Raw genomic sequence first — 71,497 nt, 5'->3', positions numbered from 1 at the left:
CAACAACACTGCTGCTTTACTAGAACTTATGGAGAAAAACTGTATGCCATTCAGATGGATAGTACTACAAATGTATGGTTTCTAATTTTAGATGGTTTCTAAACACTTTATCCTCTCACTTCTATTATTCAACTTTCTCTCCCATTTCCTTTAGCCACTATTTTGAACCTTTGTCCTCTTTTCAGTACAGGCTATGAGGTATGAGCTCCCCTTTCATAACTACAATCTTATTAACATCCCTGTTGTCCTTTACTCCTTTCTTGCTCTGAAAGGAAATGTTCCTTTTCCTGAACAAGGCTAATTCTTTTTGTATTGTGAATCCTGTTATTTTGCATCCACTATTGAATCTCCAACCCCTGCCAGCTTCTTCCCCTGATATATATGTGTGTATATTCTCTTCCATCATTTGAAAATTCTCTCTAGCACTTGCATTTTCCTTCAGTAACCATGTTAATTTGTTTGATCTATTTAAGTTTCTTGGAAGAGTGTTCTAATTCATTGTCTCCATTTCCTTACCTCCCAGTTACTCTTCAACCCACAGCTACCAGTCTTCCACCACTCTACTAACTGCATGGGCAATGGTCAGGGCAGAATCCATATGAACATTTCCAAATCTATCCTTTATTGGAACCCCTCTCTACATCATCTGTGCTAACCACTTCTGCCTTTTGGACCTTTTTCCTACCTTGGCTTTCATGATTCTCCCCTACCATGGCTCATCTCCTATATCTCTGACTGACTGGTTCTTTTCAGTCTTCATTGATGCATTACAGTCTCTTATTTCTATTTAAAAGTTGGAAAATTTGAAAGTACTATCCTTAGCCCTCATCTCTTCTCTTTCTGTACCTTCTCCTTATACTCCTTATACTATAGCCTTATAATGAGGACCCCCTGAGCTCTAGATCTATATATCCAACTATCTATTAGGTATGTCCTTCTCCTTCTAGTCCTCCTCAAATTTTACATGTCATAAACTGAGCTCGTTATCTTCCTGAACCCTTTTCCATCAAACTGTGAAACCATAGTCCTGTGTTCCTCATCTGTATTGATGATAGCATTATCTACCCAGTCTCTCACACCAGAAACCCAGGTTTAGTCATCTAGAGTGTCCTTTCTCCCTAAACCCCCACATCCAATAAATCACCAAATCCTATCAGTTCTACTTCCTAAAGAGCTTTCTAATACATATGTTGTTGTTGTTGTAGGTGCCATTGAGTCAGTTCCGACTCATAGCGACCCTATGTACAACAGAACGAAACACTGCCCAGTCCTGCACCATCCTCACAATCATTGCTATGTTTGAGTCCATTGCTGCAGCAACTGTGTCAATTCATCTCATTGAGGGTCTTCTTCTTTTTCACTCACCCCCTATTTACCAAGCTTGATGTCCTTCTCCAGGGACTGATCCTTCCTGATAACATGTCCAAAATAAGTGACATGATGTCTCACCATCCTCTCTTCTGAAGATCATTCTGGCTGTACTTCTTCCAAGACGGATTTGTTCATTCGTCTGGTAGTCCATGATATATTCAATATTCTTTGCCAACACCATAATTCAAAGGCATCAATTCCTTTCCAGTCTTCCTTATTCGTTGTCCAGCTTCCTTATTCAAATGTGTACTTCTCTCCATTTCTGCTGCCTTTGTTCAGGTCTTTATCTCTCACCACAACTTGTAATACAGTCCCCCAACTTGTCTTCAGTTTTGTTCTTCAGTGATTGCTTCCTCCCAGCAGCCAGAGTGATGTAAGTCCCTTACAGTAGTACCTGGCCCATAGTAGGCATTCAATAAAGTTTTATTGAGTGAATGGACATAAAAATACTCTTTAGCATGGCCTATAAAGTCCATTCCTATTTTCCAGCTTCATTTCCTCCCTTGCAATTTAGGTTTTAGCTAATGATTCCAAGAGCAGATCTCATAACTAGTCTTCTGATTCCAAGTTTGGATGCTCTTTCAACTACAGCCTAACTGCTTCCCTTTCAGACTCATTTTATGGAATTCTTAAAAACATTCTATTTGGGATCATTTGGATGCAGTCTCAAGTGGAGGTAAGAGAATAGACAATATGACCTCCTAGTGTCATTTCCCATTTGGAAATTCTGTGATGTTAGCTCCACAAGGGAAGGAAGGAGGTAGATTCTGTAGAAGTCTAAAGCATAGAAGAATTAATATCGTGATTACTGTACTCATTCATTTACTCAACAGACCTTTAGTATGCACCAGCCTCCCATCTGTCAGCTTGTCATACTATGGTAGCTTGCGTGTGGCTATGATGCTGGAAGCTATGCCACCAGTATTTCAAATACCAGCAGGGTGAGCCATGGTGGGCAGGTTTCAGTGGAGTTTCCAGACTAAGATAGACTAGGAGGAAAGGCTTTGAGATCTACTTCCAAAAATTAACCAATAAAAACCTTATGGATCACGACAGAATATTGTCCAACTTGCTTGCTTTGGACATGTCATCAGGAGGAAACAATTGCTGGTGGAGAATATTGTTTGGTGGGAGACCGTCAGTGAGATGAATTGGCACAATAGCCACAGTGATGGATTTGAACATACTGGTGATAGGATAACACAGGACCAGCAAAATATCACTCTACTGTGCATAAAGTTGCCATGAGTTTGAGTTGACTTGACGGCAACTGACAACGACAACAGGCCCCATGATAGGCGTTGAGGGTATGATGGTAGGCTCTAGGACCTTCAGGAGGTTTCGTGGACAGTGATAATAACTTTTGACATAGTGGGAAGCAGAAGGGGCTGAACCTATGAAGCATGACCTTAGTGGTGATGGGGTGGGGAGGCACCTCCCATGTCCAGGGAGAATGGCCAAAGTGCTGCTCTAGGATGTGCCCTGGCCCACTGCAGTGGAGGGCAATGGGGAGTAATGACATGGTGGGCAGGGTGGGAGTCCTGAGTCTGGAGCAAAACATTATTGCATTAAGCCCCTTCCTCCTTGCTTTAACTACCCCTTAGAGCAATAATTAATACATCTCCCTGGGGTGTGGCCAAGTCAACTTTTTAAGGAGTTCCCAAGATGGGTGGCAGCATATACTTCTCTGGAAAGATGTTATGTGAAATGGCGTATTCCCATTGAGTGGCAAGTTTCCCAATCTGAATTTTCCCGATAAGCACCTAACTTTTCACTAGTGACTCACTTAAGTGCTCCCAAGCAGAGGTCTTTGACAGTATTTGAAAAATCACTTTACATATCAGACTATTGCTGCCAATATTGTTGGTGGAGAAGGGTTGGTCCCTCTCTCAGCCTTTGACCTACGAGGACCAGGGTAGGCAGCAGGACTAAAGTTTGCAAAGCTTGAGGGTGGAGGCATGTCTGCACTGTGACCTTGGGCCTTTTCCCCAGGGGTCAGGGCCAGACTCCTAGGCTGGCTTCCTCTGTGCCCCATCCCCCTGCTTTCTGGGCAGGGCTGTACCAGACCAAGAAGACACTGCCCCAGGGGCTTGTAACCTGAGCGAGACAGTTCAATTACCTACAATTCATGGAGCTCAATTGGAGAGAGTTCAGAAAAGTGCAACCTGAACAATTAAGGGACCTGAGGACTTGGCTTCTGAGGTAAGATAAAAGGCAAGATGTCTGAGGCAGTAGTAGTGGTTTCAGGGAGAGTGGTGACTAAGGGGGAGGGCCCACAAGAATGGCAGCAAATGAGGGTTTAAAGGGTGAACATGTGGGAGAGAGGGGGCGGAATGGGTGGGAATAAGGCATGTGAGTTCCCAGGAAGGGCAAGCAAGAGGCTCAGAGCTCAGACCCAGGCCTCTGGGATTCAAGCCATGTTGAGCAAGTAATAAACTTTGGCTTTCCTGGCCCAGGCCTTAGGGAATCCCAGGAAGTCCCAGAGAACAGAGCAAGCAGCAGGGTGGTGCCTCTGACAAAGAGAAGCCTAGATCTGGGCATGTTCAAAGCTCAGGCCCTGTAAGAAGGTCATATGATGGAGAAAATGGTAGCTTGTTGGGCTGACTGAACTCCAAAGTATTCTGGGACATACAGTCTTTTTTTTTTTTTCAACTCAATTCTTAAGATTTTGGATTCAATGTTTAGGAAGCGTATGTAGTGGCCACAGCCTAGGGTGGGTTGCCAGAGGGCTCTGCTTCTGGGCCATGATCTACTTCTGCCAGGGTGTGTGTCCTTGGGCAAGTCCTTACTTTTCTCTGGGTCTCTTTCCTCCTCTGTCAAACAAGGCGGGGGAGTGAGGACTTACAGAGAATCCTACTATGTAAAACAGATTAAAAGCAGTGTTTTATTAGTATAAATTTGTTTTATGAGTTCATATCTATGACATTTACCTTATTATAAAGTGAATAAATAAGAATTATAGGGCTGTTTTGATTAAATCAATGGTTTAAAATCAAGGGCTATAGCTCTTGGTTACTGTCTGAAATCTGTCAGTGCATTCATCCTTTTGGTTAGTAACCAAGCCCTTAACCACTGTGCCACCAGGGCTCCACAGTAAACGCTCATAAATCATCATGTGTCAGGCACTGTTCTAAGTGCTTTAGATATGCTAACTCAATATTCACTGTAACGCTATGAGGTAGAATACTACTGCTTACCTCCATTTTACAGATGATCAGAGTGAGGTACATTTTAAGTAAACGTTCCAGAGTCACACAGAACAAGGATTCAAACCCAGGCCATACTCTTAATGACTACATCATACAGCCTCGTATTGAGGGAACCGAACTCAGATTGAAACACTGCCACAGACCAACATTGCCAAGCTAAACAAAATGCCTCTGGGGAGCCCTGGTTGGAGATCTCTGCTTTAGAGGGGTTCTAACCCTGGTGGTGTAGTAGTTAAGAGTTTGGCTGCTAACCAAAAGGTCGGCAGTTCGAATCCACCAGGTGTGTCTTGGAAACCCTATGGGGCAGTTTTACTCTGTCCTATAGGGTCACTATAAGTCGGAAGCAACTCGATGGCAATGGGTTTGGTTTGATTTTTGGTAGCATGAGGCTGGTTGTCACTCGAATGGCCCTGTAAGCCTCAACACTGAGTGAGCCTCCTGCCATCATTCAGACCCATGCCAGATGTCAGCATGACCCAGGAGTCAGGTGAAAGCCCTTTCTTCTTCTTAGTCACATTGTCTTCTTTTTCAGTTGCTCTTGAGAATATGTGAGGGTACAGGGCCGGGTCCAGTTGGCCTGGCTTTGAGTCAACAGATCATGAAACTGGGTAGAAAGGTTAGAAATGGCCTTGGAGTTGGAATTCTTGACTTCTGGCCCTGACCTTCTGCTCTGTGTTTTTGGGTGGGTCTTATGACCTCTTCGAGCCTCAGTTTCTTCATTTGGAAACCCAAACTAATAATCCCTACTGCACAGGGTTATTGTGAGGATCACAAGGTAGATGTGTGGTACAAATACAAGAGGATATTCTTAGCAGTAGAACTTGTTGGAGGGGGCAGGAAGTTGTCATTTCTCAGGAGAATCTGCCCTGAGATGGAGCCAGGGAAGATGAGCTATCTCCTCCTCTTATCCCACCCTTCTCAGGGTTGTGTCTTTGATCCTAGACTCTTGCTCCACCAAGCCACTTCTGAAGCCATGAATGAGCGATGTCAACCCTGAGCATTGATTTCTGGAATTAAGGACCCAGGGCATCCTGAACTTAACCATCGGTGCTTTGCTTGCCAATAAATCTGCTTTTGTCCATTTTTCCTGTGCACTTGCATGTTTTTCTATGTTAATTTACATGTTTCTGTGATGTGTTCATCAAGGCTAAATTCCATATAGGAATCTTTAATCTTTTACTAATGAAGAGCTACCTATAGTCTTAGAATCTGTGAATATTAGGCTCCCCTGGGAAAAGAAATAAATAAAATGCAACTGCTAAGAGCAAAACACAAACATTACTGAGAAACCTGGTCATGCATGTCATCAACCACTTTGTGAAAGCATGGTTGAGCATAAGCCTCATGTTTTCACCAAGAGGGGATGGTGGGGTCAAGGTGGACAGGGAAGGGAGGACAGGGAGATGAAGGATTAGTGAGATGGCAACAGAGAAGGACAGATGGGGGTGGGGGAGAAGAGAGGGAGCAAAGTAATAAGCATGGATGTGCTCCAGTAGTACTCTAAGGGAAGGCAGGTGCTGTGCTCTCTGCATCTCTCCAGTCTTGTGACAGTCCGTGATCATGAGTTAATGCTGTTGAAATAGATGCCTATGGAGCTCTGTACAGAGTCCCAACGAGTGTTCAGTTCCCATTCTAACTCCTCTTCTACTCAGGGCAGGTCACCAGAGGAAGGCCTTACTCTGGATGTGAGTTGAGGAGCCTCGGCCAAAATGGTGAGGTCAGAGTGTGAAGGGCCTTGAAATCCGGCTTTAGATTTTTCCAAGCAACAGGAGTGATTACAAGGGCAAGACTCCAGGCCAGTGTTTCAGAAGGCTCCAGGCCTTGTGTGAGGGAGTCTGGGCTGGAAAGGCGGGAGGCTGGAGGCAGGGAGGTCAATTGGGAGGTAATGAGGATCTGGGCAGAAAACAGCAGTGAGAATGGAGGGAAGAGTATGGGAGAATATGTAGAATATCTGAGATACACGGTAAGAGTGGAAGGGGCCAAAGGAGGGGTCCCAGAAAACGAGCTTCTTGCTCCAGGGGCCCGGAGGAAAGGCAGGTCTGTTAGCATGAATGGTGAATTGACCCCTTAATGGTGCTGATCCCTCTTCACCAAAAGGCTGCCCCTGCAGCTCCGACCTCCCTTTGGTTTGGGCCTGGCTGGACCGGGCGGTGGATGAGCTCAGAGGCGGCGCTGTGGTAGCTCTGTCTCCTTCCTAGGGTCCAGGGAGGCCCGAGGCCTGAATAGTCTGAAGAGGGAGGGCACCAGCCGGCACCAGTCCCTCCCACGCCCCGCCCCAGCCTTCCTCCCCCTTCGCCTCCCGCTCCAGCCTTTGGGCCCACTTTGGCCCAGCCGGTCTGAAAACCAAGGACAGCCGGAGGCGGAGGGAGAAGGCAGCGGCGGGCCAGGGTGAGGGGGAAGCGCGCGAAGGGGAGAAAGGGGGGGGACTAGGAAGAGCCTGCTCAGCATGCGCCAGTGGACCCCTGTGCCAGACCGGGTTCAGCGGCTGCGCCTCCGCCCCGCCGGCGCCTCCAGCCCGGGTAGGAGGAGCCACAGCGCCACCCAGCGTCCGGTGGCAGGGACCGGCATTCAAGGGCTCTTCGTGTTCCCAGAAGAGTATAGGAGTTGGGTCAAACAGGGCACTGGAGGAGAGCCCAGAAGGAAAGGTGTGCGAAGGCGGGGGACATAGGATCTCCATTCACTTCACCCGCCAGTCCGTCCTAGATGAATCTTAATTCCAGGTCAGCTGCTCATATTCCTCTCAAGCTCAACAACCTTCCATGGCTCCCAATGGGTCATTATATAAAGCCTAAATTCCCTAGCCTGACCTTCGAGGTCTTCCATGCTTTGACCTCAGACTACTTTCAAGCGTCATCTCTTGCCACCCACTCCACACATCCTACACCACTCACCCATTCATATCCATTCATTCAGCGAATATGTATTGAGGCACTGGGGAGATAGTGAACAAGACAAACAAGGTCCTTGTTTCAAATGAAGAGAGAGGTAATGCACAACAAAACAAAGGTATAAACAATATAGTTACAAATAACGGTTGTATAAAAAGCAGGGTCATGTGATAGAGTATCTGGGGCAAGAAGAGCACTCTCATACACAGTCAGGGAAGACCTACCTGAGAAAGTGACATTTGAGCTGACACCTGATAATGAGAAGGAGCCAGCCTTACAAAAATCTGAGGGAAGAGCATTTCAGGCTGAGGAGCAGCATGTACAAAGGTCCTGAGATAGGAACAAGCTCAGTACATTAGAGGAAAAGAAATAAGTCAGGGTGGCTGGAGGATAATGGATTGCATTGAGTAAGGTTGGAGTGGTAGGCAAGTGGAAGGTCATGTAGGGCTGTGTGGGCCATCGTAAGGAGTTTGGATTTTATACTCATTGAGATGGGAAGCTATTGGAGGGTTTGAGCAGGAGTGAGATAAGATCTGGTTTGCATTTTTAAAAGATCACTCTGGCTGCTGTTGGAATGTGGACTCTGTGGGGGGCAAGGCTGGGAGCTTGGAGACAAGTTAGAAGGCCATTGCAGTGGTACAGGAGCGGGTTGATGGTGGCTTGAACTAGGTAGTGACAATGGAGATGGGGAGAAATGGTCAGATTCTGAATGGCTTTTGAGTAATTTCTGTTAATGCATTTTCTCCCCCAACCAGCCCAGAAGCTTCTTGCGGGCAGATTCCATATCTGATTTTTGGATTCCCACCTCCCATCCCTAAGCAGTTTGTCTAATAGCTCAGCGTTTAATGAGTAAATCTCAGTGACCCTCCACAATGAGTTTGACAGGAGGTATTTTTTTTTTAATGACAGTAGGACAGAAACTTTTGCCTGGGAAGACGTTCAGGGTCTTTCTAGTTGTTCTGATGGACTTCTCCCTTTTCCCTTCTTTTCCCCTCAGTGTCTCTTAAGAATCTAAAAATGTTTGGGAGAGAAGTAAAAGCAGGAATTACAGAGTTTCTCATCTATGCCAGGAATTGTGCTCATTGCCCAAAGCTTTTACAGATATTATTTCACTGAAATTGACTTATTTAATTTTTGTAACAACACCTAATCCTATACCTTCATTTTAAAGATAAAACAGATTAAAAGCCAGAAAGTAAAAGGGACTTTATAAAGTTGAGTAGAAAGGCAAAAGTTATCATAGTACAAAATATTCACTATTTAGAGTCGCTACAAAAACCTTCCCCTCACTTATAAACAAACAAACAAAAAACTCGTTGCCATCAAGTCAATTCCAACTCACAGCAACCCTACAAGACAGAGGTGAACTGCCCCATAGGGTTTCCAAGGCTGTAATCTTTATGGAAGCAGACTGAACCAAACACTTTTTGGTTAGCAGCGGAGATGCTTAACCACTGTACCACCAGGGCTCCTTCCGTCACTTAACACCCTAATTAAACTTAGCTGTTTATCCACACCCATTTTGCCAAGGTCTTTTTCAGTCTCTTGTTAACTGTTAGTATTACACCATGCAACTAAATTTTAGAATGAAATGACAGGTCTTGAAAAAGATTCAGAGTTTCATGAAGTCAATGAAAGTGATGTTGGAGACAGCCTCTAATGGCATGTGTAAAATCCTTGATAAATAAGGATTTGGCAGAGATAGACCATTAACACGTACTGACAGAAGAGAAAATTGACCAGGGTAATGACAGGATCAAGGCTTCAGAGAGAATGATTTAACTCTCAAAGGATTACAAGAGGTCCTTGGGAAAACTGAAGAAGCTCTCTGATTTTGGAAAAACAAAGCAAAACAAAAACCGTGTTTATGACTGTTCTGACAAAGTCAATATTGTGCTTCCTCTTCTGTGCCTTGGTCAGGAAAATTATCCCTTCATGCTCAAGTCATTCTTTTTTCATTCTAAGAATTCGTGCATATTTGAAATTACTACTTACATATCTTAAATTTAAAATAAAATATTTTCCACATTTTCAATTCTGTTTTTCAAGATAAATTCTCAGTCAAGCCTTTCCCCCAACACACACACGCACTCTTCACTATGAAATATTGGTCCCCATTTCAAGTGGATTCATTTTAAGTGGTATTTTTTCTAGTATCACTTATCCTTAAATAACAAGGACTTCATGTAGCCCCAGAAATCTTTTCATCCAGTATTGTCAATCCTGGCTGCACATTAGAATCAACTGTGGAGTTTGTTAAACAATCTGGAAGCTGGGACCCCAACCCAGACTAATTAAATCAGCATTTCTGCCGAGGGGGCCAGAGCTAAACCTCTCCAGAAGATTCGGATGCACTACCAGGGGTGTGAACCACTGCCAATATCTCTCCTTGCATGGGCTGAGACTGGGTCTGAGGCTACCTGCAGTTGGACCTGACCTGAAGTGAGAATACCAGGGCATGGGCCAGCATAGAGGAGGGGAGCCCAGAAAAGCACCTTCGGAGCAGTGGTAGCTTAGTCCAGGAGTCAAAGGGCAATGTCTTTGGCAAAGCCATTGTGCCCTTTGCTCCCTTAGCACTGTAGACAGGTAACCCCCTTTGCTCTTCTGTGTAGCAGGATACAGGGGGATGTCCAGTCTCTCACCTGTTTTTCCTATGTCCGAAGCCAAGAGAGCTTGGCTTCCTTCTCATGGACGGGCAAAAACTCTAATGTAAGAGTGAGCATATTATGGTTGCTGAATGATGTATAAAGTCATACTATATCATGGATCTATAATGTGCTTGTCATTTACTGCTGTATTTCCAGCACCCACTATAATGCTGGGCATACAGTAATTGCTTAGTAAGTATGTTTGGAATGAATGAATAAGTCAAATACAGGCAGAATGTAATAAGTACCACAATTAAGGTGCAAAGTGTTACAGAAACAGAGGAGGAAAAGATTGTTTGCAGCTTGGGAAAGGGGGAAAGTAGAAGTCTTCATAGTAGAAGTGGCATTTGAGCTGGACTTTGAAAACAAGGTAAGGCAGAGATGGAGAGAGGATATTGCAGGCAAAAGAAACAATGTGAGCAAAGGTGGGAAAATGAGAAGGTGCAAAGCTCCTTCAGTGAACAGCCAATAGTGAAATGTGGCTAGGAATGAGTGCGTGTGTGCCTAGGGTGGAAGATCAGACTGGTAGGATAAGATCCAAATGCAAAGGGCCTTCCTTGAATGTCATGCTAAGAAATTTACACTGTTCTATATAGACAATGTGGAACCATCTGAATGATTTTGGGCAGGGCTGCAACATGTTCACTTTAGGAGGATGGATGTATACTTTAGGAAAATCAACCATGGCAGCAATTATTTAAAAAGAAAAAAGTGTTGAGTGCCTCCTAAGTGCCTGGCACTGTGCTAGGTAGAGGATGGATTGGGGTCAGAGTAATTGGATCAGGAAATTAGTTATTAGGCTACTGTGGTAGTCCAGGCAAGAACTGCTGCGGGCCTGAAGCAGCTTAGTGGGAGTGGGGGTGGGAAGGAGGGGAAGGATTCGACACAGATTACAGAGGTAGAATTGACAGCCCTTGGTGACCATTTCAGGTGGGAGTGAAAGAAAGAGAAGACTGAGTAAATGATGGTAATAATAATTATCAACATTTGAGTGCTCCTTTGTGCCAGATGTTGTGCAAAATGCTTTACATACATCATTTAATTCACACAATAACCCTTTTTACAGATGAGGACATTAAGGCTCAAAGAAGTAAGGGAACTTGTCCAAGGTCATATAAGTAGGAAATGGTGGAGCTAGACTTTGAATCATACAGTTTGGCTTCAGAGTTCAAGCCCTTAACCCTCCATGCTATCTGCTTTTGGGGAAATTTGGGAGCTCATGTTTTCATGGCAAAGTAATTCAACAGCTCAGTCAGGACACCAGACTCCCTTCTAAATCATCCTCTCCGTCCCCCTATTTATACGAAAAAGGTGGTAGTGGTGGAAGGCTCTTTCTGCTGCCCCTCCAGCAGTTCTTCCTGAGTGCCCTTCTGTCCTGTGGTGGAAAGATGGAGCTGGTGAGGGGTGTAGGAGAGATGAGGCTGGTAGACTAGAACCAAAGGCTGCAACAAAGGTGGAAAATTGGTAGCCCCCAAGGCCACGTGGGGCCAGCAGACATGTTCAGCCCATACAGCTTTTTTTTTCCAGACTGGAGCTAACATTTAGGAATTAAGCAGGTTTCACGTAAAAATCCTTAGTCTTTGACCTTCCTTGAATCAGCAGATCTGGCAACACTGAGCCCACATTCCCACAAGACAACACTGGGCTTAAGCTTCCCCCTTTAAAAGGGGCATGTGTTGTGCAGTTCTCACCAGTTACTTTGTTTGAGTCTGTACTTGCCCCCAGCCTGGCCCCCTTTACTCATTTATAGTTATTTGCCTGCTCCTTGCAGATGGTTAAGCTTGTGATCCTTTGTCTATAATGGCCTATTACTGAGGTTATTCTTTTTTTTTTTTCTGAGATTTGAGCCAAAAGGGGGCAGGGCACAGGGTCAACATCCTCTCTCTCACCCACTCCCTAAGTCATAGACTGTTTCCTAGGGCAACAAGCTGGACTCCACAGACCAAAGCCATGAACGGAGGATATCATCAAGTTTTACCATTTATTTCTTTATGGGATTAAAGAAGAGCAGAGAGGCCTCTGCCCCACAATGCAACAAAACAGAAAGCAGTACACATACAGACTCTCACCGAAACACAGAGGCAGGGGTAAGAAGGAGGGCAGAGACAACTAAATCATAGGCAGGTAATGGAGGGAGGAATGGGGGACTACTTGGAAACCAGCTTGGAGACTCAATCATAGGAACTAGTGCAAGAAAGTCCTACTCATGAAGCACAGTATAGAAAATGGCATAAGAAAGCTGTCCAGCTCTGCTGCCTGTGGCGGAGGGGAGGGGCAGCTGGCTAGGTGGTGATCTGGGTGATGGTGTAGATAGGGATAGTCAAATGACTTAGAGGTGGAGTGTGGTGCCCCTTTCCCCTGCCACTGGGCAAGGCCCTGGGCTGGTCTGAGCCAGGGGTCTCCTGGGCACTTGGTGAGGGGGAAGAGAGGATGGGAGTCTTCAAGGGTCCATTCCCTGGGGCTGTACAGGTGTCCCTTTACTTCCCAGTCCCTTTCCTCTCCTGAGGATGCAGGAGTTAGAAGGCAGTACCTAGGGTCTCCCTGGAGCCTAAGCACCTGCCCCTTTACTTAAATATAGGCATCTCTGGAAGGAGCCAGCATTTCTTCCCTTCCCCAGCTAAAAAGAGCACTCTAAGAATAGGGTATGTGGCTAGGCCCCAAGTGCTGAGGGCCAAAAAACCGGAGTGTGTTGGCAGGGCATAAGGGCAGGGGGGCACACTGTGGAAAATGAGAAAACTGAAAAGGAAGGACTCCCCAGATTCGCTAAGCCTATTTGGGACCCAGCTGAAGCCCTAGAATGGTTTCCTTTACTAGGGAGGTCTCCCAGTCATCCCTCAGTCAACCAATTCCAGCTCTCCCCTCCCTACCCCCCTTTTGGCTTCACGCTAATGCAGCTCCAGGCCCAGCCCTTTCCCTTAACTCACTGACATCACATCCTAGAAGGACACAGGCCCTTCTGGTACTGAAAGCCCCTTGGCTTATCCCGGGAACAAAGTTCTGACTCCCTTTCTTATTTGCTCCTAACCTGTTGTCCTTGAGTCGACTCCGAGTCATAGCAACTCATTTGCTCCCACTGGCTTTTAAATGTCTCAGGCAATGTGATCTCCACCTCCTAGTACACCAGGGCAAGGCTAATGACTAACGGCCCCAAAGGGCTCTTGATGCCTCTTTTCTTGTACAGCCCTCTAGCCTGATTGAAGAGTTCAAGTCTCTCGACCAAGAGGCATCAGCACATTATCTTTTTCCAAAGGGTCTTCTTGCCAGTCTGTGGACTTTCTCTAGCAAGGGCCAGGGGTGGCTGGAGCAGGGGACTTGCTACAGGCTAAGGAGGAGTCTGGTTGTTCCACAATTGGGATAGTAATCCATGGGGCCAGGGATGGGGAGGAAGGAATACTCTTTGGTAGGCTGGGGACAGGGACAGGGACAGGGACAGGGGGAGGTTCATCTCTGGAGAGCTCTGGAACGATGCCCCCAGGTTCTCCTTCATGGAGGCCTGGGCTAGGACAAGATGGAGGAGTATGGGGACCCAGGCTAGGCCTGACCCACTTGGACTTAAGTCCCTCCTCCCCATGGAGATCAGAAATGGAAATTTTTTTGGCCTCAAGGCCAAGATCTCCACGGAAGGAGAGGCCCCTTGGGAGTATGTGCACCTTCTGTAAAATAATGGCCCTTCAGATAGCGGCAGTCTGGCCATGTATCCTCAGCCTTCTGTTTCAAGGCCCAACAACTCAGTTCCTACGCTCTTTCCCCAGAGGGCTCCATATGCAACTTTCTCTGACTTGGTGAGCTGTCCTTGAGCCTGCCTCAACACTGATCACCCACCTTCCCAAAGCCAGGTGGCAATAGCCTGTTTGGCTATATCTCCTCTCTCCAAGCCCTCTGTCCACATCTCTCCTTTCGTCTCCACCTTCCTCATCTCCACTTTCTCTCACCACTCATTCTACACCCCATTCCTACCCCCCACTGACTAGGATGGAGGGGCACAGCTTAACTGGGGCCCCAGGCTAGCTCCAACTGTGCACACCTCATCTCCACGCTGGGCGAGGTGTGCTGAAGTGGGAGGAGGGGCACTGCACTGTCTGCCGGTGCCTATAGGGATATGGGCAGGAGAGAATTAAGGATCTTGGCAACAAAAGGAATGTGGAGGGGGTAAAGAGCATCTCCCCTCTGTGCCCCCCAACATTCCCTGCAGGGCCAAGGCTGGGTGAGCAGCCTTCTTATCTGGGATCAGGGCTCTCAGCAGGGGTAGCCATTTCCAGCCCCTATTCACCCCTTTTTTTTTTGCTAAGCCCCATAGATGGGGCCCTGGGCGGGGGTGCCTGCTGCTCTTGCCTTTTTCTCCTGGATGGGTTTTGTGGCACCCTGGGGCCCTCTGCCCACTCTGCTGGAGCTGCTTTTGGGGTGGGGGTAGGTCGGGGGGATGTGTAGTCCCCCATTTCCTATAGCCCCCAACCTGGTCTTACACCTCCCATGGGAGGAGCCCCCTCCCTCCCACCTGGGGGGGCTGGAGCTAATGTCAGTGTGTGGTGGAGGTCTGTCCTCCCTCCCTGCTGTCACTCTTCCCGTGTTAGGCCCTCTTCTAGGGTAGGCAGTGCCTCCAGCCCCAGTCCCCCACCATCCTGGTTGCTGGAGAAGGTCACCATGGTGTGGAGGAGCATGAGAACAAGGACACAGAGCCGGATCCTGCTGGGGCTGAGGCGGGAGCCCCCAGACACCGGCAGGAGGGAGGGCTTGTGGCTGATGCGGCCTGGGGGGTCATGGCGGGGGTGGTAGTGGTGGTACTGTTGGTGATAGTGGTGGAAATAGGAGTGGTGGAATTGCTGGTGGTGGGTTTTGGGGGCCTCAGACTCCTTGGACTTCTTCTTCTCCGACTCACAGGAGACCCACTGTACGTCACAGCACTTGGCTTCTGGCAGCTTCGGCGAAGTATCCAGCAACCCTGCCAATGGATAAGGGAGGTGTGGTAGGGTGTTCAGGGGACTGATGGTTATGCCTTACCTGGAGAGGAGATTTTCAAAGCTAGGACTGTACAGGTAGTCCTGCCCAAGGATCTTTTCCCCCTGCCATTCAGTACCTTCCCTTTCTGGACCCTTGTCTCCCTGAGACCCTAGCTAGTTTCTCCATGAGGACTACCTGGCTTGGCATGTTCTGGGTAGAGATGGCCACTTTGGCCATTCCCCTGTTCCACTCGGCCCTATCCCAACCTGAGGCCCTCCCTGCCCACTCCTCCCGCCACTTAACCTTCTTCTAACCTAACTCCCCTGTTGTCCTCCCTGCTCCCACTCCCTTGACTGGTGCCTGCCCTGGGCCCCTGGCTTCCTCCCTCTTCCCAAGTGCCCTGCCTTTACCTGTACAGATAAAGCCAGGGAGCCCTCCGTACACCATTTCCTCATTGTCAGGGAGTATAAAGGGGCACCGGGTCTGCACCTCCAGGCAGTATTGCTTGCAGGGCACCCAGCGCTGGCATTCCTGCTGGGTCACGCTGAAGTATTCTGAGCACAGCCAGGCCTTGTAGACAGCCTGTGGGGAGAGGAAAGAGCATCAGCCCAGGTTCCAGTCCCTTCCCACCTCAGAGAAGAGGGATGAGGAGGGGGTGTACTTGCAATCTCTCAGGGGGCCTCCCAGCCCAAGCCCAGGATCCAGGGGGTGAAGATAAGGAAGGGTCTGGGTCAAGGCCACTATATCCTACCGTAAGATCTCCCATCTCATAGCCAGGATTCCTGAGTCCCTGATCTGTAGTCACCCAAGACTTAGAATCAGTTACTTGGCAAAATTACAAAATTACTCATACGTCAGAAGTGAATTTCAGTTCCATTCAATTCAATAAACATTTATTTGGCTGATGGTGTTAAGTTTCCAAATTCAGGAAAGAGATAGGGAGAATAACCCTTGCTCTATCTCATTAGGGTGTTGTGTGGATCAAATAATATGACGCATATGAAAATGTTTTGTAAACTCTAAAATGCAATTCAAATGTGATGGGTTATTTTTAATAAAAACAGTAATCTGCCTTACCAGGCAACACATGTGCCTTCAAGCTCTCCCTAATCCATGCTCTGTCCTATTGGCTTTAGCCCTGGTGTGGAGCACATACCACAGACACTGCTGTGTTTCATTTGGAACCTTTCCATTATATTTTCACAAGTATGCTTCCTGTCCTTCATCTAGCCTACACCTACCAGGCGCTGGTGCCTGGATAAGCAAGGTTCCCTGCCCCATACTCTTTGGCTATCATCAAGCCCAGAGTTTTTCAGCAGCAGCACTACTGACATCTTGGACTAGATAATTCTTTGTTGCAGGGGCTGTGTTGTGCATTGTAGGATACTGAGCAGCATCCTCGGCCTCAACCCACCAGATGCCAGGAGCATCCCCACTGTCATCTGTAGCAACCAACAGATGTCTACAGACATTGCCAAATGTCCCCTGAGGAGCAAAATTTCACCCTTCGAGAACCACTGATCTAGTCCCTTGCTACTACTCAAAGTGTGGTCCTAGACCAGCAGCAAAGGCGTCACTTAGGAGCTTGTTAGAAATGCAGAACTTCGGGCCCTGACTCGGACCTGCCAAGTCAGTATCTGCATTTTAACAGGATGCCCAGGTACTTCTCATGTATAAGGTTGGTTAGAGCCCTGCCCACATCCAGCCCTGGCATCTTCAGGGGTAACTTCTAGGTCTATAGATGCTCCTCACAGCAATGGTTCTCAGAGTCCCCTGGGACAATTGTTAAACATGCAGATGTCTCCATCCAGTTCAGCTTAAAAAGGATTGAGATGGGCCCAGGAATCTGCATTTTGAACAAGGGTCCAGGTCATTCTGCTACAGGAAACACTGAGCAATATGGTCTTAGAAGTGCTCTGTCACAGTTTCCTAAGCTTAATTTAAACATTTACATTAAAATACAAATAACTCTACTGTGAACATGGACTTCGGCAATGAAAGTCCACAGTGGCCTTTCCCAAAGTGAGGTGATGATGGTGGGTGGTAGCATGGGGGGGCTGGTGGTGGTGCTGCTGTCAAATCAATCCCCAAGCAACAAAGCATTGCTTGGACTTTGGTATTTCAGGGGCATCTCAAATTTATTATTTTTTTAAGTTGTGCTGACTTCCCCTATATTGTGTGTTGTCTTTCCCTTCACAAAAGTTGACACTTGTCTACTCTCTAGTGATTTCCCCTCTCCATACCTCCCCTCCCTTGTAACCATCAAAGTTTTTTTCTGTGTGTAAACCTTTTCTTGAGTTTTTGTAACAGTAGTCTCACAAAATATTTGTCCTTCCGTGACTGACTTATTTCACTCCTCATAATGCCCTCCAGATTATCCATGTTGTGAGATGTTTCACAGATTCATCAGTGTTCTTTATCAGTGCATAGTATTCCATTGTACATATGTACCAAAATTTATTTATCCACTCATCTGTTGATGGGCATCTAGCTTGTTTCCATCTTTTTGCTATTGTGAACAGTGCTGCAATGAGCATGGGTGTGCATATGTCTATTCGTGCGGTGGCTTTTATTTTTCTTTGGGTATCTAGGAGTGGGATTGCTGGATTGTATGATATTTCTGTTTCTAGATTTTTAAGGAACAGCTGTATTGTTTTCCATAGTAGTCGTACCATTTTACACACCCACCAGCAGTGCATAAGAGTTCCAATCTCCCTCCAACATTTATTATTTTCCTTTTTTAGTGCCAGTATTGCTGGAGTGAGATGGTATTTCGTTGTAGTTTTGATTTGCATTTCTCTAATGACTAATGGGAAACCCTGGTGGTGTAGTGGTTAAGAGCTATGGCTGCTAACCAAAAGGTCAGCAGTTCAAAACCACCAGGTGTTCCTTGGAAACCCTATGCGCCAGTTCTACTCTGTCCTATAAGGTCTCTATGAGTCAGAATCAACTCGACTGCAGTGTTTTTTTTTTTTGGGTTTTAGTGGCTAATGATCACAAACATTTTCTCATGTGTCCGTTAGCCACCTGAATGTCTTCTTTGGTGAAGAATCTGTTTATATCCTTTGCCCGTTTTTTAATTGGATTATTTGTCTCTTTGTTGTTGAAGTGTGTTTTAGATTTTAGAGATTAGACCTATGTCAGATATGTTGTAGCCTAAAATTTTTTCCCAGTCTGGAGGTTCCCTTTTTACTCTTTTGGTGATGTCTTTTGATGAGCATAAGTCTTTACTTTTTAGGAGCTCCCAGTTATATAGCTTATCTTCTGGTGTTTGTGCATTGTTAGTTATGGTCTGTATCATATTTATGCCATGTATTAGGACCCCTAGCGTTGTCCCTATTTTTTCCTTCCATGATCTTTACCATTTCAGGTGTTATATTTAGGTCTTTGATCCATTTTCAGTTAGTTTTTGTGTATGGTGTGAGGTATGAGTCCTGTTTCTTTTCTTTTTTTTTTTTTTTTACAGATGGATATCCAGTTATGCCAGCACCATTTGTTAAAGGTACTGAATTTTTTCTCCATTTAATGGACTCTGACCCTTTGTCAAATATTAGCTTCCTGTAGGTGGATGGATTTACATCTGGGTTCTCAATTCTGTTCCATTGTTCTATGTGTCTGTTGTACCAGTACCAGGCTCTTCTGACTACCATGGCCATATAGTAGGTTCTGAGATCAGGTAATGTGATGCCTCCCATTTTGTTCTTCTTCTTCAATAAAGCTTTACTTGTCTGGGACGACTTCCCTTTCCATATAAAGTTGGTTCTTAAGTTTCTCCATCTCATCAATGAATGCTGTTGGAATTTGGATTGGGATTACATTATAACTGTAGATCATTTTGGGTAGAGTTGATATTTTCACAGTGTTGAGTCTTCCTATCCATAAGCATGGCATATTTTTCCATTTATGTAGGTCTCTTCCGGTTTCTGCAGTAGTGTTTTACAGTTTTGTTTGTATAGGTCTTTTACGTCCCTGGTTAGATTTATTCCTAAGTATTTTATCTTTTGGGGGGCAATTGTAAATGGTACTGATTTGCTGATTTCCTTTTCAAAGTTCTCTTTGTTGGTGTAAAGGAATCCAACTGATTTTTTGTTAATCTTGTATCATACAATCGTACAAGGGAATCATGGCCTAGCCAAGTTGACAGATGTTTTGAGAGGACACGATTCAATCCATGACATTCCACCCTTTGGCCCCTCAAATTCATGTCCTTGCCACATGTAAAACATATTTACCCCATCATGTTATAGCAAAAGTCTTAAATCAACTCCAAGTCCAAAATCCAAAAATTCTTTCTCACTGTGAAATCTAAAATACAAGTTATCTGCTTCCAAAGTACAATGGCAGAACAAGCACAAGCTAGACATTTCCATTACAAATGGGAGAAACTGGAGGAAAAGAAGGAATAACAGGCACCAAGCAAGTAAGCAGAACACATTATATTACCCCTCAAGGCTTTGAAAATAATCCTCTGTTCTCTGAGACAATTTGCACAATGGCCCTGCCCTCCAGACTGTAGGTACTGGCCACACTCTCCAGATTCTGAGTGGGGGCCCTTCAGCCCTGGGCTTCAGCTCCGCCTTCCAGACCCACTAGGACAACAACTCTGCTCTCTTGGCTTTTGGAGCACCATTCTCCTAGTCTGTCTGCATGGTGACTCCACCCTTAGAAATACCAGAGGCCATGGCTCCACCCTTGGAAACCCCAGAGGTCCTGTCCATCCCTTTTGAGACTGAAGCAAATTGGCTTCTTGTCTTCCTTGTCTCTTCAGCTTCTGCCTCCTGGTTTTTTGGCCTCTCAGCTCCTTGGGCCTCATGCCAGCATCTGCCCTGCTGGGGAAAGTGTTCCAACGCTCTGTAGCTCCACAGATAAGTGCTCGGAGGCACCCCACTCCACCAGGAAGCCTCCTGCACACAGGCACTCAGCTCTCTCGCTCCATGGGTTGGCTCCAGCGCCGTCTTACGCTGGTCTCCTGGTTCTGCTGCTGCAGGTTCTCTGCTGCTGCTGGTCCTCTGCCGCTTCCTCTCCTCTATCCATTCAGTTTCAAAACCACTTACACATTTTAGGTATCTGTTAGAGCAGCACCCCACTTTCTCAGTACCAAATTCTGTTTTAGTTATCTACTGCTGCTATAACAGAAATACCACAGGTGAATGGCTTTAACAAAGGTAAATTCATTTTCTCACAGTCTAGTAGGCTAGAAGTCCAAATTCAGGGCGTCAGCTCCAGGGGAAGGCTTTCTCTCTCTGTCGGCCTTCTCATCAATCTTCATTCACCCAGACTAGGAGCTTCTCCACAAAGGGACCCTGGGTCCAAAGAATGCGCTGCACTCCTGGCACTGTTTTCTTGGTGGTATGAGGTCCCCCAACTCTCTGCTTGCTTCCGTTTTTGTGTGTAAACCTTTTCAAGAGTTTTAATAATTGTGGTCTCATACAATATTTGTCCTTTTGTGATTGACTTATTTCACTCAGCATAATGCTCTCCAGATTCACCCATGTTGTACGATGTTTCACAGATTCATCATTGTTCTTAATCGTTGCGTAGTATACCATAGCTTGTTTATCCATTCATCTGTTGATAGGCACTTAGGTTGTTTCCCTCTTTTTGCTATTGTGAATGATGCTGCAGTGAACATGGGTGTGCATATGTCTATTCGTGTGATGGCTCTTATTTCTCTAGGATATATTCCTAGGAGTGGGATTGCTAGATCATATGGTATTTCTATTTTTAGCTTCTGAAGGAATGCCATATCATTTTCCAAAATGGTTATACCATTTGGCATTCCCACCAGCAGTGGGAGTTCCAGTCTCCCCACAGCCTCTCCAACATTTGTTAATTTCTGTTTTTTTGATTCATGCCAGTAATGTTGGTGTGAGATGGTACCTCATTGTGGTTTTGATTTGCATTTCTCTAATGGCTAGTGATCACAAGCATTCTTCATGTCTCTTTTATCCACCGGAATGTCTTCTTTGGTGAAGTGTCTGTTCATATCTTTTACACATTTCTTAATTGGATTATTTGTCTTTTTGTTGTAGAGGCTGTTCGATTTTTCTGTAGATTTTAGAGATTAGGCCTTTGTCAGATTTGTCATAGCCAAAAATTGTTTGCTCGTCTGTGGGCACGATACTTCTCATGGCCTTGTCTAGGTGGACAGGGCAGGTTGCTGAGCTAAGGTGCAGCAGGGCAGGTCCAGTGGAGGGGGAGAGGTGGGGATGGGTCATTTGCAGCATGTACTGTGGCTGACAGGGCGGGGTTGGGGGGCAGTGTAGGGCTGGGTCTGGTGGTCTGTGCCTGTGCCACTCAGGGATGCAGCTCTGTGTGTGGTGCAGATAGGCAGGAGGGAAGGAGGAGGATGTGATGTGTGGAGCTGAATGGGTGTGAGAAAGGAGAGAGAAAAAAAGAAGCCAAAAGAAAAAAAAAGGTCCTGAGGGACCCTGCTGGTGGAGTCGCATGGACTCAGAGAAGCCGTGTGCTGGTGGCTTTCTAGCTGGGCTGTGTGACACAGCCCATCAAGAAGGGGCAGAGATGGCACACAGGAGAAAGGGAAGGAATGAAGGGAGAGATAAGAAACCAAAAAAAAAAAAAAAAAGGCACACTCAGCCAGGCATTGGGAGAATGGGAAGGAAGGAAGGTAGAGAGAGATAAGAAACCAAGGAAAAAAAATGCCCCAAGTGCGCCACTGGTATGGGCAGCTCCCCAGCCAAGTGGTGTGGCACAGCCCATCAAAAAGCCGTGGAGATGGCACATGCAGCCAGGTGGCTGGGAGAAAGGGAAAGAAGGAAGGTAAAGAGAGACAAGAAACTGTGAAAAGAAAAAAAAAATCCTCTGAGGAAGCCCACCAGCATGGTGGTGCAGATTGGGGAAGCTGTGTGCCAGCAGCTCCCCAGCTGAGTGGTGTGACACAGCCCGTCAATAAGCAGCAGAGACAGTACATGTGGCCAGGTGGTCGGGAGAAAGGAAAGGAAGGAAGGTATAGAGAGACAAGAAACTGAGAAAGAAAAAGAAAAAAAAAATGCCCCAAGAGAGCTCACTGGCATGGCAGTGCAGATTGGGGAAGCTGTGTGCCGGTGGCTCCCTGGCTGAGTGGTGTGGTAGAGCCCATCAGAAAGTGGCAGAGACAGCACACGTGGCCAGGTGGGTGGGAGAAAGGAAAGGAAAGTAGAAAGCGTCAAGAAACCGAGAAAAAAAAAATGCCCTGAGGGAGCCCACTGGCGTGGGAGCGCAGACCAAGGAAGCGCCTCCTTAGCTGAGTGGTGTGGCTTGTCCGTCAAGAAGGAGCACAGATGGCACACAGAACCAGCTGGGCAGGAGAAGGGAAAGGAAGGAGGTGAGAGAGGAGGAGACAAAAAGAAGTCAAAACAACAATAACCAAAAAATGGCAATGAAGGAGCCAGCTGGTGGGGGCGGAGCTGATCTAAGCAGCAAGGAGCTGACTTCTCTCTGGCCATGTGAGAAAGCAGCAGAGGCCATGCAGAGGGAAGAAGGTTGGGGCTTAGGAAAGCATGTATCCCTGGTTACCAGATGCTCTGCCTCCTGCTGGGAGCTCCATGGAGCTGCCTTCCCATACTCCTTGTCCGCAGTTCTTGGTGGCAGAGGGGTCCAAGATGGTGAGTCCATGCCACATTAGCTGGTACTCTACTCTTTCTCTGTTCTTTGTCAGCTTCTTATTCTATTTGGTGCTTGGTTGAGTTCTTCATCCCCTCATTTGACACTTAGGGTTCCAGGACTGATGTTTTTATCTTTAATTAGTTTTTCAGGTCTTTGCTGTAGAGGGACAGTGTGGTGCTTCTGTCTATAGTGCCGTGTTGGCTCCACTCCTGTTTCAGTTTCTATATATTTGATTTTTTTTCTCTTGCTATTCCTGTTATTGATTTCTATCTTTATGGCAGTGTGATCAGAGAAGATGCTTTGTATTATTTCAATGTTTTGCCTTGTTGAGGCTTGTTTTGTAGTCTACGATGTGGTCTATTCTGGAGAATGTTCCATGTGCACTGGATAAGAATGTATACTTTGCTGCTGCTGTTGGGTGGCTGTTCTGTATATGTCTATGAGGTTGAGTTGGTTGATTGTGGCATTTAGATCTTCTGTATTTTTATTGAGTTTCTTTCTAGATGTTTTTTCCTTCATTGAAACTGGTGTGTTGACATCTCCTGCTATTATTGAGGAACTGTATATTTCTCTTTTCAATGCTATTAGAGTTTGTTTTATGTATTTTGAAGCCCTGTCATTGGATCCATATATATTTATTATGGTTATGTCCTCCTGGTGTAGTGACTTTTGAATTATTATATAGTGTCCTTCCTTACCCTTCATGGTGGATTTTGCTTTAAAGTCTATTTTATCAGAGATTATTATTGCTGCTCTTGCTCTGTTTTGGTTATTGTTTGCTTGATTTATTTTTCCATTCTTTGAGTTTTAGTTTATGTCTTTGTGTCTAAGGTGTGTCTGTTGTAGACAGTATATAGATAGTGTTTTTTAATGCATTCTGCCACGGTCGGTCTCTCTACTGATGCATTTAAGCCATTTGCATTCAGTGTGATTATAAGTATGATTTTACTGCTGTCATTTTTTTTTTTGTGGGATTGATGGTTTCCTCATTCTGCTTAATTTTCTGTGCTGAGTTCTTGTTGCTTATGGATTGTCTTTTCATTTCTTTCATTATTGTTGATTTTGTGTTTACTGTGTCTTTTTCTTCTTTTTTATTTTGATGGGCAGGTTTGTTAGTTTCCTTTGTGGTTACCTTGAAATTTACCTTTATTTTCCTACATTTAAACCAGTCTTTTATTCTTGATATTGCCTTGACTTCCCCTCCATATAGAAGTTCTATAGCTGCACCATTTATTCCCTCTTTTTTGTTTTGATGTTGTCATCGTCTACATATTGATATCTCTTGTTCCCTAATTTCAGTCTTTTAACTTTTTTGTTTGTTTTTGAGAATTTCTTATCTGGGTTGGTATCTGGTTGATCTTTCCTGTGTCATAAGTGTCATAATCTTGGATTGTTGTCTAATATTGTTGGTTCTCTAATTGGAGGACTGCCTTTAACATTTCTTGTAAGTCTGGACTAGTTTTTATAAATTCCCTTAATTTCAAATTTAACATAAATCAAAGTTTGAAAAATGTAGTTCTTGACTTTTTACTCCAAATATTTTCCCACACTCAAGTCTTGACCATTTCATAAATATACCACCATTTACCCAGGTACTCAAGCCAGAAATCTAGGTGTCAGCCTTCATTCTTCTCTCTCACTGCACCCCTACATGCAGTCCATCAGCAAGGCCTGTAAATTCTAGCTACAAAATACATCTTGAATCCTGTCATACCTCTCTTCATCTTCACTTTCCCACCTTTGTGCATGCCATCATCATCTCTCATGTGGAAAACAATCTCCTATATGGCCTCCCCACCTCAGCTCTTGCTCTTTCCAAACCATTGCCCACGTAGTAGTAAGAGTGATCTCAAAATGCAACCAGGTCAAATCAAGCTCCTGCATAACTTGTACCTGCCTCTCTCTCCAACCTCATTTTCTACTTCTCCCCTTAAGTGCACCCTGCTCCACACACAGAAGTTTTCTTTCTTTTCCTTGAACTTGCCCTACTACTTCCCACCCCAGGGCCTTAGTAATGCTGTTCCCTTGGCATAAAATATGCTTCCTTGCACTTGTGTCATGGCTGGGTCCTTCTCATCCTTCAGGTCTCAGTTTAAATATTACCTTTCCCATAATTACTTCTTCACCACAGGTATTACTTTGTCTGCATTCTTGTTTTTTTCTTCTGTCAAACTTACTAAAATATAAGATGTATGAAAGCAGACATAGGTCTGTCTTATTGACCACTGTGTGCTCAGCAGAGCATACCAGAAGAAAAGAAAGAAAGAAAAAAACACCTGTTGATTGAATGAGCAGGACAAGTAAATGAGGACATGTCCCTACTCTCAAGAAAATTCCAGTTTTGTGGGAAGACACTGAACTTGAATCTATGGCAGAATATGATCTATACTATAGAAGAAGTCATACTGAGAACCATTGAAAAGCAACAAGTAGAGAAGCTGGGAAAGACTTACTGAGGGGATAAGAGTTGAACTCAAAGTAGATTTAGATAGTGTTATGGGTTGAATTGTGGCCCCCCAAAATATATGTCAACGTGGCTAGTCCATGATTCCCAGTATTGTGTGACTGTCCACCATTTTTCATCTCATATGATTTTCCTACATGTTGTAAGTGCTACCTCTATGATGTTACTGAGGCAGGATTAACGGCAGTTATGATAATGAGGCAGGACTCAATCTATAAGATTAGGTTGTGTCTTTAGCCAATCTTTTTTGAGATATAAAAGAGAGAAGTGAGCAGAGAGACAGGGGGACCTCATACCACCAAGAAAGAAGCACTGGGAGCATAGCATGTCCTTTGGAACTGAGATCTCTGCACTGAGAAACTCTTCGACCAGGGGAAGATTGATGACGAGGACCTTCTTCCAGAGCCGACAGAGAAAGAGAGCCTTCCCCTGGAGCTGGCACCTTGAATTTGGACTTCTAGCCTCCTAGACTGTGAGAGAATAAATTTCTCTTTGTTAAAGCTATCCACTTACGGTATTTCTGTTATAGCAGCACTAGATAACTAAGACAGATGGTACGGGCAGAGATGAGCCAAAAGAGCATTTCAGGCTGAGACAGCAGCTTATGTGAAGGCATGGAGGTGAGCACATTAATAGTGGCTAAGAGAACAGAGAATGATTTTGTATGAATGGAGTGGAAAGTGTACCAATCTGTTGATGGACATTTGCATTATTTTCATGTTTTCACTATTATAAACAATGCTTCATTGAACATCTTTGTACATATATATCACACACTTGTGTGAAATTTTACTTATACACATTTCTAGAAGTGAAATTATTTGCAAACTCTTTTGCAAAAGAAAGGAGAGAAAGAACAAACAAACCCAGTGCCATCGAGCTGATTCTGACTCATAAGTGGGGTAAAAAGAACAAAGTAAGAGGCAGGGTAAGAGAGAGCTGGAAGGTGGAAGGGGGACAGTAAGAGAGAGGTTGGTAAGAGGGGACTAAGGGATGAGAGGCAGTAGTGAGGGGGTAAGAGAGCACGGCATCAGGGTAAGGGAGTAAAAGAGGAGATGTATAAGAGAGAGGATAAGAAAGAGCAGGAGGTTGGGAAGGTAAGAAATGGTGGTAATAGAACCAAAAAACCAAACCTGTTGCCATCGAGTCAATTCCGACTCATAACAACACTATAGGGCAGAATAGAACTGCCCCATACTGTTTCCAAGGAGCACCTGGTGGATTCATACTGCTGACCTTTTGGTTAGCAGCCGTAGCACTTAACCACTACATCACCAGGCTTTTCCGGCAGTAATAGGTGGTAATAGGGGAGTAGGAAAAAACAAGTTTGGGGAGAAAGAGCAGGTAATTAAGAGAGATGGAGATGTAAAGGAAGTAAAGGGATATGAGATTAGGGTGGGAGTAAAAGAAATCAAGGTAAAAAAGAGTAGAGGGATAAGAGAGGGCAGGGGAAATAAAAGGGGGTTTTATAAGATGAGGCTGTTAAGAAGAGGAGTAAGGAAGCAGGTAAGAAAGAGGAAGTAAGAAGGATGAGGGTAAAAGTGAGCAGGGGTGGAGTAAGAAGAAATAAGGGCGGGGGAAAATATGGGAAGTGTAAGAAAGCAGGGTGAAGAAAAAGGGATAAGAGAGTAGAAGGAAGGCAAGAGAAAAAAATGGGCCCCAGCACCTCAGAACACCCCGTCCATCTTTTGGGCCCCAGAGTGCCAAGATGAGGCCCAACTCTCTGCAGCCTGCCTCAGCCCTCGCCCCATGCTGGATGGGATCATCCCACCTTCCACAGCTGCACTAGAGGCCCCTGTGGGATTTTCCCTGGTCTCCCTCAGTTCAGTGTTCCTGCTCCTAGGTGAGGAGACCCCAGTGGAGTTCCTGCCTCTCTCCAGGCACCTGCAATTAGCCTAAGAGCAGGCTACAGTGGCTGAGCACTCCTGTTCATCTGCTAATAGAGGGGGAAGGAAGGCTGGGGGGCAGAGGAGGGGAGAGGGGTGGCCTCACAGTGGGAGAGCGGCCTTTCTCCTTAATTAGACGACCCCCCTCAGTCCCCACACCCCCAGCCAGAGTCACCATGGCAACAAGTGGGTGAGCAGATTGCCTGGGGAGGACACCAGGCCTGTGGGTGGTGAAGCAGGAATAGGCAAGGAGCTAATGAAGGGAATGGAGGAAGAAGAGTGACATGGGGCTGGGAGGTAATCCAATTCCTTGGCCCCATGATGGCCAGCTGAAGCCACTACTGGCCCAGCTGCTTCAGAGGTGGCCTGGGGTCCTTTCTCAGGTGAAAGGCCTGGCACTCAGTGCTACCACCTAGGTAACAAACTCACCTTAGGCTCTACAGAACCTGCTCCCTAGATAGGCCTAGGTATCGTGCCCAGTCTCATTGGTGTTAGGAATGAACCAGAGGCAGCTGGTTTGTTTGGGCAGTCACAGGGAGTCTGGACACTCATCTACAAGGATCTGGGAAGAGCCATGACAGCCAGGGTTAGGAGAGCTGTGGGGCTTGCTGGAGGTAGGCCATGGAGGGAAAAGGAAAAAATGTCTCAGAACCAGTCAACAGTCAGAGTTGGAAAACCCTTGGAGATCTTTTGCTCTACAGTTTCTCAACCCTGGCTATATATTAGAATCACTCAGAAAGCTTTAAAAAAATATCCTTACCTGGCCCATATCATACCCCAGGTCAACTAGATCAGGGGAGGGTTAACCAGTAAGCAAGGTGGGCACGTATTGCATTGGGCAAATCTGTTGCCAAAAAAAAACCCTCTTTAAAGTGTTAAAAAGCAAAGATGTCACTTTAAAGACTAAAGTGCCCCTGATCCAAGCCACGGTATTTTCAGTCGCCTCATATACATGCAAAACCTGGAAAATGAATAGAATTGATGCCTTTGAATTACGGTGTTGGTGAAGAATATTGAATATACCACGGACTGCCAGAAGAACGAACAAATCTGTTTTGGAAGAAGTACAGCCAGAATGCTCCTTAGAAGCAAGGATAGCAAGACGTTATCTCATGTACTTTGCACATGTTATTAGGAGGGACCAGTCCCAGGAGAAGGAAAACCAAACCAAGTAAAAGTGTACACTACAGATCTGTGTGTACCTTTTTCATTGGGTAATCCGTCCCTGAACTGAGGCATAATCCTTGTGGGTGGGGCGTACCCATCTATAATTTTGAAAATTACCTCAGGTAATTTTAATACGCTGCCTGGCTTGAGAACCATCAGCTGAGTCCTACTTCATAATTTTATAGATGGAAAAACTGAGAACCAGAAAGGGGGAAAGGACTTGTCTACAGACACATTAAAATAGTGGTAGAGGGAAGGACCTGAAACCTGGTTTCCTGGTTCCAACACCAGGGCTCTTCCTATTGAACAATCCTATCAGCTACTGCAATGTCTAAACTCAGGGACAGGACACAAGGATGTGGGTGGGGGATGAGAGCTTAAGAGAACCAAGCCTGCTCTGGGGTTTCAGGCTCTTTAAACTCCTGCGCTAGCAGAAAGGGCTTCTCCATTCATGCTCTGTCCTCTGAGTTTAACCATCCAGGACACTTGAGGTAGCGGCAAAGGATGAGAGGGGTGGGAAGCCCCAACCTGGCAGTGCCCTTCTTTTCCTACAGGACCCCCTTTCCCACCTCAGCCCAGCCACCGCTGGGCTCAATCAAGTTCTGTCTGCTACAGCCTAGTTACTATGGAAACTGGGAGGGGAAGAAAGCAGGGAATAACTAGAGGGAACACCAATTAACCCAAAAAGGAAGCTGGGAAGGCTAGCCCATCCCTCCTCCCAGCTGGCCTGCTGAGCAACTCCTGAAATGGGAGAGGGCAAAATGTGAGGGATCCCAGCCCCTCCTGGGCTCTGCATCTGCCAGTTCAGGAAGGAGTGGGAGGATCTGGAAAGCATCACCCTCCAGCTCCCTGGCTTGCAACCCTGGTCAGGGAGTTTTCATTCCTACTCTCCTCTGGAAAGAAGTGCCTAACTTCTGGCCCTCAGGGTGCTATGTGCATGCGTGCACACTCACACACACCAAAGCCAGGGCTCAGGGCCAGAGAGTTTAGAAAGAGGAGGCCATCCTGCACCCCTTGGTTTTGGGCTGGAAAACCCTTCAGAGAGTTGAGCTTCATTTCGGTTCTTACCAGCCAGGAAGTAGGCAGTTTCCTTCTTGGATTCTAACTTCCTTCCTTCCCTAGGGCCTGTTTCCCCATCCAAATTCTCCCTACAGATCTCTTCAGGGCCTCTTGTCTTCTTAATACACCCTGGGACCTTTGGCCAGAAACCATAGCTGCAGAGCCTGTGAAGGCAAAGCAGCATCTAGGCTGGGCTTGGGAATGAGACCCACCGTCCACAGATGCCATGGCACATCTAGTAACCTCTGCTGCTCCTGGATTTTACAGATGGGGAAACTGAGGCCCAGATAAGGGGAATGCTTATCTAAGTCAGAGGCATGCAAGAAATCAACTACAAAGCCAGGATAAGAAGGCAGGTACCCTGACCTCTATTTCAATACCTCATTGCACTGCATCCATCAGCACACCTAGAATTTTGTGAGGGTCTTCATTGGGCGGGGTCTGAAAGGAGCCACATGCTCCGATTCCCAACTCTGAGCTTCCAAAGAGTTGGATCAGAACGGGGTAAGGTTAAAAAAGTCAGTCTCCCCACCCCAGGAAGAGATCGTGGACATAACTCTGGGGGCAGCAGTAGTTCATTGGGTGTGCACGGCCAGACTGGGATTAAAGGCATTACAGGGCAAATCCAGGTGGATGATAAGGCTTTACTTAAGTGGCTATAAAAATAAGGAACATCTGTCCTACTTCTCAGAATAAGCAGTCATGAGTCAAAGTGTCCTGGCCTGGAGGAAAAGTAAGGAAGATGGCTAGAGGGGTGAGTAAGAACCTAGAGCCAGCATGGTTCCAGAGGGTCCTCTCACCTCCAAGCCTCTTAGGTAGTCTGCTCAAAGGCCAGTGGCTGGGTGGGCCCGGTCTGGCTAGGAGTGGCCTGGTCAGTGGAGAAGCAGTGTCCCTAATGCAGGAACAGCTCTCAATGGGGCTAGATGATCCATGTCAATCAGGTGAGCAGAGGAGTCAGGTTCATGATTGCTCCAGAATGGAAGGGTCCTTGAGTAAGAGTCATCATTCCATCTCCCTATCTGCCGTTGGAATTTCCACTCCAACATCACTGCCAAACATTACCCAGCTTCTGATTGTATACTTCTTGTCATAGTAAGCTCACTCTCTCCTATCTTCAGACAACTCTAACAGTTAAAGAAGTTCTTCCTTCTTCTGAGCTGAGATAATGCCTCTTACTAGCTCTTGTGGGGACATACAGAACAGTATGCTTCCTATACCCCATGTCAGTCCTGTAGGTATTTGTAGACGTCCCTGAATCTGTTCTTTCCATTCATTTGTTCATGCAATGGACACTTTGTGAGCATCTTATCAGTGCCTGGCACTGTGCTGGGGTCTATGAATGACAGAAATGGGTAAGACAAAATTGCTGTCTTCAAGAAACAGTGGAGACAAGCATGTCAAGCAATTATAAGTCACTGTGATAAGTGGTATGTACTTGGTATAGTGGTGGCATAAAGGGAGGAGTGATAAACTATGCTTTGAGAGCTGAAGGGCAGGAAAACATTTCTGAGTAGGAAAGGGTTGAGTTGGGCTTAGAAAAATGAATAGAAGTTCACTAGGTGGCAAAGGAAGGGCCTAACTGCACATCAGGCAAAGGAATCAGCACACATAAAGGCCTGGAGGTGTGAAATACTGCTGAGTTCAGGCACTGTCGGTAGACAGAGGGTGCAAAAGTGGGCATGATGGAGACAAAGCTGCTGAGGGAGGCTGTGGCTATATTACCATATGCTCTGAATGCAGAGGAAGGGCTGAGCTTCATTCTATAGGCAGTGAGGAGCCTTGAAAGGGTTTTACATAATTGCTTACTTAAAGATCACGATCACCTTCATGGAAACCCTGGCGGCATAGTGGTAAGTGCTACGGCTGCTAACCAAGAGGTTGGCGGTTCAAATCCACCAGGCGCTCCTTGGAAACTCTCTGGGGCAGTTCTACTCTGTCCTATAGGGTCGCTATGAGTCGGAATCAACTTGACGGCAACGGGTTTGGTTTATTTTAGTTTATCACGTTCATGACTAAATTTTCAGGCTTATGTCTGAAAGTGTGGACAATGGAGCAAAGACTTCAAGACCAGTTAGGAGACTATTGAAACAATCTGAGAGACGAGAATCTCAACTAAGGCAGCAGCAGTAGTTAAGAAAGGAAGAGGAAGGGGTCAATGTGAGAAGACATGTTAAAGAGGCAGAATCAACAGAATTACTAATGATGTGGAGATTACGGGTGAGGAAAGAGTTCAGGATGGCTCTCAAATTTCTGGCATGGATGGCTGGATGAACAGTAGCTTCCTTCATGAAAGCAGGGAAAACAGGAGGAGCAGTAGATTTAGAGGTGAAGAAGATAAATTCAGTTTTTGGTGATGTTGACTTTGAAGTACATGTGAGTCAGCTAGGTGGAAATTCCAGGAGGCAGTTGTACATAATAACCTGAGCTCAGGGAAAGGGTCCAGGATAGAAATAAAGGTTTGTGAGTCATCAGGTTTCAGAGCACGTGTTAGTCATCACAACATAGTAGGACTACACTTCTGTACACTCTTTAAAGTTATGCATGGCTGCGTGACTTACTTTGGCCACCAATGAAACGCGAGTTGAAATGAGATGGATTACTTCTGGGGTGAAGCTTTAAGAGCTGCTGTATGATTTTCCGTATTCTCTTCCCTCTACTGCTGACTATGGAAGAAGTGTTGAGATGAGCTCTCTACTATCCTGGGTCTCTTGGTGACTATCATGAGCAGAGACCCGCTGCTGACCTGTTTTGGACGTGTATCATGAGCAAGAAATAACCTTTTGTTGTGTTAAGCCTCTAAGATTTGGGGGCTGTTCATTACCACAGCATAACCTAGTTCACCCTGAGTGATACAACAGTAGTGGGAGCCAAATAAGTGGATAAGATTGCCTAGGGAGAGTGGGTAGACAGAGAAAAGGATCAGCAGTGGATCCTTGCAAAACACTAACATTTAAAGGCAGGTGGTTAAGTGCTTGGCTCCTAACCAAAAGGTCAGCAGTGTGAACCCACCAGACACTCCATGGGAGAAAGGCCTGGCAGTCTGCTCCTGTAAAGATTACAGCCTTAGAAACCCTATGGGGCAGTTCTACTCTCTCCTATATAGGGTTGCTATGAGTCAGAATTGACTCAACGGCAATGGGTTTGGTTTGGTCTTTTGGAGGAAGGGAATCTAAGGAATATGAAGAAGTAGTTTAAAAGAAAATAGAGAGAAAGAGAACAGTGTGTTCTGGAAATTAAGGGAGGAGACAGTTTCAAAGAATAGGGAGTGGTCAACAGATAAGGACAGGGATGGGATATACTGGCTTTGACAATTAGAAGGCAGTGTCATCACAGCGGAGCCCTGATGGTGCAGTGGTCAAGAGCTTGGCTGCTAACCAAAAGGTCGGCAGCTCAAATCCACGGGGAAGTTCTACTCTGTCCCATAGGGTCGCTATGAGTCAGAATCGACTTGACAGCAACAGGTTTGGTTTTTGGTTTGCTCATCATGGTAAGAGCTCTGGTGGTGCAGTGGCTTAAGAACTCAGCTGCTAACCAACAGGTTGGTAGTTCGGATCCACCAGCTACTCCTTGGAAACCCTATGGGACAGTTCTACTCTGTCCTATAGGGTCGCCATGAGTTGGAATCAACTCAGTGGCAACCGGTTTGGTTTTTTTGTTTTCTCATCATGCTGAGAGCAGTTTCAGTGGAACAGTGGGAGCAGAAACCAGACTGTAGTAAATTGAAAAGGGAATATAGATAGCTGTGTGTAGACTACTCTTTCAAGAAGCCAAATGTTCCCAGTTCTTTCGACTATCTCTCCTGGGATGTAGTTTCCAGTCTTCTCTTCCCATGGTTGCTCACATTCAGATAAGTTCCTATTTTTCTGTGTTCCTTGGAAAATCAAAAAGACCATTGCTGTCAAGTTGATTCCAACACATAGTGACCCTATAGGACAGGGTAGAACTGCACCCTAGAGGGTTCCCAAGGCTGGAATCTTTACTGGAATCTTTACTGGAATCAGACTGCCATATCTTTCTCCCACGGAGTGGCTGGTGAGTTTGAACTACTAACCTTTCAGTTAGCAGCTGAGCTCTTAACCACTTCACCGCCAGGGCTCCTTGGAACTGAACAAAGTTCCCCCAGAAAGTTCCCAGATAGGGTTTATTAACACAGAGTCGAGTAGAAGTATCAGCTCTCTCAATCTTAATCTGGTAATGCAGCCTAAGATCACATTTGTTCTTTGGAGGACCACAGTCATATTCTTCTGGTAACTCTTAGAAGATGGAGACAGAGAGGTCTACTTGGAGTGTGAGATCTAAGACACAGCCCAGGTCAAAATCACAGCACCAAGCCTAAGCCCTCTGGTGAGACAGCTGTATAAATTAAGCACCCATGAGACTGTAGGTTCCCTGAGGATAAAGGTTGTATCGTACTTATCTGTGCATAGCCCTTAAGGTCTCACACGGAGCTGGGTATATAAAACGTGCTTGCCAAGTACTTGAAAACCAAGCCTCCCGCAACTAGCCCAGACTGGAGCAAGGTAAAGAGTCCAAGAAAAAAGTGGAAGCGATGGCTTATGTAATGTATTTGCATGACATTTTATAGCTCTGATGGAGAAACGGGTGATGCATTAATGAAAAGTACGTAAAAAACCAAGTAAACAGAAAAAAGAGGCAATAATTAACTCCAGGGAAAATAAGTTGTCCAAGAAAGGAAATGTTATCGCAATATTCTAAATGATTTGGCTGTGAACAGTATTTATAATCCTAATAATGTAAACATGCAATATTGTTAAAATCAGAAATTATGATAGGTCATTATTAGCCATGTGAGGGGAGGTAAGTACGTGTGCCCATATAATGTTGCTCATAAAAAGTCAATAGATATTTAAAACAAAACAAAACAAAAAATCAAGAAATAGCAGTACTAAATTAAAAAAAAAAAGAAATAGCAGCACTGGCATGTCATTTAGAAATGTCGAAGAAAATATCAGAAGAAACAACTAAGAGAGTTGGAAGTGTGTAACTCTGAAGAGTGAGACTCAGGTAGAATAAAGCGCTACTCCTGTTTTAATTATAAGCATTGATCTATATATATATCTCCATATCATGTATCTATATCTATCTACCTATCCTAATTATCTAGTGCTGCTATAACAGAAATACCACCAGTGGGTGGCCTCAACAAACAGGAGTTTATTCTCTCACAGTCCAGTAGGCTAGAAGTCCAAATTCAGGGCTCAGCTCCAGGGGAAGGCTTTCTCTCCATCAGTTCTGGAGGAAGGTCCTTGTCATCAATCTTCCCCTGGACTAAGAGCTTCTCAGAGCAGGGACCCCGGGTCCAAAGGATGCGCTCTTCTCCTGGCACTACTTTTGTGGTGGTATGAGGTCCCCCTGTCTCTCTGCTTGCTTCTCTCTTTTATATCTCAAAAGAGACTGGCTTAAGACACAACCTAAAATTGTAAACTGAGTCTTGAATCATTAACATAATCGTTGCTAATCCCACCTCATTAACATCATAGAGGTTGAATTTATAACATATTAGGAAAATCAGATCAGATGACAAAATCATGGCCTAGTCAAGCTGACACATATTTTAGGGTGACACAATTCAATCCATGACACTATCTATCATCTATCGATCTATTTATCTATTCTTGTCACTTGTACATGTTTCCTAAAATTAAAAACATATTACTTTGAGAAAATTAAAATAAAAACATAAACTGATCTGCAGCCATGAACCTCACAAATAACAAAACAAAATCCCCAAGATTTGACCTGACCAACCTTACCAGACTCAGTTCCACACTGCCCCGCCTTGGCTTATCTGCTCCATCATCACTGGCTTGCCCATGGGCTTGGGCCAACGGATCTAATAAGGGGTCCCACAGCCAGAGAGAAAGGAGCTAAGATGAGAGGAGGGGAGCTCTGGAGGCTTCTGTGCCATGGCTGTGCAAGCTACCTCAGGAATGGTGCCACTGTGACAGTGACAACCACTGCTTTCTTTGAGCTGCACACAGACGTGCACAGCATAAAATCCCACTTTCCCCCCCTCCCTCCTGCCAGGCACACCTGTTTGCCACACACAGCTAGTTCTGGGCCCAGGCCCAGGAAGCAATCTCCAGCCTTCTGCAAGGATCACCATGAAACCAGCTCCCTGCACTTATCTTACCTCCTTCCCCAAACGCCATGCTTTGCTACACAGATGAGAGGCTGGAGAGAACAGGGACCTGATAAAAGATGACTGTTAGCTGTGCTGGGTCTCTGGGGATTAGGAGTGAGGTGAATCAAGGTTTTGGAGTCCTTCCATCTCCCTCTCTGCCTCTCCCCTCCCCTCCGCCCATTTATGCATGTCTTTGTGCCCTCACTCACTAGAATCTCTCCAGTTGCCTTCTGGCTCCTAACGGCCCACCTGTACCCCAGGTACTTCACCTCTTGTCCCAAAGAACCTTCCTCTCCATTCCCTAAGGAGCCCGCTCTAGTGTTATCAATCTCAGTTGGGAATTAAGCAATCATTTGAATTAAACACAATTAAGGTGAGAATAATAATGAGCCCAAAAACCCACTGCCGCCGAGTTGATTCAGACTCATAGTGCTATATTAAAAAAAAAAAATAGCGACCCTATAATAAAAAAAAGTGCTTACTACATGCCAGGCTCTATTCTAAGCACCTGATAGCCACCGTTGAGGTAGGGGCCAGCTATTTACAGATGAAGACAGGGTGACCCAAACCAAAAAAAACCCACTGCCTTCGAGTCCATTCTGAGTTATAGCTGCGCCATAGGGTTTCCAAGGCTGTAATCTTTATGGAAGCAGACTGCAAAGTGTCACATCTTTCTCTCTTGGAGTGGCTGGTGGGTTCGAACAGCCAACCTTTCAGTTGGTAGCCCAGCACTTAACCGCTGCACCACCACAGCTCCTTCAGGAGACCCAGAGAGTTTAACTTGCCGAGGACCACACAGCTAACAATAATAATGGTGGTTAGCATTTTTTGAGCGCTTTCCATCTCGCAGGCACTGTTTTTAAGAGATTAGCATGGGGTACATCATTTAAGCCTCATAAAGACCCTATTTTCTTAGTTTCATAGGTGAGGAGAGTGAGGTTCCAAGAGAGATTAAAACACGTTGGAGGTCTCAACAACTATTCCACAGAGAAGACAGATTTCAAAATGGAATCTGAAACCAGGTTCAAGCTCTTATACACTATACTGGCCCCTGGGATGGTCCCTCCAATTGAACAACACTGTTGAAGTAACTAGCTTGTTCCTCAAACGAATCTCTTTTTGATAGAATTTCAGGTCAAGTTGGGGAGAGAATTCTAGGTCTGGGAGGGTGCCTTTCTGAAATAAGTCTATTTAGCCCACTCCCCATATGAGTAAGGGGATACAAAAGATCATTTCCATTCTCTCATCAAAACACTCTCTTCCCTCTTTCCTTTAAACACACACACACAACCTGGGAGATGGAATTGTTAAAACAGGGCTTTGAACCTGTTCATTCTGGTTCAAACCCCTGCTGAGAATTTGCATTTCCACCCCAGATATACTCAGTCAGAATCTACATTTTAACAAGTTCCCCAGATGATTCTCCACCCCCGCCCCCGCCGGCTGTAATTTTTTTTTAATAATTTTTAGTTTCTCATTAAATAGTTAATACACAAATTGTTTCGTGGCATTGGTTGCCAACCCTGCGATGTGTCAACACTCTCCACTTCGCCACCCTAGGTTCCTTGTTTCCATTCGTACAGTTTACCTGTCCCTTCCTGCCTTCTCCTCTTCACTTTTGGGCTGTTGTGCCCATGAGTCTCCTATACATGATTGAACTATGATGCGCATCCCTGATGTGTATTCTTTTTGGCCCTATAGACCCTATCTAATCATTGGCTGAAGGGTAAACCTCAGGAGTGACTTCAGTACTGAGTTAAAAGGGTGCCCGGGGGCCATATTCTAGGGGTTTCTCCAGTCTCTGTCAGACCAGCAAGCCTGGTCTTTTTGTGTGTGTGTGTGAACTTGAATTTTGTTCTACATTTTTCTCCCCCTCTATCCAAGGCCCTCTGTTGTGATCCCTGTCAGAACAGTTGGTTGTGGTAACCAAGCACCACCTAGTTATTCTGTGCTCAGTCTGGTGGAGGTTGCGGTAGTCATGGTCCATTAGTCCTTTGGACTAACTTTCCCTTGTGTCTGGTTCTCTTCATTCTCCTTTGCTCCAGCCGGAATGGGATCAGTAGATCTACCTTAGATGGCCACTCGCAGGCTTTTAAGACCCCAGTAGCTACTCATCACAGTAGGATGTAGGACATTTTCTTTACAGACTATGTTATGCCAATTGAGCTACGTCCCCTGAGATTATGGTCCCCAGACTCAGCCCAGTAACTCGGTCTCTCAGGGCGTTTGGATGTGTCTGTGAAGCTTCCATGACTTTGCCCTGGTCAAGTTGTGCTGACTTCCCCAGTATTGGGTCCTGTTTTACCCATCACCAAAGTTACCACTTATCTACTGTCTATCTAGTTTTATCTAGTTAGTGTTTTTCCCTCCCATACCTGCCCTCTCTCATAACAATCAAAGATTGTTTCTTTCTGTGTGGAAACATTTTCAAGTGTTTTTATAATAGTGGTCTCATACAGCATTTGTCCTTTTGTCATTAACTTCTTTCACTCAGCATAATGCCCCCAGATTCATCCATGTTGTGCGATGTTTCGCAGATTCATCATTGTTCTTTATCACTGTGTAGTATTCCATTGTGTGTACGTACCACAGTTTGTTTATCCATTCATCTGTTGATGAGTCCTTAGGTTGTTTCCATCTTTTTGCTATTGTGAATAATGCTGCAATGAATATGGGTGTGCATATGTCTATTCCTGTGACAGCTCTTATTTCTCTAGAATATATTCCTAGGATTGGGATTCCTGGGTCATATGGTATTTCTATTTCTAGCTTTTTAAGGAAGGGCCGTATTGTCTTCCAAAATGGTGGTAACATTTTGCATTCTCCCTAGCAGTGCATAAGAGTTCCAATCTCCCTGCAACCTCTCCAGCATTTGTTATTTTCTGTTTTTTAATTCGTGCCAGTAATGTCAGGGTGAGACGGTATCTCATGGTAGTTTTGACTAGCATTTCTCTAATGGCTAGTGATTTCGAGCATTTCCTTATGTGTCTATTAGCCACCTGAACGTCTTCTTTGGTGAAATGTCTGTTCATATCCCTTACCCATTTTTAATTGGATTATTTGTCTTTTTATTGTATTTTAGGGACTCTAGTGTTGACCCTATTTTTTCTTCCATGATCTTTATAGTTTTTGCTTGTATATTTAGGTGCTTGATCTATTTTGAATTAGCTTTTGTGTATGGTGTGAGGTATGGGTCCTGTCTCATATTTTTAAAGATGGACATCCAGTTTTGACAGCATCATTTGTTAAAAAGACTGTCTTTTTCCCATTTAATGGAGTTTGGGCCTGTGTCAAAGGACAGGTGGCCTTAGGTAGATGGATTTACATCTGAGTTCTCAATTCTGTTCCATTGGTCGATGTGTCTGTTTTTGTACCAGTGCCAGGTTGTTTTGCCTACCAGGGCTGTACAGTTGATTCTGAGATCACGTAGTATGAGGCCTCCTACTTTGTTCTTTTTCTTCAATAATGCTTTGCTTATCTGGGGTCCCTTGTCTTTCCATATAAAGTTAATGATTAGTTTTTCCATCTCGTTAAAGAATGCTGTTGGTGTTCATATCAGAATTGCATTGTATTGGTAGATTGCTTTGGGTAGAATTGACATTTTCACAATGTTGAGTCTACCTATCCATGAGCATGGTATGTTTTTCCATTATGTATGTCTCTTTTGTTTTCTTGCAGTAGTCCTTTTTTATTAACTTTTATTGAGGTTCAAGTGAACGTTTACAAATCAAGTCAGACTGTCACATATAAGTTTATATACACCTTACTCCGTACTCCCACTTGCTCTCCCCCTAATGAATCAGCCCTTCCAGTCTCTCCTTTCATGACACTTATGCCAGCTTCCAACTCTATCCTCCCATCCCCCCTCCAGACAGGAGATGCCAACACAGTCTCAAGTGTCCACCTGATATAATTAGCTCACTCTTCATCAGCATCTCTCTCCTACCCACTGTCCAGTCCCTTTCATGTCTGATGAGTTGTCTTCGGGAATGGTTCCTGTCCTGTGCCAACAGAAGGTTTGGGGACCATGACTGCCGGGATTCCTCTAGTCTCAGTCAGACCACTAAGTCTGGTCTTTTTATGAGAATTTGGGGTCTGCATCCCACTGATCTCCTGCTCCCTCAGGGGTTCTCTGTTGTGCTCCCTGTCAGGGCAGTCATTGATTGTGGCCGGGCACCAACTAGTTCTTCTGGTCTCAGGATGATGTCAGTTTCTGGTTCATGTGGCCCTTTCTGTCTCTTGGGCTCTTAGTTATTGTGTGACCTTGGTGTTCTTCATTCTCCTTTGCTCCAGGTGGGTTGAGACCAATTGATGCATCTTAGACGGCCGCTTGTTAGCATTTAAGACCCCAGACGCCACATTTCAAAGTGGGATGCAGAATGTTTTCATAATAGAATTATTTTGCCAATTGACTTAGAAGTCCCCTTAAACCATGGTCCCCAAACCTCCGCCCTTGCTCCGCTGACCTTTGAAGCATTCAGTTTATCCCAGAAACTTCTTTGCTTTTGGTCCAGTCCTTGCAGTAGTCTTTTGTAGTTCTCTTTGTATAGGTCTTTTACGTCCCTGGTTAGATTTATTCCTAAGTATTTCATTTTCTTATGTTCTGTTATAAATGGTATTGCTTTCCTGATTTCGTTTTCGTAGTTCTCTTTATTGGTGTATAGGAATCCAACTGATTTTTGTACGTTTATCTTGTATCCCGCAACTCTGCTGAATCTTTCTATTAGTTCCAGTTGTTTTCTTGTGGAGTCTTTAGGGTTCTCTCTATACACTATCAATTTTTTTTATCCTAAAATTTTATTTTATTTTATTGTGATTTACATGCAATTTTACAGTGCGAATTAGTTTCTCATTCAAAAATATATACACAAATTGTTTTGTGACATTGGAATTAATCCCTGCATTGTGTCAGCACTTTCCCCCTTGCCCTTTCCATCCAGGGTTCCCCATATCCATTCATCCAGTTTTTCTGTCCCTTCCTTCTCGTCTTTGCTTTTTGGGAAGATGTTGCCCATTTGGTCTCATATACGTGGTCAAGTATACAAGACCATAATTTGTTTATCCATTCATCTGTTGATGGCACTTAAGTTCTTTCCATTTTTTGCTATTATGAATAATGCTGCAATGAACTTGGGTGTGCGTATGTCTATTCATGTGATGGCTCTTATTTCTCTAGGATATATTCCTGCAACTGGGATTGCTAGGTCGTATGATATTTCTATTTCTAACATTTTAAGGAGGCACCATATTGCTTTCCCTAGTGGTTGTACTATACCACCAGCAGTATATAAGGCTTCCAGTTTCCCCTCAACCTCTCCAACATTTGTTATTTTCTGTTTTTTTTTTAATTAGTGCCACTAATGTTGAGGTGAGATGGTATCTCATTGTAGTTTCAATTTGCATTTCTTTAATAGCTAATGATCCTGAGCATTTCCTCATGTGTCTGTTAGCCGCATGAATGTCTTCTTTGGTGCAGGGTCTGTTCATATCCTTTGCCCATTTTTAAATTGAATTGTCTTTTTTTGTTGATGTATTTTTTAGATTTTAGAGATTAGACCCTTGTCAGATATGTCATAGCCAAAACTTTTTCCCAGTCTGTAGGTTCTCTTTTTAGTCTTTCGGTAAAGTCTTTTGATGAGCATAAGTGTTTGATTTTTAGGCAATCCCATTTATGTAGTTTATCTTCTGGTTTTTGTGCACTGTTAATTATAGTTTCTATTCTATTTATGCCACGTATTAGGGCCCCTAGAGTAGTCCCTATTTTTTTTCTTCTATGATCTTTATCATTTAAAGTTTTATATTTAGGTCTTTGATCCACTTTGGGAGTTAGTTTTTGTGTATGGTGCGAGGTACGGGTCATGTTTCTTTTTTTTTTTTTAACACATGAACTTCCAGTTTTGCCAGCACCATTTGTTAAAAAGATTGTCATTTCTCCATTTAATGGACTTAGGCCCTTTGTCAAAGATCAGCTGACCATAGGTGGATGAATTTATGTCTGGGTTCTCCATTCTGTTCCATTGGTCTATGTGTCTGTTGTTGTACCAGTACCAGGCTGTTTTGACTACCGTGGCTGTATAGTAGGTTCTGAGATCAGGTAGTGCGAGACCTCCCACTTTGTTCTTCTCTTCATTAATGCTTTGCTTATCCAGGGACTCTTTCCTTTACATATAAAGTTGGTGATTAGCTTTTCCATCTCATTAAAAAATGCTGCTGGTATTCAGATTGTGTGGATCACTTTGGGTAGAACTGACATTTTCACAACGCCAAATCTTCCTATCCATGGGCATGATATATTTTTCCATTTATGTAGGTCTCTTTTGGTTTCCTGCCATAGTGTTTTGTAGTTTTCTTTGTGTACGTTTTACATTCCTGGTTAGATTTATTCCTAAGTATTTTATCTTTTAAGGGGCTATTTTAAATAGTATTAGTTTCCTGACTTCCTTTTTGTAGTTCTCTTTGTTGGTGTAGAGGAATCCAACTGATTTCTGTATGTTGATCTTGTATCCTGCTACTCTGCTGAGTGGAATCTTTGGGATTCTTTATGTATAGTAGCATATCATCTGTGAAAAGGCATAGTTTTACTTCTTCCTTTACAATTTTGATGTCCTTTATTTCTTTTTCTTGCCTTATTGCTCTAGCTAGGACTTCCAGCACAATGTTACATAGGAGAGGTGATAAAGGGCATCTTGTTCTTGTTCCCATTCTCAGGGGGAATGCTTTCAGCCTCTCTCCATTGAGAATGATGTTGTCTGTTGGTTTTGTATAGATGCCATTTAGTATGTTGAGAAATTTTCCTTCTAGTCCTATTTTATTGACAGTTTTTATCCGGAATCGGTGTTGGACTTTATCAAATGCCTTTTCTGTGTCAATTGAGATGATCATATGATCTTTTTCCTTTGTTCTATTTATGTGGTAGATTATGTTGATTGATTTTCTAATGTTCAGCCGTCCTTACATACTTGGTATGAATCCCACTTAGTCACAGTGTATTCCTTTTTTGATATGGTGCTGAATTCTGTTTGCTTGAATTTTTTTTATTGTGCTTTAGATGAAAGTTTACAGCTCAAATTAGTTTCTCATACAAAAATTTATACACACATTGTTATGTGACCCTAGTTGCTCTCCCTATAATGTGACTGAACACTCCTCCTTTCCACCCTGGATTTACCATGACCATTCAACCAGCTCCTGTCCATTTCTGCCTTCTCATCTCACCTCCAGACAGGAGTTGCCCGTTAGTCTCATGTATCTACTTGAACAAAGAAGCACACTCTTCATGAGTATCATTTTGTGTCTTATAGTCCAGTCTAATCTTTGTCTGAAGAGTTAGCTTTGGGAATGATTTTAATTCTGGGTTAAGAGAGCGTCCATGTCTTCCAGGGTTCCTACAGTCTCAGTCAGACTATTAAGTCTGGTCTTTTTACTAGAATTTGAGGTCTGCACCCCACTTTTCTCCCGCTCTGTCAGGGACTCTCTGTTGTGTTCGCTATGGGGTGGTCATTGGTGGTAGTATTGGCTAGAGTTTTGTTAAGAATTTTTTCAATTATATTCCTGAGAGATATTTGGTCTGTAATTTTCTTTTTTTTGTGGTGTTTTTGCCTGGCTTTGATATCAGGGTTATGCCGGCTTCATAGAATGAATTCAAGAGTATTCCTTCCTCTCCTATGCTCTGAAATAGTTTGAGCAGTACTGGTGTGAGTCATCTCTGAACGGTAGAACTCTCCACTGAAGCCTTCTGGGCCAGGGCTTATTTATTTATTTATTTATTTATTTTGCCGCTGTTGGGAGGTTTTTTTTTTTTAACCTCTTCAATCTCATCTTTTGTTATGAGTCTGTTCAGATTTTTTCATTTTGTGTTTGTTTAGGGAGGTAGTCTGTTTCTAGAATTTGTCCCTTTCCTCTAGGTTCTCAAATTTGTTGGAGTACAATTTTTCATAATACTCTGTTATGATCCTTTTTATTTCAGTTAGTTTTGTTGTAATGTCCCTCATCTCGTTTTTTATTTGGGTTATTCACTTCTTCTGTTTTTCCTTTGTCAGTTTGGCCAATGGTTTGTTGGTTTTGTCGATCTTTTCAAAGAACCAACTTTTAGTCTTGTTGATTCTTTCTACTGTTTTTCTGTTCTCTATTTCATTTATTTCTGCTCTAATTTTTATTATTTCCTTTCTTATGGTGCCTACAGACTTCTTTTGTTGCTCTCTTTCTATGTGCTCAGGTTGTTGGGCTGATGTTTTGATTTTGGTCCATTCTTTTTTGATGTGTTCATTTACTGTTATAAATTGCCCTCTGAGCACTGCCTTTGCTGTGGCCCAAAGGTTTTGGTATGATGTATTTTCATTCTCATTTGATTATAGGAACTTCTTAATTCCCTCTTTGATTTCTTCTATTACCCAGTTATTTTTAAACAAGGTATTACTCCGTTTTCATGTTTTTGATTCTTTTTCCTTGCTCTTCTTGTTATTGATTTCTACTTTACGGTGTTGTGATCAGAGAGAATGCTTTGTATTATTTCAGTGTTTTGGGTTCTATTGAGGGTTGCTTTGTGGCCTAAAATGTCATCTATTCTGGAGAATATTTCATGTGTGATGGAAAAGGATGTATACTTTTCTGCTGTTGGGTGGAATGTTCTATATATGTCTATGAGGTCAAGTTGGTTGACTGTGGCCTTTAGATCTTCTGTATCTTCGTTGATTTCTCTCTAGATGTTCTGTCCTTTACTGAGAGTGACGTGTTGACATCTCCTACTATTATTGTGAAACTATTTCTCTTTTCAGTGTTTTTAGAGTTTGTTTTATTTATTTTAGAGCACTGTTGTGGTTTATACATAGATATTTATTAGGGTCAGATGATTCTTATGTATAGTAAATCTTGAGAACCACTGCTTTACTAGAGTTCTCAGAATTGGTCCGTAACTAGCAGCATTAGCATCACCTGAGAACTTGTAAGAACTGCAGGTTCTCACAGGGGTTCAAACAGGAATGAATGGGTTCGAAGTCCTGGTTGAGAAGAGGTGAACACTGCTTTGCTTCTTCCAAACACACCGGTTTCTATCTAGAGCCTGGGGCTCACTATTCTTGCTCTAATCTATGGCAATTAGTGAAGGGAGGGCTACTGTCCTAGTAGAAAGATCTTCTTGCCTTAGGTCATGAGTTATCCTGATCCAGGTATGTCTTAACATCAAGGGGCTTCTCCAGAAGCTTTGCCCTGGAAGACTCCAGTGCTACAGTTCATTTCTTTAGAAAGGTCACAAGGTAGCTGTGCGCTCCACCTAATTAATTGTTCCTTCTCCCCATCTTACTCCATAAGTGCTCTTAATCATGAAGCCTTTGCTCCAGCCAGATGAGGAGTTAGTCAAAGCTGTGTTCAGATTCTAGCTCTGCTACTAACTAGATGTGTCACCTTGGGTAAATTGCCTACATGGAGGCAGGGAGTGGGCCACTAATGTGCTATGTGACTGTCGGCAAAGTACTTTCCTTCACTGGGCCTCAATTTGGATACAGATAGTCCCCAGGGAGGAGCAGAGCCCTGGTGGCACAATGGTTAAGAGCTCGGCTGCTAACCAAAGGGTTGGCAGTGTGAATGCACCAGCTGCTCCTTGGAAACCCTATGAGACAGTTCTACTCCATCCTATAGGGTCACTAGAGTTGGAACCAACTCGATGGCAATGGGTTTGGTTTTTGGTTTTAGGGAAGGAGCATGTATGGTGGGAAGACAGGTTCAAACATCTTTAAACTCAAACAGTCCTTTGGTCAAATTCCAGGTCTGCTCATACCAGATATGAAACCTCAGGGAAGTTACTTAACTTCTCTGATCCACACTTTCCTCATCGGCAAAATGGAGATAATAAGCGTAACTATCCTTACATTTCTGTAAATGATGTCTGTAAAGCAACTAGCACAAAGTTTTACATTTAGTATAATTATATTAGTACATATTGGGTAGTATCATTTTCTCCTGGCATTCAAATCCCTGGATTTCAACTGGATTCAAATCCCAGCTCCAACTCTTACTAGCTGGATGGCCTTCAGCTAGTCACTTAACCTCTCTGAGGCTGTCTTCTCCTCTGTAAAATGGGGATAAATATAAATGCCCCTCAGAACGTAGATGTAAGAATCAATCAAGATTGATGTATGCAAAGGAGCCCTGCTGGCACAGTGGTTAAGTGCTTGGCTACTAATCAAAAGCTCGGCAGTTGGAACTCACCAACCATTCCATGGGAGAAAGATGTGGCAGTCTGCTTCCGTAAAGATGTACAGCCTTGGAAACCCTGTGGGGCACTTCTACTCTGTCCTACAGGGTCACTATGAGTCAGAATTGACTTGACGGCAATTTTTTTTGTTATTATGTAAAGTGCCTGAGATAGTTCCTTTCTTTCTCATTTCCTCCTTTCAGCTCTACGATTTAAAGAAATGGAAAAAAAAATCTTCCATAGATGTGATCAGAAAAGGGCTAATATCATTAAAACATTTAATAGAGTAAACAAACAAACAAAAAAAAACCCACAGGACATGAACAGACAATTCATAAAACAGGCAATACAAATGGCTTATAAACAAGAAAAAAATGTTTGACTTAAGGAATGCAAATTAAAAGCCAGTGCTATGCCATTTTTCAACTACCAAATTAGTAAAGCATTAAAAATATGATAATACCCAATGCTAGAAAGGCGTGGTAAGATAGGCAGCCTTACACTTTTGGTGAAGGTATAAACTAGAATAATCCTTCTGGAAAGAAAGTCGGTAATATGTATCAAGAGCCTTAAAATGGTTAATACCCTTTGATTCTATAAATGTAGTTCCAAAAGTTCATCCTGCAGAATAATGTTTATACTCCCATTTGTATGTTAACAAAGGAAAAGAAAAGTCATTCTGTGTGTAAATGTTTATGCAAGCCCAGAGAAGGGGTGGAAAGATATCTACCAAATTGCTAACATCAACATTGGTGACCTGAGGGCAGGGAAGGGTATAGAGAGATTATTAATGTTTTCTTTATAAACCTCTCTCTTGTTAGATTTGGTACAATGAGCATGCATTATTTTGAGATTTTAAAAACTCAGGAAAAGGAACAACAATGTTAACAATCCAGATATACTCCTGATGAAAGAAAAGAAATTGGAACAATCTGAGCAAGATTTAAAAATAGGCATGCCAAGAAGTCTCAGTGATAACATCCATAAAACAGCATAAAATGATGGGCAAAAATAACCAGAATGGAAACAAAAACTTGTAGATCTATAAAGACCCAAAAAGAAAACCTGAAAATGAACAGCAGATTACAAAACTCAATAGAAGAGCTGTGGCGGCTGTGAGAAAGCAACACTCAGACCCTCTGCAGGGAGCATAACTGATCAACAGCCCAGTAGATGCCCTTAGGGACCCACCATAGTGTTTGAATCACACAGGGCACTAATGTAGGTCCATTCCTGCAAGACTCAGGATGCCTTTAATGGGTGACTTTGGATCAAAGACTCACCATGGTCTGGCCAAAACTTTTTTGGGACTGAGCCGCCATCAGAGACTCTTCCTACCCAACCCTCCTTCCTTCATTCTCTCTTTACAAGCTTATACCTTCATCACTGTTTGAAGTCTCTCTCCATCTTCTTCTGCTCCCTTTTCTTTTTCTTTCACAGATATTTTCCCCAACAAATCCCTTGTTTATTTTTTTTTTAAAAAAGAAACCTCAGTAAAGTAGAAAAATAAGGAAAAAATTAATTATAGTCTTGTGATGGAATATTGTACGTTCATTAAGAATGATGTTTATGAATATCTAATTACATGGCAATATACTCAGTGTAACAGTAAGTTAAAAAGAGCAGGATAAAAAACTATGGTTTCAACTAAGTAAAAGTATATAGTCACAGAAAACCGTATTAGAAGAAAATACACTATAACCTTAAGAGTGTCTCTGGGACTTTTTTTCTTGTTATATTTCTATTTTCCAACATTTCTCAAAGACTTTTTTTTTTTTGGTAATTGGAAAAAAAGTATTTTAAAAAGATTCCAAGTCTATAATAATTCTGATGGATTAACTTGGTTGGAAGTTTTAGTTGAGCTCAATACTAGACAGACATCCTTACCTTTCATAGATCAGCAAGTCAGCCATGCTGTCTGCTTAAAACCAAAGGCAGGAAACAATGGGAATGCCCACAACCACCAATCTTTCTCCTCCAAAACAGGACCTGGTGGGTTAGCACTTTATTCCACCCCCAAGAGAAGCCTAAACAGTCCAGGGACGGGGCTGGCCTAAACCCTGGCATGAGAGTTGGGCCTCCAAACCCCAGGCCAGGCATCAGCAGGCTCTGGAGCAACAAGGTCTAACTGCATTTGTTTTCTCTTCCAGCTGTACCAACAGATGCCAGGCCAGGCTAAGGTATGCACTAGGCCTCCTGCCCAGGTTGATCCTTCCTTTTATGCTCATTGGGCTGATTGGGGCTGAATATATAACCGATATACCTAACCTCTAGACTGGAGGAAGAAGGCAAGAGGAGGCCAGCTCCTCCCATTTCCTTTGTAGAAGCCTGCAGATAAAAAAAAAAAAAAGGAGGGAGCAAATACCTGTTTCTATCCTAGGAAGATACTGATGGTTGTCACTGGGTCTCAAGGGCAAGAGACCGGGATGTTGAACAAAGAGGACATTGGTAGGTGCCCACTTTGGGTCTAAGCCACTCCAGGTACCCCCTACAAGTTGGCAATAGACTCTGCTGGACCTCCCCTCCAGTCAGTCCAGTCTCTCACGCCAGTATTGCCTCTGATAGCTGGAGGAGATTATTAACATTTTCTTTATACATCTGTGCAGTGGGGAAAGAACACAGGCTCTGAAATCAGACAGACCTGAGCCTGAATCCCAGCTCCCCTTTTAGCTATGTGGCCTGGGCAGTCACTTCCCTTTGCTAAGCCTCAGTTGCCTCATCTGTAAAATGGGGATAAAAATAGTACCCCCTCCTAGAATAACTGTTAGGACATATATAAAGCCCCTGTCTTCTCCCAGGCACTCAAAAGCTTGCAGTTTTGTTCTCCCTTTCCCTTTCTTCTTGGAGACAGCCTGCCTTGTCTTCTGGCCTGGAGACTTGTGGCTCAGCCTCCAGCTTTTCTCCAGAATCCATTCGAGTTGGTGCTTCAGCCCTTGGCAGTCCCTGTCGCTCTGCAGTAACTCCTTCTCTCCCTAGAACTAGCCTCAGCTAGCCCCACTAAGTACCTACTTGCCTCAGGTCTCAAACATTCAGGCTTTTCTAAACCCCCTCTTATGCCCAGGGAGAAATGCTGGTTCAACATCCCTGGCCACCTGTACTCACTCTGGTCTCTGTGCCTGTAACCACAAGAACACAAACGTACCCATTTCCCAAAGAACTACAAGGCCAGCATTGGAGAACGGTGCTTTTGGGGGCCCAGATCTGTCCAGACTCTCCAGAAGCCATGGCTGCACATGGCTTTTCAGCAAGTACCCTCCTGCACTGCTGGTCTAGGTGGCTGGGGCCCAACCTCAGAGCCAGCTGCAAGGACGGGCTGGGGGAGAGTTGGGGGCAGCAGCTGTGCTTTCTTGGAACTGCAGCTGGATTCTGCGTGTGGCTGAGAAATAAGATGAGGATGGCATGTTTGTGCAGACAGCTGGTAAAGAGCCTAGGGGGGCAGGAGCACAAAAGAACTGCCCTCAGGGAGTTTTTCTAGGGAAAACTATCCCCTAGCCTGAGGTGTTGGCCTACATCCCCACCCACACACAGAAGTATGGATGTATCCTTCCCCTGAGGTGCTGAGTCCTGGGGAGGGTACCCACACGCACCCACTGGCTTAGAAGCACCCTCTCATGCTTGTGCTCTGTTCAGAGATTCTTGACTCTCCTTTCAACTTACCCGCCCACTGTCTCCCCTTCCCTCCCACTGTCTCTCACTATCAACTCCCACATCCACATTGTTCAGTAGACTCTTCCAGCCAGACTATGATGTTAGGTGGGAGGCTGCTAGGCTCCCTTCCTCCACCTAAGTCCCCCCACCTCCACCTTCAGGAGATACCAGTGTAGCCTTCCTGGAAGTTCCTGTTGCTATGGTGACTATAGTAGTCAGGTACCAGCCTATGGAAAGGATGAGAAGTAGCCATGAAGAAGACTGGGGGATGTGTGTCTGTGAGTGTGTGTCTAGGTGTCTGAATATGTGTGCATGCACACATACACATGTCCACTCTGAGGGTGGAGGAGAGAAAGGAGAGAGGAGAAAGAGGGCACAGACAGGAAGAAGGGGAGAAAATGGGACAGGAGAAGTGATGACCAGAAGATAAAAAGGGGGCAAGAGGCAGTATGGGGAATAATGGAGGTAAGTGTGAGTAGGGTGTGAGGGATGTGAGGTGAGGAGGTATGGAGGTATTGAGGGAATAAGGTGCAGTGCCAGGGGGATAAAGGGAAAGGAGGCAGAGAGGGATGTGGGATATGGGGTAAGGGGTGTGAGGCGAGAGGTGGGAGGTGAGGAGAGTGGAGTGGGACGTGAGATGGGGGTGTCCAACTGTTAGAAGCAGGGTGGGGAGTGGGTAGGCGTGGGAAGGGAGAGTGAAACGAATAGGATAAAAGTGGGGAAGAGTGTGGGGTAAGGGCCGGGGGTGTGGGCTGAGAAGTGGGAAGAAGGGAGTGAAGTAAGAGGAAAAGGTGTGGGCTGTCAGAAGAGAGGGGGTGTGAGGAATAGGGAGAGAAGCTAGGGCAAACAGGAATTAGGAGTGGGAATAAGGGCAGAGATAGGTGAAAGAGTGTGTGTAGTATGGGGAAAGGAGTCGGTAAGGGGTAGGGTGGATTACTCAATAAGCAAAGTAAGCACAGGCTTACTTGTGCTTACTTACAAATCTGTGGTGAACAATTTCACATGGATTTCACCACGCCACTTCAAAGTGAAACCCATGTGATACTGTTCACTACAGATTAGTAAGTAAGCACAAGTAAGCCCCTTACCTTGCTTACTGAATCATCAGCCCCTGTCAGGGACTGTAAATTTGAAAAGAGACTTTGATTCTGTAAGAAGGTGCTGTGGGGTTGGGAGAGAGACAAATACCAGCAATACCTAGAAGCAGAATCCTTGATGTGGTGAAAAATGTGAAATTGTTCACTACAGATTAGTAAGCACAAGTAAGCCACTGCTTACCTTGCTTATTGGATAATCTGCCCCAGGGTGAGAGGTAGAATATGGATGATAGTGGGATGAGAAGGAAGTGGAGTGGGAGGGGGAGAAGTAAATTGGGAGGGGTTAGTTGTCTGAGGGAGAGGCAGTGAGACGTGGAGAGTGGGGTGATGTTTCAAGATGGGAGGGAGAAGGACCTGGGGTGAGATGTGGGAAAGGGGAATGGGAGAGATATGGGAACGGAATAAAGATTGGAAAGGATGAGCAGAAAAGGCCAAGAGGGGTGTTTGGGTGAAAAGTGAAGAGGCGAGGAAGTGGAGTGGGGGGGAGTGGGGCGTGTGGTAAGAAAAGGTAAGGTTTGGAAAAGGAGGGAGTATGGAAAGTAGGGTAAGGGTTTGGGGTAGGAGGAGGTTTGGGTGTGGGTTGGGCAAAGAGTAGTACCAGACCTAGGATAAGAGTTGAATGTGGGTGGAGGTAGCTGCTGAGAAAGGTGGGGGTTGGAAGGAGTGTAGCTTAGGGGTAAGGATTAGAGAGTGAGATGTAGAATGTGGTCTAGGGTGATCAGTAGAAGACTGGGAATGTTATGGGGTTGCTGGTATGTGGACGAGGGCTGTTGCGTGTGGGCTAAAATTTGGGAGGAATATAAGGGTAAGAGTGAGGGCAGGGTTGAGTCAGGTTTGGGGTGAGGGAGTTAGGAGTGGTGTGAATAGCATGAGGACATTTTCCTACTTCCATGTTTCATTCACTATATCCTCTGTCCCTGCTTCAGGATCTCTCATTCCTTCCCCTTACCAGGGCCCTGTCCTCACATTCCTTGGTGATGAGGAGATGAACTTCTGTGGATCTAAAGGCCCCTCCTCTAGGGGAGCCATGCCATGGTTCCCAGGAGCCATCTATTTACTGCCTCCTCCACCCCTAAACAGGGGCCAGGGCACCTTCTCTGGCTACAAAGATCTTGGGTCAGGAAGGCTGTCCACAGGGCACTGCTCCTTGCCTTTGAGCCTGGGTGACAACAGGGCCACTGGCCAACTTGGGGCTCCTGCCCTATGCCCCGTGTCCTGAGCGCCTTGCTCTCAGCACCTCTCATACCCAGCTTCAGCCGAGGAGTCCTGCTTGGCAGGAAAGCTGTGGCAGGTGGGAGGAGAGAGGAAGGCAGTGAGGCAGAAACAGCTGCCAACCTGAGTGGAGGAAGAGCAGGGCCCCAGCGTGTACGGGCAGACGGCAAGGCGCTGGTTCTGGCATAGTGCAGAGCGCCCCCTCCAGTGTGTGGGTGTTAGGCCCAACCTTACCCAGCCTTCCCCATCCAATACTGCTGTTCAGGAAGCAGGCTCTGTTTACAGGACTAAACTCTGGGCTGAAACAGACCTCAAGGGCCACTTGGTTCAACTCCTCCTTTAATCTGGTATTAGAGTCACCTATACAGCATTTCTCCCAGGGGTCGGTCCATATCAGCCCAGTTATTTCCTGGAAACAGAAGCACACCTCCTCCTAAGGCAGTCTTCTCCCTCTCTGGAAGAAGGGACAGGAAATAAGTGTTAACTGAGCACCTCTGAGGTGCCAGACCTAGGTGCTGTGCAGACATCTCATTAATAATGACCTCAAAGAGATGTTGCAATGCATTAGCCCCATTTTACAGATGAGAAAAATGAGGCTCAGAAAGTTGGAGTTCTAGCTCAAGGTCACACAGGTAATAAATAAAAGACCTGGGTTTGAACTCAAGATTTTCTGACTCTGAAGTCCCTCTGGTGCCAAGCAGGACATACCTCTTGTTTTTCAACATGACAGCTCTTCTGAGGTCTGAATTCAGAGATCACATCCTCCCAAGACTCCTCTTATTCATATAAAAGAGCCCCTGTTCCTTCAACTATCTCTCCTGTGAAGTGGGTTGCAGCCTCCTCCCCAACCTCGTCAGCGTGAGACCCAGAACCACGACAAAATAGAGTAGAATTATCATATCCCTCCTGAGTATTAACCTCTATTGATGAGACCCTATGCTGAAAGGAGAGTTGAGAACTGTCCTTCCCTTGGGCCTCTATCCTTTCTTGGATTAAGAGCTGTGAGAGAAGAGGTCAAAGTTTTGTTCCCATCTCCACCACTCTCCCCAGTCTGAATGTTCTGAATTTAGTGCAGGAAAGAGGCAGAAGTGAGGGTAAGAGGCAATCAGAAGCAAGGCTGGGGCATGGCAGGTTGGGAGGATGAAGAGCTGTGGGGGAGAAACCCCAATGGTCCAGCAGTAATCCTAAGAAGGGCTAGGAGGGCCACAGCGGGGGTAGGGCTTGGGAGTGTCCACCGGGCAATAAGGGAGGAGGGGGGCATGAACCCAGGGGTTGGGAGAGGCCAGGGTGGGGATGGGCATTGGTTCTGCCTAAGTTAACATTGCCCTGCTGTGTGAGAGGAAGTCAGTCGCACATTAAGAAAATGTTGCAGCTGGTACTAAATTGGGAGGTGTCACAGGCAGCAGTGAGGACAGGTATGATTCGTAGGGTCCTGTGTGGCCCAAAACAGGCGCAGACATTGCAAAGGAAGAGAAGAATTTCTGGGGCTGCCCAGAAAGGATGTGACTGAGGCACTTAGGACAGGTGCCTGGGAGGAAGAGGTCACCTGGCCCTGGAGCAGAGGCACTAGCCTAGGTTTCCAGAAGTACAGGAAGCCTCCTCATCCTGGCCTGTGGCTGTGGACTCTCCACCCAGTAGAATCTCTGAGGATGGGCTTCATCTCCAAAGGGTCCCACTTGGGGCAGAGGCTGGACAGAAGGGCTTGGAGCCCAGAGGCAGGCTCAGGTCTGGATGAAGAAGGCAACAAGGCCTGGGAGGGAGGTGAGGTGAGGGGCTGAAGAGAGAAGGGGCTGCAGGACAGAGGAGAGCAGGACTGTCTTTTTCCCATAGTGGCCTTTAATACAGCTGGATTTGAGAGCCCTGTAGGTCTGGGCCTCAGTTGAGGGAGAGGACACAGGAAGAGCAGTGGGAAAGCCAGGAAGAGAGCTGTGGAGTTGGTACTCCCCTTCTCCTGGCACAGCAGACAGCAAGAGAGGAGTTCTCTTGAGAGAGACTAGGAGACAAAGGGGAGGAGGGAGGGCCCTGGCCATTGAGAATTTGATGTGGGGCCATGGCAAAAGCACGGGCTTAGCACCAGAACACATGGGTTTGAGTGCTGGCACTACTGCTCATGAGCTGAATGACCTTGGTACAAATTGTCTGACCCTTCCCGCACATCAGTTTCCTCATCTGTAAAATGGGGGTAATGGCGCTGTCTGGGGCAGTTGTCATCTCAAAATGTATATGAAAGGGGTTGAAAACCATGAAACATTTCATCAATTTCAGGTGTTATTTTATTATTACAAAATACTATCAACCACCTCTTCTTATTTGAATCTCACAAGACCCAGGATGTGGGCACAGCAAGATTTATGAATGGGGAAAGAAAAGCATAGAGAAGTGAAGTGACTTGCCCAAGGTCACACCGCTAACAAGTAGTAGAGGTGAAAAGGACTCCTGACTCTGAGAGATCCTTTGTCTTTCTCCTACATCAAACTGCTTGGTAAAAACAGTCAACGTGAAGGATTATTATTTAGTGGGGGATCAGAGCTTAGAGCTGAACATAACATGAAGCAAACCCTGCGGGAAAGTTGTGGTGTGATCTCATTCATCTAGGTGACTGAGAAAAAAACCCAGTCAGGGCCATGGAGTCAGAGGGAGGGTCATAAAAGACAGGCATCCTTTGTTCCATCTACTAGTGGACTATGTCTCTCTGCTCTTACTGGGTGTATATGTCTGGGACTGACATCGAGAGTGTGTACCTCTATATGACAAACTGTGTCTTTCTTCATGTGACAGTACTTCTGTCTGCATGTCTGTGACACCATGAGGAGGTGTACATATGTGTGACAGGGTGTCTGCCTCTATGGCACTGTTTGTGGGTGTGATGACCTCTTTGTGTGTGACTTTGCCCGGGGGGGGGGTGGTGTATGGCAATGTGTGTGTGTGTCTGTTTGTACACCTTTAAGAAATGGAATATCTCATTTGGTAGTGTGAGTGAGGCAGTGAGTCAGCTGAGGCTGAGGGAGGCGGGAGGGAGACTGGTAGGTTACGAGAACAGGAAAAGGAGAAGGGAAAGTGAAGTCAGGAGCAAGGAGCTACCCTTTCTCTCCCCAACCTCCTGCCCCAAATCCCTAGGAGCTCACCAAGAGCATGGAGGCCCTACAGAAGCCCACAGAGGTTGTGCTGGATAGGAAGAGACATTTTCTGCCCCTCCCCAAAGCTTTGGATGGAGACGAGCTAGGCTTGGAGGCAACTGTCTCCCTCTCCAATTCTTAGCCCCAAGCTCGAGGCTGTGTAAGGCCACTGGTCTCCTTGTCACTTGACCCTTTGACCTTGCTGTTCCCTTTCCTGCCAAAGGCAGGCCACATGGCTCGGCTGGGCAAACAGGGCAGTAGCACCACATCCCACATTACCCCAGCCCCCATCCACCTACTGTCCAGAATGACCCTGCTGAGGGTCAGGAAGTTTCTTAACACTCAGCTCTGCCCTAGGAAGGCCATTCTGCAGCTGCCTCTCTTTTGGATGTCCCCAGCAGCCAGAAGCCCAGCCTTTCTTCCAGTGCCATCCCAGGGCACTGGGAAGGCACTGGGGAGGGAGATTTGTGATGTACCCTTTAACGGCCTTCCCACAGGCCACTGTGCTCTAGCCCCAGCTTCTTCTGGCAGGGGAGAGGAGCCAGCAGGTTCCCTCCTTGGGAAGAGACAGGCACTCTTGGGCTCCACCTGCCTGGGCTCTGGCCAGTCAATCTCAGGTTGTATAAGGTCAACAGTGTGGTGTTCCCCACCACCAGGAACACCCCTCCTCTCACCCCTCACTGGCAGGAGCCAACGCAGTGAGTGCTAGTTTGCCAAATATTCTCTCCCCCATTGGCCTTCCTCCTGCACCAGCCAGTCCCCTGGCCCCTACAGGGCTCTCAATTCCAGTCCAGAAAAAGAAGGGGGCACAACTGGCTGAGAATGGAGGCTGAAGGAACTCAATCCCTCTTTCCACCCCTTTGCCAGCCCCGGCCCTGTGACCCCTCCCACCTTACATGTGGAGGCAGGGCGTCAGGAAGCCCCAGCTGTAAGGTGCCCAAACCCGGAATTAATAGAAGTTGGTCAGGTGGTTACCTGACCTGAATCCCTGAGGCCCCTTTTGTGGGGAGGGTCCCAGGGTGGCACTCATAGAGCTGCACGAAGAACCGCGGGGGTGGGGGGATGGGCTGGTAGGGGGAGAAACCACCTTTTTTCTCCCAGTCCCATTGTCACTACTGCCGCCGCTGAGGCAGTCGCTCTGGTCGCGGACGCCAGTTCTTACCTTACAACCTTTCGTGCAGGACCGAATTGAGTACTCTTCTGCTTGTAAGTATTTATGCAACACGAGGTCAAACTCATCATATTTTTCCTGAGCATGTCGGTCCAGCCGCTGGTATGCCTCGATACAGTTGCTACATGCCTCCCAGGCCCCAGAGCCCGGACTGGCCACCATGGCCAGCAGGTCCCCCAGCAGAGCGTCCAGGCTGCAGTCCAGGCTGTCAGGGCGATCCATGCCCAACAGCAAGTCCCAGACAGTGTAGGTGTCGCAAAAGGAGAGAGTGAAGTTCCGAAAGTGGCCTTTGAGCAAGTTTTTTTGGGCGGAAGGGAACTCGGCCGGGGCACGAGGAGAGCCGGGGGGCCGCAGAGGAGGGGCTGGAGTAGTCGGTTCGAAAAGTCTCTGCAAAGATTGCAATTTGGCGCAAGCTGCGTCCAGCCCCATGGGCTCGGAGACGCCGCCGCAGTCCGGCCCGCTGCCGGCGGCGGGGGCGGCTTTGGTCAGGTTGCTGTATCTGGGGCCGCAGGTACCCAGGGGCGGGATGGGCTCGCCAGGCGGCGACGGCAAAGGCAGCACAGCGCTGGGAGGCACAGGCTCCTGCTCACCGCTAGCCCCCCAAGGCGGCCGCATGGCGCTGCTCAGCTCCCTGGCCCGGGGCCGGGCCCCCGCGCACAGCCACAAATGGTCAGCGAGCAGCACGATGAAGAAGAGCAGGGACGCTAGGGACAGTCGCCATCGCTGCGCCCGTTCGGAGTCGGCGCAAGGTTTGTCGCTCTGCCTGGGAGCCCAGCAGCAGCAGCAGCAGCAAATAGTCAGCGCAGCGGCGTCTTTCCCGGGCCACATCCAAGCGCCCCTGAACATATTTCAGGGGGATCCGGGCTGGAGTGGGGAGGCAGGCGCGAGGCCGGACGGTTTTCTCCGGCGGGCGGGATGCGCGCCGCTCCGCGCTCCTCGGCGCCGTCCAGGCTCTACCTCGGGGGCCGCATGGTGATGCAGGCCGGCCCGTCCGGGGTCCCGCTCAGGCCGGAGTCGCTGGGTGCCCTCGTCCGGTCCCCTCGCCCCTCCTGCGCTCCCTTGCTTGCAGCCCGGGCGCTGCCGCCCCGCCCGCTAGGCGCTGCCCGGCGTCCCAGCGGGGGGCGGTGCGGGGCACTGGGGCGGTGGCGGCTGCGGTGCAGCACTCCTCATAGTGTCTGGCCCCTCAGCTCCTGTCGGCTCCTCGCCACTCCACTCCGCGCCGGCGGCTGCCGGGCTTGCACTCTGCTCCCGCCGTCTCGGCTCAGCGCTGCTCTGCGCCCCCTCAGCGCCGCGGTGCCGGCTCGGCCTCCGCGCTCCGCTCCGCTCGCTAGCTTCGCGCCGCTCCTCTCCAGCCGGTCCGCCCGCCTGCTGCGCGCTCCGTGTTGCTCCCTGCCTATCTCGCGCCCTCCTAGGCCAGTCAGCCTGTCCGCCGCCCAGCTCCTAGGGCTTCGCTCGCGCTCCGGCCGTGCGTTGGGCCAGTCCCGGGCAGGCTCAGCTCCCTCGCCGCGCCGGCTGCTCCCGGAGTTCCGGCTCAGGGGGGCCACCTGGCTCCCGGCGGCGCCACAGGCGCCGGACGCGTACGCCGGGCTTTACTTAGTGCGCCTCTCGCTTCCGCTTCTCTTTCACACTGCTGTTACAGCCGCCAAGCTGCACGGCCCGGTGGCTCCTGCTGGCCATGCCCGCTCAGTCTGTCGCCATCTTCCGCTGTGCGGAGAACACCTTGAGCCCGTGTGTGAGTGTATTTGAGGGAGAGCGGGGCGGAGAAACAGGCACAGAGAGGAGGAGGGAGCCGGACTGGGGCCCCAACTGCGCCTGCGCCTCAGGACTCCCCCCCCCGCCCCCCCGCACCCCCGCAGCCTGTGCTGTTTGGGGATGTTTTCGGTCCACCCCCAACTCCATTCACTTCAGCGCCTCCGTTCATTCGCCTGCTCCCCGCGTGCACACGCCACACGCTGAGTTCCAGGCCTCTGCGCTCCTCCTCCCCCGCCAGCCCAGGCGCCAGCCTGCCTCCTGAGAGCTGCCCCTCACTCCCGCCAAGGGCTAGGGGACTTATAAGGCTGATTCTAGGAGGCAGGAGGCAGCTCCGTAGAGTCTCGCTGCATCCCTGAGTCGCCTCCCCCGTCCCTGTGACTAGGAGACGCTGGAGCCGGCTGCCGATCGGACCAGTCCCTTGTCCCCAACTCTACTGTCTCCTTCACTGTCCTGCCCGAGGCTAAGGCGGCTCCTGGTGCTGAAGGACAGCTCCCGCTGAGCTGCGGTAGAGCACTGAGCGTGGAGAGTGCCCTGGAGGGTGCAAGCCTGGGGGCTAAGATGGGTAGTAGTGGTGGCGTGTTGTTCCTGCCCTTAGATTTCCAGTAGCCCCCCCAACTCCTTCCCGCCGTCCTAGCTTCCTGGCTCCCCCTACAGGCTGCTGAGAATAGCTGAGCGAGAGTTGGTGAAGCTGCACCGCCAGGATGGAACCATGTGCTTGGGGCCCTCACAGTCATATGGCACTAGGAACTCAGACGTACAAACACCCTGCCGCGCCACTAACCTTGTTTGGACTCCTCCAAATTTAAAACTGGTCTAGTTGTCTACTTCCTTTCTTCACTCCCTCTCACTTCCAGTAACTGCCACATTACAATCTTTAATCAATCATTGCCAACAAGGATTTGTTAATACTAAGAATAATGACGATAACAGAAAATAGCCTTTATTGCTTGCCTAGGCACATGCATTATCTCATTTAACCTTCACAACAATCTCATGAGATAGATATTACTGTTATCTCTATTTACATATGAGGAAGCTGAGGTTTAGAATGGTTTAGCTGTCTAAGGTCACACAACTAGTCACCTGTGAAGCCAGGATAGAAACACAGGCAGCCTTGCTCTAGAGCTTTCTTAACTTTCCTGTAAAGCCCTGGAGAAATAGAAGGGTGGAAGACATAGTCCTGCCTTACAGGAAATCACAGTCTATATGAAGAGACAAGACATATAGGTTAATGGGAAGAGTTGTGGACTGAGGACTGGGTTCTGGTAATAGTTCTACCATTGAACATGTTGTGAACTCTTGAGAGAGGCCTTTGCCTCTCTGAGTCTTGGTTTTTTCCTGGGTTTCATGAGGAGTTGCTGAGGGTTAAATGAGATGGTTGGAAATCACTAACACTACTCAGAGGTGGAGCGCGGGTGGTGCGTGAAAGGTTTCTGGAAAAGGGAGAATTTGAACTGATTCCTAAAGAAATGACACGTTTGGGTAAGAGGAATATAGGTGAAAAGTTTCAGGGATGGAGAGGAGCCTTGCATGTTTGTGAAACCTCGAGTGTGACACTTTGGCTGTATTGGTGGTGAGAGTTTGTGGGGAGGGGCATGGAGGGAAATGAGACAAGGGACAAAACTGTCAGGCATTCGCGGGGGGGGCTTATTCATTCATTATGGACCAAACACTGTGTTGGGAATTTGGCAGGATACTGAGGTGAAGCAGATATGGCCCCTCGCCTCAAGACGCTCACTGTTGAATTAGGAAGGCAGATATGTTAAAGAAGGAATTGCAACACAGTGCAATAAGCATAAGATTGAAGAGACATCTCCTTTCCAGAGAAGGAGGAAACAATCAACTCCACCAGCTGCCCTTAGAGATGGTTTTACAAACAGCCACTTGAATTGGGGTATTCATTAATTCATTTATTTGGCAAACATCTGTTGAGGATCTATTATGTTCCAAGAGCTGTACTAGGCGAGAGATATAGACATGAGTAAAATATGTGCCTTGGGCTGAGGGAGTTAGCTGGAGTCTTGAGAAGTAGGTAGAAGTTGGCTAAGCAGATAGTTGAGAAGATGGTATGTGATAAGGATGTCCCAGACAGAGGTAAGGTCATAAGAAAAGATCTAGAAGCAAAGGCAAGCATGGCATATTCAGAAGCCTACAAAGTACTTTATTGTGACTAAGTGTGAAGTGGGAACACTGCCAAAAATGAGGCTGAGGATTCAGCAGGAGCCAAATCATGAAGGGCCCTGGGTGCCATGCTAAGTAGTTTGGACTTTACCCAGGGGCAATAGGGAGCCACTAAAGGGGTTGAAAGGTTTTTCAGCAGGAGGTGACATGATCAGATACGTATTTTTTTCTCATTAAACAGTTAGTACAAATATTGTTTTCTGACATTGATTAACACCCCCTCGACATGACAACACTCCCCTTTCTCTATCCTGAGTTCCCTATTACCAGCTTTCCTGCCCCTCCTGCCTTCTAGTCCTTGCCCCTGGGCTGGTGTGCTCCTTCAGTCTCTTTTTGTTTTATGGGCCTGTCTAATCTTTGGATGAAGAGGGAATCTCAGGAATAACTTCATTACTGAGCTGTAAAGAGTATCCAGAGACCATATACTCCAGTCTCTGTCAGGCCAGCAAGTCTGGTCTTTCTTTTTGAGTTAGAATTTCATTCTATATATTTCTCCAGCTCTGTCCGGGACCCTATATTGTGATCCCTGTCAGAGCAGTCAGTGATGGTAGCCAGGCACCATCGAGTTGTACTGGACTCAGTCTGGTGGAGGCCATGGTAGTTGTGGTCCATTAGTCCTTTAGATTAATCTTTCAGATTTGTATTTTTAGAAGATTGTTCTGGCTGCAGGATGGAGACTGAATTGGAGAGAGTGAGACTGGAGGGTGGGGAGCCTGGTTAGAAGATGAGTTAGTAATTCAGGTGAGAGATGTTGAGGATTTGAACAAAAGGAACAGCAGTGGGGGTAGAGAGAAGAGATGTACATGGGAGAGATATGAAAGAGGTGAAATTGAAGGAATTTGGGACTGGCCTAGATGTAAGGAATAAAGTAGAGACAGGACTTAAAGAAGAAGTATAAAACCAAAGGGTTTGGGTCAGTGATACTGGCATGACTGCCCCTGCCCACCTAGGAATTGTCTTTCCAGGGCCATCCTTTGTTTAGTCCTTGGAAGATTCAGTGTTCTATTTTAACAAAGAAGGCTAATGGCTTACCAGATACCTAGTTCAGAGATGATTTGCAGGGCCACAGTGATTGACACTCTTGAATGCCAATGAAAGAGCAGCCTGCCAGGCCTAGGCTATTAGTTCTGAGCAACTCTGGAGTCTTCTGTGAGAAGTCAGCCAGGCAACTCTCCCTCCCTCTCCCCCGGCACATACAGGGTGAAAAGTGTCTCACAAAGGTCCATTTATCACGGGAGCACAATATAACAATAACTTTCCACACAGTACCTGCTACACACAAAGAAGAGGTGGTAGCACACCAGCAGTCTGAGGAGGCTCTCATTCTCTCACTCTAGATGACATAAGAAATTCGGATGGGGTAAGGGAAGATATTGACATCTAATCTGGCCCCTGGAGCAAAATTGCCAAGATGTGGAGGGGATTAGGGTAGCTGATGGGTCCTGGACAGCCTTCCTCCCAACCCTTTATTTCTACCTGCTCCCAGGTCAGCAGAGGATAAAGCAGGAGGATCAAACTGGATCACTTCTAAAGACCCAGACTGCCCAGGAAGAGAGACAGAGTGCCTTCCGATTGGGTGGGAAGGTGTGGTGGGGTGGGGAAAAGACAACTCGGAGCGGAGGGGAAAGGGGGTGATTATTCACGGTAAAATTCTGACAATTAGCAAGAAGAAAAAGTGGGAGCCATTTAGAGACCAGTGTGGATATAGAGGGAGCTTTCTGGTAAGCTCAGATTTTAAAAAGGTCATAGGCAAAAGATGGAAAGAAGGGCATGCAATTAAGGATGAATCTAAAACCCTTTAAGCAGAATGTCAGGATGGCTGAAGTACAGCTTAAGCTGAAGCTTGTCAGACCCAACCCGGTTCCCACCCTCTGCCCTCCTCTTCCCTGCACAAACCCAAACCAAACCCATTGCCATCGAGTTGATTCTGGCCCGTAGAGATCATACAGGACAGAGTAGAACTGCCCATAGGATTTTCAAGGCTGTAATCTTTTTTAATCTTTTGGGAAGGAGCTCTGGTGGCACAGTGGTTAAAGCACTTGGCTGCTAATAGGAATTTCAGCAGTTTGAACCCACCAGCCATTCTGCAGGAGAAAGATGTGGCTTCCATAAAGATGCGCTTCTGTAAAGATCGCAGCCTAGGAAACCCTATGGGGCAGTTCTACTCTGTCCTGTAGGATCACTATGAGTTGGACTTGAAGGCAATGGGTTTGGATTTTGGTTTTCTAAATCTTAATGGAAGCAGACTGCCACATCTTTTTCCAGCAGAGAGGCTGCTGGGTTCTAACCACAGACCTTTTGGTTAGCAGCCTAGTGCTTAACCACTGCACCACCAGGGTAACTTTCCTTCCACCTTCAGGCTATGCCGGTCCTAAAACAGGAAGAATTGAAGTTACCCAAGCCTGCATGCTGGAACTCAGCATCAAGTAGTCCCTTTGCTGTTAGTCTCAGTCTGATCTTAAGTTTCCACTGGGCCTCTACCTCATTGCCCAATTCTGATCCCTGGCCTTCTGTCTCATGGCTTGTGTATGAGTCCCTCAGTCAGAAATCCGGCCTGGTACATCAGCCCCCTGTCAAGGCCTAGGCCCAGTCATGCTATTTTAGTCCATCATCTAGGAAGGGAATCCTGACCTTGAACCCCAACCCGGCAGCTGAAACCTGGTGACCCAATTCTCCCAATTGCTTACTTGTGTTTCTAAATATCATCTCCTTCTGGATTCCTATAGTCATGTTTTGCTCTCCACTTGGATTCCCAGTTTTCTTATGTTGTAACCCTGTGTCAGTTAAAAAAAAAAAACCGTTGCCGTCGAGTCGATTCCAACTCAAAGCAACCCTACAGGACAGAATAAAACTGCCCCATAGAGTTTCCAAGGAGTACCTGGTGGATTTGAATTGCTGACCTTTAGGTTAGCAGCTGTAGCACTTAACCACTAAGCCACCAGGGTTTTCCTGTATCCAGTTAGGAGTGCTACACATCTCTACAATAGTGGCTTAAACAGATAGAGGTTTATTTGTCTCATGAAACAAAAATTCACTGGATAGATGGTCCAGGGCTGGCATGGCACTTCAGTGATGCCATCAAGACCCTGGCTTTTAGTATTAACCATCCTTAGAGTGTAGAATTTAATCCACATACTTCTGACCTGATGGTCACAAGATAGTTGCTGCAACTCCAGGCCTCATGTCCGTATTCCAGACAGGAAGAAGGAGAAAGAGTGAAGGGGCAAGAAGGCTAAGGACAAAGGGGCTTCCAGAGAGGTTTTGCCTTTTTATTCAGAATGGAACACTCTCCTAGTAATAAAAAAATAGCCACTTAAATTTCTTTGGCTAGAACTGTGTCATATGGACACTGCTCTTCTATCAGTTTGTTGTACTGTGGCGACTTGTGTGTTGCTGTGATGCTGGAAGCTATGCCACCAGTATTTCAAATACCAGCAGGGTCACCCATGGTGGACAGGTTTCAGTGGAGCTTCCAGACTAAGGCAGACTAGGAATAAGGACTTGGCAATCTACATCTGAAAAAATTTGCCAGTGAAAACCTTCTAGCTAGCAGCAGAGCATTGTCTGATATAGTGCTGGAAGATGAACCCCTCAGGTTGAAAGGCACTCAAAATACAACTGGGGAAGAGCTGCTGCCTCAAAGTAGAGTGGACCTTAATGACGTGAATGGAGTCAAGCTTTCAGGACCCTTCATTTGCTGATATGGCATGACTCAAAATGAGAAGAAACAGCTGCAAACATCCATTAGTAACTGGAACATGGAATGTATGAAAAATGAATCTAGGAAAATTGGAAGTGGTCAAAAATGAAATGGGACACATAAAGATCGATATTCTAGGCATTAGTGAGCTGAAATGAACTGGTATTGGCCATTTTGAATGGAAAAATCATATGGTCTACCATACCATACCATACCATACCATACCATACCATACCATACCATACCATACCATACCATACCATACCATACCATACCATACCATACCATACCATACCATACCATACCATACCATACCATACCATACCATACCATACCATACCATACCATACCATACCATACCATACCATACCATACCCATACCATACCCATACCATACCCAGTGCCGTCGAGTCGATTCCGACTCATAGCGACCCTATAGGACAGAGTAGAACTGCCCCATAGAGTTTCCAAGGAGCACCTGGTGGATTTGAACTGCCAACTCCTTGGTTCAGCAGCCGTAGCACTTAACCACTATGCCACCAGGGTTTCCACTATGCCAAGAATAACCAATTAAAGAGGAATTGTGTCACATTCATTGTCAAAAAGAACATTTTAAGATCTATCCTGAAGTAGAACGCTGTCAGTGACAAGATAATATCCATATGTCCATATGCGTACAAGGAAGACCAGTTAAGGCCACTATTATTCAAATTTACGTCCCAACCACTAATGCCAAAGATGAAGAAATCGAAGATTTTTGCCAACTTACGCAGTCTGGAAATTGGTCAAACATGTAATCAAGATGCATTGATAATTACTGGTGATTGGAATGCAAAAGTTGGAAACAAATAAGAAGGATCAGTAGTTGAAAAACAAGGCGTTGGTGATAGAATTAGCACTGGAGATTGCAAGATAGAATTTTGCAAGACCAATGCCCTCTTTGTTGGAAATACCTTTTTATCAAAAACATAAATGGTGACTATACACATGGATCTCCTCAGATGGAAAACACAAGAATCAAATTGACTACATTTGTAGAAAGAGACAATGGAGAAGCTCCATATCATCGGTGAGAATAAGGCTGGTGGCAGACTGTGGAATAGACCATCAATTGCTCATATGAACGTTCAAGCTGAAGCTGAAGAAAATTAAAACAAGTCCATGAAAGCCAAAGTACAACCTTGAGTATATCCTTCCTGAATTTAGAGACCATCTCAAGAAGAGATTTGATGCGTTGAACACTAACGGCCGAAGACCAGACGAGTTGTGGGATGACGTCAAAGATACCGTACATGAAAAAGCAAAAGTTCATTAAAAAGACAGGAAAGAAAGAAAAGACCAAAATGGATGTAAGAAGAGACTCTGAAACATAGAGTAGCTGAAGTGATCAGAAGAAATGATGAAGTAAAAGAAATGAACAGGAGATTTCAAAGGTAAAGTATTGTAATGAAATGTGCCAGAACCTGAAATTAGAAAACCAAAAGGGAAGGACATGTTAGGTATTTCTCAAGCTGAAAGAACTGAAGAAAAAATTCAAGCCTTGAGTTGCAATATTGAAGGATTCTATGGGCAAAAGGAAACCCTGGTGGTGTAGTGGTTAAGAGCTACAGCTGCTAAGCAAAAGGTCGGCAGTTCACATCCACCAGGCGCTCCTTGAAAACCCTATGGGGCAGTTCTACTCTGTCCTATAGGGTTGCTATGAGTCGAAATTGACTCAACAGCAACGGGTTTGGATGGGCAAAATACTGAACAATTCAGGAAGCATCAAAAAAGATGATGGGAATACACAGAGTCACAGTAGCAAAAATAACTGGTCAACATTCAGCCATTTCAGAAGATAACATATGGTCAAGATCCAACAGCACTGAAGGAGGAAGTCCAAACCGTACTGAAGGCTTTGGCAAAAAACAAGGTAAAGGAATTGATGGAATACCAACTGAAATGTTTCAACAGATGAATGCAGGGCTGGATGCAATCGTTAGTCTATGCCAAGAATTTTGGAATATAGCTACCTGACGAGCTGACTAGAAGAGATCCATATAGGTGCCCATTCCAAAGAAAGGTGGTCCAGTGGAATGCAGAAATTATCAAACAATATCATTGTCACGGATTGAATTATGTCCCCCCAAAAATGTGTGTATCAACTTGGTTAGGCCATGATTCCCAGTATTCTGTGGTTGTCCTCCATTTTGTGATTGTAATTTTATGTTAGAGAGGATTAGGGTGGGATTGTAACATCCTTACGAGGTCACATCCCTGATCCAATGTAAAGGGAGTTTTCCTGGGGTGTGGCCTGCACCACCTTTTATCTCTCAAGAGATAAAATGAAAGAGAAGCAAGCAGAGAGTTGGGGACCTCATACCACCAAGAATGCAGCACCAGGACCAGAGTGCATCCTTTGGAACCAGGGTCCCTGCACCTGAGAAGCTCTTTGACCATGGGAAGATCAAGGATAAGGGCCTTGCTCCAGAGCTGACAGAGGGAAAGCCTTCCCCTGGAGCTGACGCCCTGAATTTGGACTTTTAGCCTACTTTACTGTGAAAGAATAAACTTCTCTTTGTTAACGCCATCCACTTGTGGTATTTCTGTTATAGCAGCACTAGATAACTAAGACAATCATTAATATCACACATAAGTAAAATTTTGCTGAAGATAATTCCAAAATAGTTGCAGCAGTACATCAACAGGGAACTGCCAAAAATTCAAGCTGGATTCAGAAGAGGATGTGAAATGAGGGACATCAATGCTGATGTCAGGTGGATCTTGGCTGAAAGCAGAGAATACCATAAGTGTAAGTGTTTTGTAGTTTTCCTTGTATAAGTCTTTTACATCTCTGGTAACATTTATTCCCAGGTATTTTATCTTCTTGGGGGCTACTCTAAATGGTATTGATTTGGTGATTTCCACTTCGATGTTCTTTTTGTTGGTGTAGAGGAATTCAAATGATTTTTGTATGTTTGTCTTGTATCCTGATACTCTGCTGATCTCCTCTATTAGTTTCAATAGTTTTCTTGAGGATTCTGTAGGCTTTTCTGTGTATGAGATCATGTCATCTGCAAATAGAGATACTTTTACTTCTTCCTTGGCAGCCTGGATGCCCTTTATTTCTTTATCTAGCCTAATTGCTCTGGCTAGGACTTCCAGCACAATGTTGAATAGAAGTTGGTGATAAAGGGCTTCCTCTTCTGGTTCCCGATCTCAAGAGGAATGCTTTCACACTCTCTCCATTTAGGATGATGTTAGCTATTGGCTTTTTATAAATGTCCTTTATTATGTTGAGGAATTTTCTTTCTATTCCTATTTCGTTGAGAGGTTTTATCATGAATGGGTGTTGAACTTTGTCAAATGCCTTTTCTGCATCAATTGATAAAATCATGAGATTCTTGACATTTGTTTTATTTATATGATGGATTACATTAATTGGTTTTCTACTGTTGAACCATCCCTGCATACCTGGTATAAATCCCACTTGGTCATGGTGAATTATTTTTTTGATATGTTGTTGAATTCTATTGGCTACAATTTTGTTGAGGATTTTTGCATCTAATGTTCATGAGGGATATAGGTCTGTGATTTTCTTTTTTTGTGGTGTCTTTACCTGGTTTTGGTATCAGGGATATGCTGGCTTCATAGAATGAGTTTGGTAGTATTGCATCCTTTCTATGCCCTGAAATACCTTTAGTACTAGTGGTGTTAATGACTCTCTGAAAGTTTACTGGAACTCTGCAGTGAAGCCTTCAGGGCCAGGGCTTTTTTTGTTGTTGTTGTTGTTGGGAGTTTTTTGATTATTTTTCAATCTCTTCTTTTGTTATGGGTCTATTTAGTTGATCTACCTCTGTTTGTGTTAGTTTAGGTAGGTAGTGTGTTTCTAGGAATTCATTTCTTCTAGGTTTTTAAATTTGTTAGAGTACAATTTTTCATAGTAATCTGATATGATTCTTTTAATTTCAGTTGGGTCTGTTGTAATATAGCCCATCTCATTTCTTATTCAGGTTATTTGCTTCCTCCCCTGTTTTTCTTTTGTCGGTTTGGCCAATGATTTATCAGTTTTGTTAATTTTTTTCAAAGAACCTGCTTTTGGCCTTGTTATTTCTTTCAATTGTTTTTCTGTTTTCTATTTCATTTAATTCTGCTCTAGTTTTTATTATTTTCTTTCTTCTGGTGCCTGAGGGTTTCTTTTCTTGCTCTCTTTCTATTTGTTCAAATTGTAGGGATAGGTCTTTGATTTTGGCCATTTCTTCTTTTTGTATGTGTGCCTTTATTGACATAAATTGACCTCTGAGTGCTGCTTTTGCTGTATCCCAATGGTTCTAATAGTGTTTCCATCCTCATTGGATTCTATGAATTTCTTTATTCCATCCTTAATGTCTTCTATAACCCCGTCGTTTTTGATAAGGGTAATGTTCAGTTTCCAAACTTTTGATTTCTTTTCCCTGCTTTTCCTGTTATTGATTTCCACTTTTATGGCCTTATGGTCAGAGAAGGTGCTTTGTAATATTTCAATGTTTTGGATTCTGCTAAGGCTTGCTTTATGACCTAATATGTTGTCTATTCTAGAGAATGTTCCACATGCACTAGAAAAGAAAGCATACTTGGTTGCTGTTGGATAGAGTGTTCTGTAGAAGGCTATGAGGTCAGGTTGGTTTATTGTGGCATTTAAATCTTCCGAGTCTTTGTTGAGCTTCTTTGTGGATGTCCTGTCCTTCACCAAAAGTGGTGTGTTGAAGTCCCCTACTATTATTGTGGAGCTGTCTATCTCACTTTTCAATGCTGATAGAGGTTGGTTTATGCATCTTGCACTCCTGTCATTGGGTTCATAAATATTTAATATGGTTATATCCTCCTGGTATATTGTCCCTTTAATCATTATATAGTGTCCTTCCTTATCCTTTCTGATGGATTTAACTTTAAAGTCTATTTTTTCAGAAATTAATATTGTCACTCCTGCTCTTTTTAGATTGTTGTTTGCTTGATATATTATTTTCCATCCTTTGAGTTTTAGTTTGTTTGTGTCTCTAAGTCTAAGGTATGTCTCTTGTAAGCAGCATATAGATGGATCGTATTTTTTAATCCATTCTGCCACTCTCTGTCTCTTTATTGGTGCATTTAATCCATTTACATTCAGCATAATTTATGGATAGGTATGAATTTAGTGCTATCATTCCGATGTCTTTTTTTGTGTGTTGTTGATAGTTTCTTTTTTCCCACCTAATTTTTTGTGCTGAGTAGTTTATCTTTATATATTGTCTTTTCCTCATATTCGTTGTTGTTGATTTTATTTCTACTGAGTCCCTATTTTTTTCTTGTATTTTATTTTGATGTGTAGGATAGCTTGTCTTCTTTGTGGTTATCTTAATATTTACCTCTATTTTTCTAAATTTAAACCTAGCTTTTATTTCTTTGTATCGCCTTGTCTTCCTCTCCATATGAAAGATCTTTGGCTACACTTCTTAGTCCCTCTTTATTGTTTTAATGTTGTCTTCTTTTACATAATAACATCACTGTTTCCCTGTTTTGAGCATTTTTTTATCTTGATTTATTTTTGTGATTTCCCTGTCTGGGTAGACATCTGATTGCTCTGTCCAGTGTTCTAGTCTTGGGTTGATACCTGATATTATTGGTTTTCTAACCAAAGACCCCCCCTTTAGCATTTCTTGTAGTTTTGGTTTGTTTTTTTTTTATTTTCCTAACCTTCTGTTTATCTGGAAATGTCCTAATTTCACCTTCACATTTGAAAGACAGCTTTACTGGATATATGATTCCCGGCTGGCAAATTTTTCCAACAATGCTTTGTTATAAGTCATTCCATTGCCTTCTTGCCTGCATGGTTTCTGCCGAATAGTCCGAGCTTATTGGTATTTACTCTCCTTTGTAGGTGACTTTTCGTTTATCCCTAACTGCTCTTAAAATTCTCTCTTTATCTTTGGTTTTGGCAAGTTTGTAATATGTCTTGGTGACTTTCTTTTAAAATCTACCTTACGTGGAGTTCGATGAGCATCTTGGACAGATATATTCTCATCTTTCAGAATATCAGGGAAGTTTTCTGCCAACAAATCTTCAACAATTCTCTCTGTATTTTCTGTTCTCCCTCCCTGTTCTGGCACTCCAATTACTTGTAGGTTATTTCTCTTGATAGAGTCCCACATGATTCTTAAGGTTTCTTCATTTTTTTCAATGCTTTTGTCTGAATGTTGTTCAAATATATTGGTGCCAAGTGCTTTATCTTCAAGTTCACAAATTCTGCTTTCCACTTGCTCAGTTCTGCTCCTCTGACTTTCTATCACATTGCCTAATTCTGTAATTTTATTGTTAATCTTCTGAATTTCTGATTGCTATCTCTCTGTGGATTTTTCTGGCTTATGAAATTGTTCATTATGTTCCTCAATAACCTTTTTAATTTCTTTAACTGCTTCATATGTGAGTTCCTTGGCTTGTTCTGTGTATTGCCTGATTTCCTTCCTGATGTCTTGAAGGGTTCTGTATATTAAACTTTTGTATTCTGTCTCAGGTAATTCCACGAAGGCACTTTCATCTAAAAGTGCCCTTGATTCTTTGTTTTGGGAACTTGTTGAGGCGATCATGTTCTGTTTCTTTATGTGACTTGATATCGACTGTTTTCTCCGAGCCATCTATAAGTTATTGTATTAGTTTATTTTATGTTTGCTTAGTTTGTTTTTTTGGTTTGGTTTTACTATATCATAGCTTCTTGCTTTGTTTTGTTTTGCCCAAATGGGTTGCTTGAGTCAGCTAGCTTGACTTTTTTCACCTTTGGAGCTCTGACGTACTGCCTCCAGATGGCTAGAGCTGTTATCAGGTGTATCAGTCCATTCACTTTTCTTGTATGAATTCAGCTCAGGTGTAGGCTCTGTCCTACAGTCTTAGAGGTGATTGGTGTAGGTACCAGTATCTGATTGCAGCAGGGGTTCATGCTCTGAACAAGGCCAGGGCCTGAGAATCATCCCCCCAGTGTCTCTGAGGAAAGCATGTCCCTGTTCCCTAGATCATACAGGTGTGTGGGTTCTGCAGACGGACCATAGGCACCCAATGCCTTTGGCTGTAAGGACTGGGAGGTGCCAGTTATCCTTGGACCCCTGTCTTGGGTGGCTGGGTGACCTGAGTGAAGCCACCACTCCTTAGGCCCCTGATGTGGGTAGGTGAGGACCCTGTTTAATAGGCAAAGCAGTGTCAAACATCAAACACACCCACCTCTCCACCGCACAGCTGAAACAGTTGTAGTCTGCCAAGAAGGGCCTATTCTCCTGAAATATGCCCACACATTTCCGTACAGGGGGGAAGGGTACTTAAAGTCCACGGACCTTTTATCCCTGGACAGGAGCCGCTTCTGTCCTGAGCTACCCTGGTTAGTGGAGCTGGCAAATTATCTTTTCCCCCAACTGCAAATTTATTCCTTCTCCAAGGCTGGGAGGATGGCTCTAGGCACTCAACAGGGCCTATCTCAGGCCCCAGGAAATCAACAGCTGCTGAAGCCGGCTTGGGGGTGGGGGACGCAGTAAAATATACACAAGTACTTAGCTTTTGCCATGAGCGCCGTTCTTTTCTGGTTCTGGAGGTATGAGTAGGTTGTGTGGCTGACTGCTTCTCCCTGAGGAAATTGTGGCCAAATGCTAGTATCAGCCCCAGCCCGCTGCAGCCGCTCCCGGGAATGGTTCCTGAGGGCTCCCGGCGATTCAGGTCCAGTAACTCCTCTCTGATTCTGAACTGTCTCTTCTCCCCCTGCCACTCAGTTCATTTTCTAACTTTGGCTTTGATGTTCAGGGCTCCTAGCATGTCATAAATATACTCGTTTCACTTCTTTTTTTTTTTGGGTCTTTGTTGTAAGAGGGCTCACCGGAAGCATCTGTCTATTCTGCCACCTTGGTCCCACCTCCGAGACACATGTAATTTTGACATACCACTTACTCCTCCTCATTGCTGTCGTGTCAAAACCTCCTGGTAACCCCCTTTTCTCATTGAAGGCTTTGATTTCTGTCTCACTGGCTTCTCTTCCCCACCTCACCCACACCTCAAGTCCTGTCATCATCCTAAGGCAC

At 45.3% G+C, this 71,497-nt stretch overlaps 1 protein-coding gene across 1 annotated transcript; it reads right to left on the bottom strand.

Annotated features, from left to right (window-relative positions):
• Window positions 1-14,669: 14,669 nt before the first annotated feature.
• On the bottom strand, window positions 14,670-56,659 carry NALF2 (NALCN channel auxiliary factor 2). Its single transcript, XM_003412686.2, has 3 exons — window positions 55,805-56,659; window positions 15,465-15,636; window positions 14,670-15,055 (listed from the first exon to the last, which is right to left on the bottom strand). Exons 1-3 carry the CDS (start codon window positions 56,657-56,659, stop codon window positions 14,670-14,672), a joined length of 1,413 nt encoding a protein of 470 aa, XP_003412734.2.
• Between the last annotated feature and the right edge of the window lie 14,838 nt (window positions 56,660-71,497).

This window comes from Loxodonta africana, chromosome X, assembly GCF_030014295.1.
Source record: "Loxodonta africana isolate mLoxAfr1 chromosome X, mLoxAfr1.hap2, whole genome shotgun sequence".
Taxonomy (NCBI): Eukaryota; Metazoa; Chordata; class Mammalia; order Proboscidea; family Elephantidae; genus Loxodonta; species Loxodonta africana.
This window is presented reverse-complemented; position numbering and strand designations above follow the sequence as displayed.

Excerpts from the sequence above, each read along its gene's own strand:
- NALF2 (XM_003412686.2), bottom strand. The coding sequence starts at position 56,659 with ATGTTCAGGGGCGCTTGGATGTGGCCCGGGAAAGACGCCGCTGCGCTG. Across the intron at positions 15,637-55,804 it reads CCTGCACGAAAGGTTGTAAG|GCTGTCTACAAGGCCTGGCT; the intron begins GTAAGAACTGGC and ends CTCTCCCCACAG. Across the intron at positions 15,056-15,464 it reads CCCTGGCTTTATCTGTACAG|GGTTGCTGGATACTTCGCCG; the intron begins GTAAAGGCAGGG and ends ATCCATTGGCAG.